The 71,580-nt window shown below is 43.1% G+C and overlaps 2 protein-coding genes across 9 annotated transcripts; both read right to left on the bottom strand.

The window, feature by feature from the left end:
• Positions 1-22,016: 22,016 nt before the first annotated feature.
• PRKAB2 (protein kinase AMP-activated non-catalytic subunit beta 2) lies at positions 22,017-41,610 on the bottom strand. Of its 8 annotated transcripts, none has more exons than XR_009449892.1 (10): positions 41,015-41,444; positions 35,734-35,900; positions 34,627-34,720; positions 34,267-34,387; positions 30,418-30,551; positions 29,595-29,663; positions 27,818-27,854; positions 26,713-26,756; positions 24,910-25,012; positions 22,017-22,201 (listed from the first exon to the last, which is right to left on the bottom strand). XR_009449892.1 is itself a non-coding variant. In XM_059674644.1 (10 exons), exons 2-10 carry the CDS (start codon positions 41,168-41,170, stop codon positions 22,036-22,038), a joined length of 1,047 nt encoding a protein of 348 aa, XP_059530627.1. In that variant the 5' UTR covers positions 41,171-41,195; positions 41,481-41,610; the 3' UTR covers positions 22,017-22,035. The 8 variants fall into 8 exon arrangements, 6 of the variants coding, with proteins under 6 accessions (XP_059530627.1, XP_059530630.1, XP_059530628.1 ...); XM_059674644.1 differs by lacking the exon at positions 26,713-26,756 and adding an exon at positions 41,481-41,610 and having other exon boundaries at positions 41,015-41,195; XR_009449891.1 differs by having other exon boundaries at positions 22,171-22,201; positions 24,910-26,756; positions 41,015-41,442.
• A 6,186-nt stretch (positions 41,611-47,796) lies between these two features.
• On the bottom strand, positions 47,797-70,652 carry LOC132220958 (flavin-containing monooxygenase 5). The gene is made up of 9 exons (XM_059674739.1): positions 70,317-70,652; positions 69,901-70,079; positions 64,204-64,392; positions 60,296-60,458; positions 59,411-59,553; positions 54,663-54,862; positions 52,888-53,240; positions 51,542-51,614; positions 47,797-49,252 (listed from the first exon to the last, which is right to left on the bottom strand). Exons 2-9 carry the CDS (start codon positions 70,033-70,035, stop codon positions 48,907-48,909), a joined length of 1,602 nt encoding a protein of 533 aa, XP_059530722.1. The 5' UTR covers positions 70,036-70,079; positions 70,317-70,652; the 3' UTR covers positions 47,797-48,906.
• Positions 70,653-71,580: the final 928 nt, after the last annotated feature.

Genomic DNA, 71,580 nt, shown 5'->3' with positions numbered 1-71,580 from the left:
ATCTAATCCCTGCCCTAACCGATGTGGCTGAGGGGATAGAGCGTCGGCCTGCGGACTGAAGGGTCCCAGGTTCGATTCCGGTCGAGGGCATGTACCTGGGTTGCGGGCACAGCCCCAGTGGGGGTTGTGCAGGAGGCAGCTGATCGATGTTTCTCCCTCATGATGTTTCTACCTCTCTATTCCTCTCCCTTCCTCTCTGTAAAAAAATCAATAATATATATATATATATTAAAAAAAAGAATCGAATCCCTGACCCGAAACTCAACAGGCGGATTTGGGTTTGATGAAGCAAACTGGAAATTCCATCCCAATTGGTGGGTCCAGATACATGGGTTTTGCACTAGGAGCTGCTGTGATGGTAGCATCTGGGGAGGTGTGGATAGATGGCTGGGGCCTGCTTGCCCGCTGTCTCCGAGGTCCCTATCCGCCATCTCCTGTACCGCAGCACTGTTTGCCTTCATCTGCTGCCGAGGGGCTTTCACAATGCGGAGAGTCTTCTGTTGCTGGAATAGGGAGAGCGTGAGCTTTCTGAAAGCCTGGGGGTGGAAACACTTAGGCACAGTCTAGGAGTCAAGACAGGTTGTAATCTCTCTTGAATTTCCACTTGCTCAAAGCCTTCTTTGTCCACTGACACTGCCCGCTGCCCCACTTCCAACCCATCTTTATAATTGTCCCATAGGCCTAGGATAAGTTTCTGTTCCAAATCTCCCTCTCCCAGCTCGGCTCTTGATGCAACACAGCTACTCCATTGCTTCTGAAATTTAAAAAAGAGAGAGAGAGAAAGAAAGAACATCTAAAGTTAATGTTACTTTAAAAACCCTTCCTGGCTTGGTGTGTGTGTATGTTTCTTCCCTGGCTTGCTTTTCTGTATCGCTCCTCTTTTCATTTAAGAACTTGTATTTTCCACATTCCAAACTTACCTGGCCATATACAGGGGTTGGCAGAAGTAGGCTTACAGTTGTTCACATGAACAATTACAAATGAGTAAATAATAATACAAGGACAAACTCTGTGTTTCACATACTTACAACTGTAAACCTACCCTCGCCCACCCCAGTACGTGATAGAAATGCCTTCTTCTCTACCCTCATGGTAGATCACTGAGGTTGATTTACTGCAGCAGGTACTGTTTGTGTGTTATGTACATCTTTGTTCTTCTAAGCGTGTTTGTCTTAGATTGCAGGCTCTCAGAGCTCAGAGCTGCAGTCTGTAGATCCCTGCAGTGCCCAGGGCAGTTCTGTGTCATCACTTGAAATGCCTAATGATGACGGTTTCCTTTTCTGTGCCACACGGGCTACTTCCCACCTCCCTCCGTCTCCTCTGAGTCTCCCAGCAAAAAGCTGGTCGCCTCTTTCCCCTAAACTGTGTTCTCTTTGACCTTGGATTCAGAAAACCTGAGTTTCATTCCTGCTTCTGCCCTTTGCTACCTCTATTTTCGACAAGTTGCTAACGTCTCTGAGCTGGGGCCTCCTCACCTTCGTCTGTAAAAGGGGGACCCTGTTGGTGTCCTGGGTGAGGACAGAGTGTAGCCGCGGTTGTGGAAGGCTTGTCAAGGAAGAAACCCTTTTACAGAGGTCAAGGATCATGATTACTCTGGCTGTCACTCCAGACCCTACACTGTGGTTGGTATCAAGAACGCAAACTTTACAGCAGCTACCACCTCATTTCATTAACTTTGAGTGGATTTAATGTTTCAAACTTGGGTAGGAATCTAATGGAAAAAGAATTTTGCCTTGGAAAATGGGGTTCTTGAGTTTTCCATCTAGGCACTATTTTATAAGGCCTACCAAGAGGCAATACATTTCAATCACGCGGTGCCTCAGTTTCCCTATTCATAAAATGCCTGTGATAAGAACTCCCAGAAAGAAATATACTGTAACATTAAAACATTATACTGATAAAGTAAAAACTGAAGAGTGTATTAAAATGGACTAATTTCTTTCCTTCCGGTGTGCTCAGTGGTTAGAGTGTCGGCCCTCACACTGAAGGGTCACACGTTCAATTCCTGATCAAGGGCAGGTACCTGGGTTGCAGGTGTAATCCCCCAGATTTGGTCGGGCCCCCGTGGGAGGCAACCAATCGATGTGTCTCTCTCACATCGATGTCTGTCTGTCCTTCCCTCCCTCCCTTCCTCTCTCTTTAAAGATGGACAGGAAAAAGCCCTAGCCAGTTTGGCTCAGTGGATAGATCGTTGGCCTGCGGACTGAAGGGTCCCGGGTTTGATTCTGGTCCAGGGCACATACCTCGGTTGCAGGCTTCGCCCTGGCCCCCGCCCTGGTTAGAGCCTGTGCAGGTCGGGGCATGTGTTTCTCTCGAATCGATATTGCTTTCTATCTCCCCCTCTCTCTTCCCCTCTCTCTAAAAATCAATGGAAAAATATCCTCGGGTGAGGATTTAAAAAAAAAAAAAAAAAAAGAATGGATCAGCACACACAAAAACTGGACTTATTTCTATGCTTTGTGACTCAATTTTCCCTAAAGTGAAGGTAAATTATAATAAGAGAATAAGCTTTTAGTAAGTATTAATTGCATTTTACCACATTGGACTTGAGAAGCTCATATGATCTTGTGTTTTGGTTTATTTTTCCCATCAGCTCAAGGTTGTTGTGAGGGTAAAGGACTTAATGTCAGTAACATGTGTGGGGATCCCCAGATTAAAGGTTAAGTGAGTCCAAAGCAGAAGTAACTTTGTCCAAAGTCACAGCTCCACCAGAAGGAGCAGAGAGGCTGCTGTTTATTCAGCGGTGACTTGGGGATTCAAGGACTCTCCCGGATTCCACGTCCATTACAGTCCACAAATACCCCTTCCTCTCATTTCCCTTTTTTAGGTCTTGGTTCCCCCATCTCACATGGGTGCAGTGGAGAGGGTAGTAGAGAGATCACGAAGGAACAGCATGGGACAGTATTTACTGAGGAAATGGCCACGTAAGATAGTTGGCCTTTTTTTTTTTTCTTCTTTTTTTTTCCTGGCAGCTTAGGAGCAAGGTTCCCCTAACCAAATGTGTGATTGCTAGAATTTATATCTTTCTGAAGGCTCACTTCTTCCAGGAAGCCTGCTAAAGTTAATTGGAACAGGGGGCTAGCTTCTTTTAACTTATGTAGGATGTGTTTTTCAAGGTCCTGTATTTGTTCCCTCCTCTTGTAAGACCCGAAACCTTGACCTGTTTGCCACGTAAACTTTTTGCTGTCTTTTGTATTTATTTACTGTTCATATCTGGCTTTCACTGTGTTCTCTTTATGACTGTCTACGTCATTTGTAAGCCTAAGAGGTCAGATACTGTGTCTATCTAGCTCTCATTATATAATAGCCAATAAAATGATAATCACTGTAATAGAGACTTGATAATCATAGTCTAACAAATGCTAGTAATGGTTGTAGTGAATAATGGAATAAGGTCTTGAATAAAAATAATTAAAAGTCAATCACCTTAAAATATTTTTAAAAATTTTACTTTAGTAATTACTCACGTATTTTGGGACTTGTAGAATTTTAGAGTTGGAATGAATGTCAGAGGTCATCTATCCTATCCTCTCACTAAGTGCCACCAGCCTCTTGAACCCTCACAATGACAAGGAGTTCACTGCTTTGCCCAACACCTAATCAACCTAGTTTTGCATTGTAAAACGTATCATGCCTACAAAAATATATGAAAATATATGTGTTGAAGAGCAATAACAAAACCAAGTACTTAAGTACCTACCACCCAGGCAAAGTTGAGAAATCACCATACCTTAGATGTCTTCTTTGCCCCTCCTGATTTCATCCAAGTTCAATGTTCAGATCACCCTAATTGTTCTTCCTTATATGGAGCTGAAATGTGTTCCATTGACACATCTACCCATGATTCCTAATTCTGGGCACTGGGGCTATGCAGATTCAGTGTAATGCTTCTTCCATGTGACAGCCCATCGGCTATTTGATGGGATGTTTCATAAGGAATTGCTAGAAGAAACATCTTTAAGTCTGTTCTTATTCAAATGTGTCTTCAATAATTGTACGTAGTCCTCTACAGACCTGGTCTGACTAGCAAAATTCTCTGTAAGATGGCCTTGGATAGGATTGACTGTTTCAGAGGCCATTGTACACTGCTGAGTAGATAGCAAAAATTCCCATAGTTTTCGTACAAAGACTGTTAACCCAGGTCTCTCCTGTTAAGTAGTTTTGAAATCTAAATGCCAGACTTTACATTAATTACATGAATTCTTGTCAGTTTTATTTGGTTGGTTTTGGTCTGTGATTCATGCCATCCTGTCTATATCATCTTAATTTATTAGAATGCTTTATTGTATAATTTATTGACAGAGAGACTCTCATTGGAGCAAGCATGAAAAACACTTCTGCAGAATACATTAAAATGCCAATGTTAAACTATTCTGAACATAATATTTTCTAAATTGTTCAGAAGTCACTGCAGGATCTTGCAGTGTCTCCTCAATTATTGTGCCTTTGATCTGTGGGATGCCAGTTAGTGGAGTTGCAGGTAATGAGATTCCAAATAGCAGTGTGCTTTAGTGCATGAGACTCTGGCAGAGAGTTAAAGCTACTGTGGAAAGCAGAGAGCATCAAAGTAAAGCTAGTCATTATGCTGGCAGCAGGGAGAGAGGAGTGGGAGTTCAGGTACAGTAGTTGGACATCATAAGGAACTGAGAATCTATCATATTTTGGCATCAATTCAGAGGGTGGAACGTCTAGATACATGTACCGCCAGGATATTTTTTCTCTTAACAATAAATTATTGTAATGAGCTTGGTTAATGTGCTTGCAATAATGTTTTAAGGCCAGGTTTATTGGCACAATTTTAAAAATAACTATCATTATAATAACAGGTCTTGATTTTGCAGCAAAAATCTGGGCTGCTAATATTTTAGGAGAAGAAAAACTCAACGCTTGGAAGAAAAACACCGTAACATATACCTCCTCTTGGCTGTCAGGAAAGCACCTGGGGCATAGAGAACATGCACTGCAGAGGCACACACACACACACACACACACACACACACACTCACACACTCACACTCACACTCACACTCGCGCGCGCGCGCGCACACACGCCATCTTATCCAGCTTCTACATTATGCAGATGCTGGTTACAGACCAAGTCCTTGTCTGCCCCTACATGCCAATCTGGTCCCGAGCAGTGCTAATTTCTCGTGGGAAATACTTTGCTCTGACACTGCCCCCGAAGCCCTGAAACACTAATTCAGTGATGGCGAACCTATATCACTCATTTTTTTGGTTGATTTTTCTTTGTTAAATGGCATTTAAATATATAAAATAAATATCAAAAATATAAGTCTTTGTTTTACTATGGTTGCAAATATCAAAAAATTTCTATATGTGACACGGCACCAGAGTTAAGTTAGGGTTTTTCAAAATGGTGACACGCCGAGCTCAAAAGGCTCGCCATCACTGCACTAATTGAACCTGAGCATTTGAATTGAGCCTCATTACTTGAACTGTGTTGAGGGAAGTGTGGGTCCCTTGGGTCTGAAATAGAATGAGAGGAGGCTCAGCTCTCAGTGACACTGTCTCCTGGTGCCAACATACACTGCCTCTGGGAACCCAGTTACTTGCGACAACTTTGATTATTTTTTTTGCCTTCCCTGCTCCTCATTTACTGTACATAATTCACACTATAACTTCCTGCGTCCTCTCACCTTGATGCAGAGAGGGAAGTAGGCATTAGATGAGAATCACGAGAGTCTCTCTAGTATGGGGGGTGGCCAGTAATTGGGGAACCATCACTAAATCAGTCACTTACCCCACAACTAACGCCATTCACCAGGTAGGGATTTTGCTTTTCCCTATTCTGTAGAACATGAAAGGTCAGATAAGTGGAGCAAAAGTGACATGCTGAAATCCAGCAGTGCGTTGTGTGGATTGGTGACATGTGCCTTGAAACTCCACAGATCCAAAATCAAACACCCTTTTAAACAGATCCACTTTACACTTATGAATACATCTTTACTTTTAGATGAAATTTCTTTATTATGGGCCCATTGGCCAAGTTCGTCAGGATTCTTCTTTTTCTTTTAAAATATATTTTTATTGATTTCAGAGGGAAAAGGAGAGGGAGAGATAGAAACATCAGTGATGAGAGAGAATCATTGATTGGCTGTCTCCTGCGCGCCCCCTACTGGGATCAAGCCTACAACTCGGGCTTGTGCCCTTGACCAGAATCAAACCCGGGACCCTTCAGTCCAGTCTGAAGGCTGAGGCTCTGTCCACTGAGCCAAACTGGCTAGGGCAGGAGCATTCTTTATTAAAATAGAATACAATAGAAATAGGTGATATAAATACCTGGTGACATGCCACCTTTACAAGTACCAACAGAGCAGAATGGATGCCCAGTTCTGGAAGGGTTTTCCAGAAAACATAATAACTTCTTAAGTTTATGTAATATTTTTTAAAAGCATTTAAATATTATAATTATTCATTCATCCATTATTTATTTCCTAACACTTCATGTAGCAGTTGCTAAATACCATGCACTATGCCAGACGTTGGGGAGACAAACCTCATGGAGCTAGGTCTCCTCTGATTGTAATAACAGTTCCATTAGCAGTATTCCCTACAATTATTTAAAGCTGTGAATCACAGACTAAGCCAAACATATGAACAGAGTTTCATGTTATAATCAAACATAACATAAACAGGTTCATCTAGTTCATTAAATACTATTCTTTCATTTCTTTAGTAGATATTGGCTGAGAACCTTCTATGAGCCAGGAACAGTGCTAGTCACTGAGGGTACACTGATGATTGAAATGCTGGTCTCTTCTTCAGAGAGCTGGGCATCTAATGGGAGAGGTAGACACATAAGCAGACAACCTTGACACAATGTGAAACGTAGTGCAGCAGACAGTTTGGTAACCCACCCAATTATTATTCTCAGTTCTTTCTTTGCAGCTGGCAGGGCCCTTCTCCAGTAAATAGGTGAAAATGTTTTCCTAGACTTCCTTGTAAACTAGAAAAAGGACATTTTACTAAGTCCTGCTCTGTGAGTCTACTGGAAGGGCGCTAGGAAAGATTTTTCACCTGAAAAGAGAGATTCCCAGAGTGGAACTCCTATTCCTGTGTCTTCTTTTGTTGTGAACTGAATTGTGTCACCCCTAATATTCATGTTGAAGTCCTAACTTCCAGTACCTCAGGATGTGACTGTGTTTGGGTCTTTAAAGAGGTAATTAAAATAGGCCATTAGCATGGACCCTAATTCAACATGACTGGTGTTCTTATAAAGAAAAAGAAATGTGGACACAGACACATACACAGGGGAAAGACCATGTAAGGACACAGGGAGAAGAGGGTCATCTAAGCTATGAAAAAAGGCCTCAGAAGAAACCAACTTGCCAACACCTTGATCTTGAACTTCTAACCTCCAGAATTATGAGAAAATAAAGTCCTATTGTTTAAGACAGACAGTCTAGAGTACTTTATTATGAAAGCCCTAGCAAACTAATACATCTTCCCTGATTTTGGATGTCATCATGAGTTTGGAGACGCTGTAACCATATTGTGGAAGAGCCAAGAGAATTGTAGAACCGCCAGCTTAGAACCCTGACATCACTGAGCCAACTTTGAAACCATCTACTTCAAGATTACTGGTAAAGAGATAATAAGCCCTTATTCTTTAAAGCAGCTTTAGGTGTGGAATTTTGTTACCCCAGACCACAAGCATCCTAATTGATACCTTCAAGGATAGGTGCCTTGTGGTATGGAGATAGGGTATTATTGCAGGGACACCAAGAAGAGGTGTCTAGGTGACAACTAAGCGTGACCCTTTAAAGATGTGCAGAAATTAATCAAGTAGATGACTGAACAAAGGGCATTTCAGAAAGCGAGGATCATAACAAGAGCAGAAGCCACCAGATATGTAGGAGAAACTTAGTAGCTACAGGCTTTGGTGTTGTGGGAGTCGGGAGGGGCAAGGAGGAGGATGTGGAGGTTGGCAGGGGTTGGATCATGGAGAGAGGCCTTGATTGCTGCTAAGGTCTGTGACCTTCCCCCCCCCCCCCCCCTCCAATCTGTGACTTTTTTCTATTGGCTAGGTCAGAATGCTGTGAGTAGAGGATAAAGTGGAGGGGTCAGAACTGAAGGCAGGAATCCTAATCGGGAGATTTATGAAAGTTCAGGAGAGAGAGGAGGGAACAGAATGAAGGTGGTAGAATAGAGATGGAGGTTGACCTGGCTTCCCAGCCCTTGGCCCTTGGAGGACAGGGACCAGAAAGTTCAGCAGACACACTGGGGTGAGGTACATCAATGTTGTCGTGCTGTATGGCAATTAGGCATAAAAAGGAAATGACTATCATTTATAATGTAACTGAGAATAGAAAACTGAACTTGACCCTAAATGCCAAACTTTGTCTATTTGTATCATTTTTATGAAAATTTTAAAAAAATGTATTGCCTACTTCCCTGTTTTCTTCAACAGACTTTACTAGATGTAAACTGACCTTTTCTCGATGACTCATGGTCATCATTATGGAAAAGGAGGCATCATGGTGCAGAGGGAAAGGGCGCTGTGTTAGATATAATAAGATGTGGGTTTATTCCCAGCTCTACTCACAAATCTGGGTGATCATAGAAAAGTCTCTAAGCCTCTGAATATTTGTCCTCTCCTTGGCTGCCTACTTCATAGGCTTGCTGTGGAGATGAAGTGAGATAATGTGTGTGAAAGGGCTTGATAAACCATCAGGCACCATACAATGAGGCATTATAATCCTTTTTCTAGAGTGAAGTGACATACAACACAATACTGTGTCTACTCGTGAGTCCTATTGTCCTTTGCTGTTAGGTTGTTTTCTGTCTCTGCTCAAAAATGCCTCCGTCTCAAGGCTTTCACCCACACCCACCTGTCCTCCAAGAGCCAAGGGCTGGGAAGCCGGGTCAACCTCAAAATACTTCGTTCAGTGTGTAACTAGTAAGAGTCTGCATGGAACCCTAAGGGTCTGGCTTTGATTCAGGAGATTCGTGTCAGCTATTTTGGGTGCTTACAGGCCTCTTTCACTTCTGGATTTGGTGCTGCATTCCACAGAATTGAGGTAGTCAGAGCGTGACCTCCAGCTAAGAGAGGTGTAACTACGGTGCTTTTATACTGCCAAATGAACTGTTCAGTTTTCCCTCTTCCTGCTTAGTTCTCTTTTATCTCTCTGTAACCAGTTTCCTATGATATCATGTATAGATTTAGTCTCACCACTGACCACATACCATGACATAAGTTAAGACCAAAAGAAAAAAAAAATCTTGAGTCTAACTTTTTAGTAGAGATATTCCTTGCATTCCCTCCTTTAAGGATTTAGGGACCCTTCTAGAAAGGCCCTTAATTAGCATGTTGAGAGGCTGTTAGCCCCTCAGACTGACTGTGGGAGCCTAGAATATAAGATCCAGGTTTAAGGATATGGGGTGGTTTGTTTGTTTGTTTGTTTACTTATTTATTATGATGATGAGAAACATATACAATTTTCCATCTTTTTTTCCATTATAGTTCACATTCACTATTATTCTGATTAGTTTCAGGTGCACAACATAGTGGTTAGACAATCATATACTTTGCAGAGTAGTCCCCCTAATATTTCAAGTACCCCCTGGCCCATACATAGCTATTACAATATTATTTTTTTTCCTCCATTGACCTCTCTCTGGCCACTCCCAGCAAATGCCCTCACATGGGGTGGTTTATTTAAACAGTAGGTAGTGATGAGGAGATGTTTAGCATTGTGCTTAAAGCCTGCTTTTAAGTTGGACCACTTGAACTTAGGTGTGTTGCATAATTTCTTTGGATCTCAATTTCATCATCTGTAAAATAAGAGTAAACCTGATGCAAGGAGTCAATGTAATAATAAAGTACTCAGCACAGACCCGGGCACAAAGTAAGTATCCATGAAATGGAAGATGGTGATGATGCTGGTTAGAGAAACCAGTCCTGTAAGATAGTAAGACTAAGGAGTGCAGGGTCCGAATTCCTTAAGACAAAGGAGAAGACAGGAGTTGTTAGGAGATGGGAAGTAGAGGATCCTAGAAGAGGATTGGGTGTTTGGGTAGAGTGAGTTCTAGATTACAGGCTGGATTTGAATTATCCAGTAATAACAACTCTTGGGATCTGATCAGTCTTGGCTGGGTTTAGGGTGGAGAGAGGGCAGATATCTCAGAGGCTGAGATCTTTACTACCTTCTTCAGGGAACTCAGCCATGTCTGAAACTTTAACTTTCATATAAAGCAATTGTCCTAGCCTTTTTCATCTCGGGTCTCCTTTCCCACACATCTTTGTGATGAATTAAACATGGCCACACATTCTCTGATACTCCTTCCCTGGACAGGTGGGGTCCTTTCCCCCTTCTCCTTTATTTTGGTTGGGCTTTGACTGACTTGACCAACAGAGTACAGCAGAAGTGACACTGTGTGAGTTTGGGGCCTAATCTTTAAGAAGACTGGCAGCTTCCACTTTTTTCTCTTGTAAACCCTGAACTACCATCAAAGGAGTCCAGTCCCCCTCCTAGAGAAAGCACATACGAAGACCTTGAGACCACAAGGAAAGGGAAAGGCACCCAGCTGAGTCCAGCCTTTCCACCATCTCAGACAAGATAGCACCCATCTGAGAAAAGTCATCTTGGACTGTCCAGCCCAGCTGAGCCACCATCTGAATACTACTGGGTAGCTCTGGTCTATGCCATGTGGCGCAGAATAATCGCCCGGCTAAGTCTTGTCCAAGTTCCTGACCCATTAAATTCTGACATATATCAAAATGGCTCCAGCTTTAGGCTGCTAAATTTTAGGGTGGTTTATTATATAGCAATAGATAACAGAACCAAATGAGAACAAAATAGGGTTTATTTGCAATATTTATTTTTATTTTTTATTTTTTAATATATTTTTTATTGATTAAGATATTACATATGTGTCCTTATCCCCAAGTTACCCCCTACCCCCCCCACCCCCCCGTTGTCCGTGTCTATTGGTTAGGCCTATATGCTTGCATATAAGTCCTTTGGTTGATCTTTCCCCCTTACCCCCACCCTCCCCTACCTTCCCTGCAATATTTTTTATTTGCAATATTTTGAATGGGCACAAGGAATTTCAGGGCTCCCCATTATTTCTCCATCAAAATATTCACAGAGATAATTATTGGAATATGGAATACAGTCAATCACATCACTGTTACTGATTAAAGGCCTAAAGTTCAATTGATCTAGGAAGGCACTTAACTGAAACTAATCTCACTCCTACAAGAGTAGACTCTACTAATTAAAATTATTTCATGTTTGCATAGAAACATTTAGGGAAATATTTGGGAGAGGAGGCCTTCTTTTCCCCTCCCACCAAATATTGGAAGAGGGTAAAAGGACTGAAAAGGAAGACAGCAAAACAGTTTCCAGAACTTGAGTTTAGGGCCAGCTCTATTTTCCTTCAATCATAAGTACACAAATAAAAGCTCTGCCCAACGTATCTTGGAGGAGCCAGCCATATACACAGTCTAGGATGTGTTGACATCATCCCCAACACTCAGGACCCAAAATCAGGAAAACTAAGTAATGGAGAAGTTTCTTGCTCAGGACCTAACATGTCAGTAGTAGAGCTGGAATTCAGCTCCTGGCTCTCCTGGGCTCTTTTCCTGAGGGATTTTTCTACTGCACCATGATGTTTCCTCTAGCCTTGTTGCTGAGGATAGAGCACATTTCAGTAATGTTTATCTTGCAGTTCTCTGGAACCCTGACTCCCAGAGGTTCAGCTTGTTTTTCTGATTACCTTCCATCACTCTGAGATGGTGAGAAAGGGGCAAGCATGTTTCACTGTCTTTGACAAAAATGAAAACTGAGCACAGAGAAGTGGGCTTGTACAGAGCTCATAGCTCAGAAAGAGGCATTCTGATGTTGAGAGAATTTCAAAGGGGCCAGTTGTCTGTCCTCAGGCAGTTATATTCTAATGGGGAAATGGTATCTGCTTCTACTCAGTGGTGGGAGAAGCTACAGCTAAGCAAGGTATGGGCAACTGCAATTTAATACTGGTCCTGGAATCAAGGAGAGGCATAGAGAGGCACTAGTCAGCGAAGGCCTCTTGGAAGAGGTGGTAGGTACACATTGGAAAGGGGAGAGAGAGAGATCTAGGGACAAATATTTTGTGCAAAGTTTCCATATTCATGTTCCAGACATGATAAGAAAATTCCCAGAGATAGCACACAGCCCTGGCTGAGGAAGCAGGACAGGTGCGGTTAGAAAAGTGGAGGAAGAGAAAGTTGAGTTAATAATGGAGGGAGATCCTGGACTCTTAGGACTCTTATCTCTGAATCAGAGTATGAGGTACCTGGTCCCAAGGCCCAAACCTCCAGCTCTTTCTAGTGTCATCTGTGTTTCTAACTCCCCTCTGTGTCTCCTGCCTCAGCAGTAATCTCAGTAGCATCCATAACACTGTCATTTATCAAGTGTTTCCTATGTGCTGGGCGCTACAGGGAGCTCTTTACATGCATATTCTTATATGACCCTCCTGGAAACACTATGGGAATCTGCACTTTATAGATGAGGAAACTGCGGAACTGTGACACAGCTGGGAGCTGGTCGAGAGAGGTCTGGCAACTGGTCCCATGAGTCCCTTGTCACTCATAAGTAGCAGAGCCAGGAAGGAGTCCAGGCTGTTGGCCCCCAGTCTGTGTTTCCACCCTCATCTGCTTGGGCTCCGGGTTGTGGAAGGGATTATATGCAGGACTGGCTGCATAATTTGCTGGGCCCAGTGCAAAATGAAAATGTTCAAATATGATGAAGAATTTCAAGATGACGACAGCAAGTATCTTGAAGAATTTCAAGATCCCTCTGAATGCCACTGTGTGGATTGTCTCCCTACAAAACCTGGCCTGATTATGTGGTTACTGCAGGGACACAGGAGGGTGAGATACCCTGGGCTTGAGTGCTGTGGCAGCTCCCATATGCCCTCCCTGCCCTATCATTATGCTTCTCCTCCCCTTAGGTAAATCTCTCAGCACTGTCATTCAGAGAGAACAAGGAGGAGGGAAGGACAATGACTTGACACATTGTCAGTGGGTGAAGCTGTCCTTTGGCCGATCTGTCCTCGAAGGACCCCTAGCTCCCAGAAACCCTGGGAAAGCTGCCTTCAGGTGAGGTTTTTGCTGCATCCAGCCAGGGTAACATCCTGTGTGGATATACAACCAGATAATAAGACATGAAGGTGATGAATAACTTGGGAATTCTTGCCTCTTAGTGCTCTTTTAAGTGTCTGTTTACTGGAGGAACTCTTTCTGTGTGTCTAGCACTCTGCAAGCTGATGAGGGGAGAAGACAGAATAAGTGAAGGGAAAGTCAAGGTTCTTGCCTTCAAGGAATTTTTGCACTCTGATTGGGGATCTAAGATTTGTAAACATTAAATAATTAGAAGACAATCCCAAATTACATATAAACACACTGTCAATTAAATATGAGCAGGTGCCAAAATATATATCACGAACGTGCTATGTGCTTGTCTGGAGGAGGAGAGGCCAGGGTGGCTTGAATGAATTCGCATGCAGAGCTTCCCAAGAGAGTTGTGTTTGAGTTGGGCCTTGAACAGTGAGTAGGAATCTGAAGAAGGGAAGAGGCAAGTCAGAGGTGATGTGGAGGGTGGATGGGAGTGTTAACAAGGTCAGAAAGGAGAACAAGCAATAATGACTGTGTGAGTCTAGGAGGTGACACGACAGGCTGAGCCACAGGTGAGTGCTGGCAGACTCAGATTTCATCCTGGCTCTTCAGGGAACTAGCTGTGTTATTTTAAACATTGCTTAACCTTTCCAATCCTCAACCGTCTCATAATATGATAATATCTGTCATTCAGGATTAGGCTAAGGACTAAATGCAAGTAAAGTAATTGACATAGAGCCTGGCACAGAGTAGAGCTCAAAAAAAAATTAGCTATTATTACAATTATTTTGAAGATAAACTTGCATGGGTGAGTAGGATTAGATTATGAAACACTGTCTTGCATCAACTCCCATTTTTTTTTCTTTTTTAGTTGGGCTGAATTGAACAATTTACCTAACCTCCCCAAGTTTCTTCATCTAAAAATAGGGATGATAATGTCACCAACCTCACAGGGGGGTTGCCAGGTTAAAATGACAAACTACATAAATGTAAAATACTTAGGGCAGAGCTTGGTACCTAAGAAGAACTAATAAATGCTTGCTATTGTTATAGCTGATCCTACCCAAATCCTGCGAAGATTTTTATCATTCACTTATTGTTGTTAAGGAAACAGACACAGAGCTTGAGAAAATTGCTCAAGGCCACCCAGCCAGTCACTCGTGAGCCAGAACTTCATCCTTTCAACGAAAGAAAAACAGAAACAGTCCAAACTACCTTCCTCACCCCCCAGGTGGGAATTAGTCTCCCTGATTCCAAAGCTCTCTGTACTGCCAGCTAGTATAACACTTTTTATAGTCTGATTTAGACTGCGCTGACTGCCTCTGAGGCTGGTGCCTAACCCACCTTTTGTGTACCTGTACCTGACATCAGCCAGCCCCTGGAAGGTGCTCAGGAATGCTTGTTGACTCGAAATGAGGTGATTGGGACTAGAGCCCTGGAAAAGGCAGGGCTTGATATGAGCCTGTATCTGGGGTATCAGAGGAAAGAGTGAAAGAAGACTCCGGGTTTCTAGTCTGGGTGAGTGCGAGAAGGGCTGGACTCTTGGCAAAGAACAGGAAGTGGGGAACGTTGATGGCTTGGGCTTAAGAAGAAAGTGAGGAAAGGGGAGATGCAAAGGTTAGGTTTAGATAGGTAGTATGGAGAGATGGGGGCCATTTAATTAGGATTGTGTACTGTAAACATGTACTGGCAGCTTTCCAACCCCCTCCCTGAGGACTGGCTTGTGACCAGTCCAGGTTCCTGCTCTGGAGTTGCTTCTAATGGGAGAGACCTGAGACACACCCAGAAAACCACAGTGCTCAGGCCACTTATCAACGTCCAGAACTGAAAAAGGTGTTTGTTCATTGTGGTGAGGACGAGGAGCCTTGGAGTGAGTGGGGTGTGGAGGGGTCAGTCTGGGAGAGCTTTTTGGAGGAGGAGGAGGAGGAGGAGGCCTACTTTTGGCCAAGAGGGGCCAGTAGGCTGCAAAGGAGGGAGAGAGAATGGGGATCAGGGGTGGTGCTCACTGCAAGGAAGACTTGGCTTCCTGCCCCTGACTGGGATTCTGGGCATGGTCCCCTAATCCATCTGCGAGAGTGCTGAGGAAGAGCACAGCACAGCTGTTGTGAGGGGGCCCAGAAAGAGATCGCTAGGGAAACAGGACAAGAATAATCCTTCTAATGCCCAGCACCACTCCACACTCTGCTACCTTCTCTCCCTGTGGGGATTTTGCTTTCGGTGTCGTGGCCACCCCTCTGCCCCATTCCCTCTTTTCTCCATTCCCCATCTTTCTACCCCAGCAGACTGGGCGCGGGGTGGGGGCAAAAGTGGGCTTGCCAGTTGTCTTCACCCTCACCTCCGCCCATCATGATCCCTTTCTTCTGGGCTGGCAGCACCCACTCTGGTCCTGACAGACAAATCTGGCATACTGCCTTATTTCTCAGCCTCCACCCCTCCCTCCACTTTTCCTCCAGCCCCCTCCCCTCCTTCCACTCTCCCCCACAGCCCTCACCCTCTCCTTTTACATTCCCCCAGCCCCCACCTCTCCTTCCACTCTTCCCCACAGCCCCCATCCCCTCCCTTGAGCTGGCAGACAATGATAAAACCCCTATACACAAGAATGCTCCATCTTGGGTTTTATCCCCTGGTTTCTCCCCAGTCCCCTCTCTCATCCCCTAGTCCCTCCTCCTTGGTGTGCCTTAGCCCAGCCCTCAGCCTTTTCTCCTAGGGCTGAGAGCCCTAGTACCTGGTACCCCCTCTGCCTGCAGGAGGGCACAGAGCTCCCTGCCCTGGCCTGGCTGTGAGTTCAGCTTCTGGGATTTCCCGTTTACAGCCAGCAGGAAGTCTGCCTTGGGGAGGGGAAACCTTATTCTTGGCCTGAGGCCAGATACTAAGCAAGACCAAAGTTCAGGGGAGGAGCCTGTTTCCCTGGTCAGCTGGGGACTCCCACTGACCTCTACTATTCAGGTTCATGGGTTCGGGCCTCAGAGGCCCAGAGAGCAAGGTCAGATGGAGGCAGAGGGAGAAGGAGGGCTGGAGAGCAGTGGGGTGAGAGAGACTTTATGCTGACCTGCCTGCTGGTTACCTGTCCCTTGGCTTGTCCAGCAGTAGGCTGGGAGGGGGAATGTCTAAGGACGGTCTTCCTTATCCCAGTAGGGAGTGTATGCTAGGGGGGCATGGCCTGGGCACACACATGGTTGGTAAGGGGCCTGTAGCAGCAGTTCCACCCTCTCCAGCCCCTGGGGGAACCCAGGTATAGCCCTAGAGTAGAGCTGCTGTGTGGGTGGTGTCCACACAGGTCTCATCCTGAGACATCCAGGGATTAGGTGCAGGAAGGGAGGGTTCCTGGAAGCCAGCCTTGTTCTCTGGTGCCTCAGTTTCCCCTGCTCTTGAGCTGTTGCTATTGGAAGCTCATAAACTCTGTGGATGGGGCTGTGAGGAGTGGCCTCCTTTTCCAGTGGCTCTGGCCCAGAAAAGGCCTCGCAGGCACGGCGGACTCCTCACCCTTCTCTGAGTCTCACCTCTGCCCTTACCCAGTTTGCCCCATTGCCTGGCTCCAAATGAGCCCCTGGGGATCCCTCAGCAGCAAACACATCAGGAAAAGAGCAAGAGTCAGCCCCCAGGGAGCAGAGCAGACCGCACTGGTGACTGTCACATTGCACACTGCCCATGCCAGCCCCTCAGGCCTTCCCTTCCTCATCTCCCACTCTGCTCCTCAAATTCAGGCTGGGGTCCCCTTTTCGGGGCTCTTGGGGCTGGCATGGGGCGGTGGGAAGAGAGAGAAACTGAGACAAAGGGGCAAGTACGTGGGAAGGAACCACCGGGTGGGCTGAGGTCAGGGCCAGACGTGGTGGGGGCAGCATTGTGGAGCCTGGGGTATAGGGAGTAGCTGTGCGTTGGGCCAGCGCCCCCTGGTGGAAAGTGTTGCAGCTGCTACCCAGAGCCAGGTCTCCCAGCCCTGCTGCTGTGGCTACCTGGGCGTTCTTCCCTGGACATTTGGAGAGAGTGGAGCGTACAGCCCTGCACAGGGCCCAGACAAGGTCTGCTTTAGTAAGAGTTGGGTTTGGGGAAAAGGAAAGAAAAAACTGTCCAGGAATCAAGTTCCATTCCAGTGCCTCTGGGAGAAGTGCTTCCAGAGGAAACACTGTTTGGGCAGCCAGGGTAAAGACCTGGATCGCTGGAGGCTCCTGCCCCGAGGCAAAATTCCTGCCAGAATGGAAAAGTATGCCTCCCCTTTCCTTTGCAGTTGTCCTCCCCGCACCGTCCTGCGTGCTCTCATGACTTCAGAACAGGACGTGGGACTTCCTGGGATTCCCCTCCTCACTCCCCGCTGCACCCCTTCCTTTTCCTTCCCGCTTCCTTCATCTCCTTTCCTACCCCCCCCCCCCCTCAGGTCCCTGCTTCCCCGACACAGCCCAGGCTCTCCGGACACGGGAAGGGACTGCGCGACCCCTCCAGTGATCTTAGGGGATCTTTATGGGAGAGACAGAAGGCAGAGCATCCACAGCCAGCGCTCGAGGCCTGGGCAGTGTGGGCCTCTTGCCGGCCCAGGACCTCCCCGAATCCCAGGTGACCCCAGAGTAAAGAACATCGGCTTCCGCGCCGCTCCCCGCGGATGGGTGTCATCCCGGGAAACCGAACCGCCTGCCGGGCGCTCCTTTACGGCATCCACTGAGAAAAGGCAGCGCCCCTCTGGCCAAGTCAGTGCGGCACCCAGTGATCCGCGCAGCACGCAGGTGATCCTCGGGGTCCTTGAAATGAAATGTCCAACGAGCTACTGACTGAAGCCCGAAGAAAAAAGGTTGTTCCTCTCTCCTGGCTACAAGCGGGGTTTGCAAGAGCAATTGTCTAGTGTTTTAGGGTTCAGAACGCGGATAGTCCCACACATTCGAGCCCGAGGATCATTGCCGGGCAGGAGAAAGGCTAATGAGCCATAGGAGCCCCTACCTGCGCACCCAGCCCTCTGGTTTTACACTTCCCCAAGTGCAGGGACTCAGCGGAAGCTCTCTTGCCCCCATCTGTGCACCACCCAACAGCGACCCTAGAGAGAGGGGTCTTAGACTCATTGGGTGGGAAAGGAGCGAGGAGAACGGGTTTTGTCCCTTAGACTTAAGTATACTAGTACTGGTCAGATTCAGTGGCGGATGTTAAATAAGCCTCCGCTCTGGTTTATATCCTGTTAACAGTGGCTGCTCTTAGGGAATTGAATGTGGGGGAGAGGAATTGAATTTCCCCATATGCACTGGGGCCAACTGGAGCGGAGGAAGGAGGTTCAGGCGTTGGGCTGAGTAGCATTCTCCCACAGGTGGGTTCTTTAGGGATTTAGCCCCACCCTCTGACTCTCTCACTGGTTCTTAAAATCACCTTCCCCTTCCTAAGGCTTGTCTGTGCTTGTGAAATGAGGGTTTGATCACAAGGGTTAATGGTTTCCTAATGATTGGATCCCACTTCCCATACTTAAGAATGGCCAGTTAATACATACACACAGTGCAGTGCTTTGCAACCATAAATATGAGAAATACCTCTATGAACAGATATGGTTCACAATGTTTTTTTATGTGAAAACTGCAAGTACAAAAGAGTGTGTACACAGTATGCTATCTTCTGTACAAGGAAAAGGAGCAATAGATATGCTTGTTTTACAGGAAGAATAGGTCAGAAAATAATGAAAATTTTTTTTATCTACGGATGCATGGGAATGGAGTCTAAGATATAGAGATGGGAGGGGCTTTTTTCTAGTTTTATTTTTTACTACAGCTTTTTTACTACAGTTTTTATTTTTAAACAATGTTAATGTTTTACATATTCCAAGAGATTGAAAAAGCTCTTAAAACTGAAAAACAAAAGCTGAACAAATGAATTTAATTATATATGAAATGATAATAAAATCACATAGAATATAATTAAGTAAATTTTGAAGGTAGTTTTTGTCTGTATACCCATAGTGGAGTCCATCTTAAAGACATCTTGAGCTTTACTTAGTAGGTTGATTGGGGTTTTTTTTTGTTTGTTTTTTGTTTTTTGATTTCAGAGAGGAAGGGAGAGGGAGAGAGAGAAACATCAATGATGAGAGAGAATCACTGATCAGCTGCCTCCTACATGACCTCCACCAGGGATTGAGCCTGCAATCCACGCATGTGCCCTTGACTAGAATTGAACCCAGGACCCTTCAGTCTGCAGGCCGATGCTCTATCCACTGAGCCAAACCGGCTAGGACAGTAGGTTTATTGTTGGTAGTGGAATTAGCACAATTGTGAAGCCATTTTGTGTGTTTTGTAGGATAGAGCAAATTAGTAAAAAGAGTTGATATTGTCAGGAATCAAGGTTATCATCTTGGAAAAAGGGAAAAGTTGAGGAAGAACCCTATGGTGTTGGGCTGGAATTGGAGATATACGTATCACCTCATGACACCCTCTGATAGGGTCTAAAAACAGTAAGCCCGGTGTGGCACAGTGGTTGAGCGTCGACCTCTGAAACAGGAGGTTAGGGTCTGATTCCCAGTCAGGGCATATGCCTGGGATGTGGGCTTGATCCCCAGTGTGGGGCGTGCAGGAGGTAGCCAATCAATGATTCTCTCTCATCATTGATGTTTCTAGCTCTCTCTCCCTCTCCCTTCCCTGAAATCAATAAAAATATATTTTAAAAAATTTAAAAACAGCATATTTAGTGCTTGGTTTCTGAATGCCATTTCCCATGAAAAAATTATGATTCATTGTAGAAATGCCTGCTTTGGGATTGGGGGACTAAAAATACAAGGTGAGCCGAGAATATCTTATTGTGCCTAAAGATTAGTTAGGACATGTCAAAAGGTCACAGAAGCCAGTTTGAAGAGGTTGCCTGGTCAAATTAGAGACCACTGGAACACCAAAAAGAATTCTGGTGCCATTTGTGGTTTCCGTGACCAGGGTACATGAAGTGTCGACCATTCTGCCACAGGCTGGGTCACGTGACATCTACCACTCTCTACCTAAAGCCTGCAGGCATAACTTGATCTGCTGTTAAAGGTTTGAGGCTAACTGTTTCAGTCTGTTTCCTTCACAGGTCTTCATAAACTGTCCTACTATATGTCTCCACTTCTTTCAACTCACCCTATTCTCACCCTCTAGTTACTCCCACAGTGTCCTTCTCCTCTCCCCCTTAACAAAATTTAATTCAGTTAAATCTTTAGAGCAGCAAATATAAAGGAGACTGGCTGTGTTGCTTTTGGAAAAGTCCAGAGGCCAGATATGAAAAACATAGTGAAACAAAGAGATAGAAAATAAAAATTAGCCCTAGCTGGTTTGGCTCAGTGGATAGAGCATCAGACTATGGACTAAAGCAGCCGTTGGCAAACTACGTTGGCCCGTTTGAAATGAATAAAACTAAAAAAAAAAAAAGACCGTACCCTTTTATGTAATGATGTTTACTTTGAATTTATATTAGTTCACACAAACACTCCATCCATGCTTTTGTTCCGGTCCTCCGGTCCAGTTTAAGAACCCATTGTGGCCCTCGAGTCAAAAAGTTTGCCCACCCCTGGACTAAAGGGTCCCAGGCTCGATCCCCAGTAGGGGGCGTGTAGGAGGCAGTTGGTCAATGATTCATTACTGATGTTTCTGTCTCTCCCTCACCCTTCCTCTCTGAATCAATAAAAATATATTTTAAAAAAATAAGACAAAAGAAAAACAAAAAGCCGAAACCGGTTTGGCTCAGTGGATGGAGCGTCGGCCTGCGGACTGAAGGGTCCTAGGTTCGATTCCGGTCAAGGGCATGTATCTGGGTTGCGGGCACATCCCCAGTAGGAGATGTGCAGGAGGCAGCTGATCGATGTTTCTCTCTCATTGATGTTTCTAACTCTCTATCTCTCTCCCTTCCTCTCTGTAAAAAATCAATAAAATATATTAAAAAAAAAAAAAAAAAGAAAAACAAAAATTACCCTGGTATAATTATGGCCCTGAACAAAGCCATCTGAGGAGTGATTTGCTGTCAGAATGAAGTATATAATCTGTTTTCAGGTATAATGAAGTATATGTCTGGCAGAGAAAGGACAGTGGTTCTTATCCCCAGATGTATATTAGAGTAATCTGGGGATTTTAAATATAGATGCCTGAACCCCATACCAGAGATTTTCATTTAATTGAGGTAAAGGTAGTAGACTGGGCATCAGTATTTTTATGGAATCTGCATAGTTTATATGCATGTGTACCAAGGGTGAAAAAATTAGTCTAGGACTTGAGCTAATCCACCCCAGGATGGCTAAGTGTACAGTTTACAGAAAGTGCTGAAAATTAAATCATAGGGTTTGCACTTCTCTAGCTAATGTCGGCATACCCCGGAACAAAAAGAAAAGTGGCAGATGTAAAGATGGCATCACTTGTGTTCTACCCTGTAAATTCTCTCATTTAAATGTGCCTGTGTGGCAATTTACATTCTTTAGGTCCTGAGACTCCCAAGGCAGATAGATCTCTTTTTTTAAATGTATTTTTAAAATACACTTTTTATTGATTTTAGAGAGGAAGGGAGATGGAGATAGGAACATCAATGATGAGAGAAAATCATTAATTGGCTGCCTCTTGTGCATCCACTACTGGGGATCGAGTCCAAAACCCCCAGCGTGTGCCCTGACCAGGCATCAAAACCTGACCTCCTAGTTCATGGGTCGACACTCAACTACTGAGCCACATGGGCCAGGCTTAAGATTTTTAAAAATTGAATTTTAGAGAGAGGGAGAGGGAGAAACACTGATATGAAAAACAGCAATCAACTATTTTCTGCACACCCCTATCAGGGATCGAGCCCACGACTCAGGCATGTGCCCTGACTGGGAATAGAACCAGCAATCTTTCAGTACTGGTTCGGGTGATGCCCAAGCAACTGAACCACATCGTCCAAGGCAGCAGACAGATCTTGATACTATAATCAGTAATCAATGAAGAATTCATTATTGCTGCATAATACTTTTATTCAACAGTTTTATGGAGAAAAACAATTTCTGTATGTGCAACATCACAACTTTCAGACACATCAGAGTTCAGTGACAAAAATCCATTTGGAGAAAAGTTTTCAAACCCATTCTTGTGTGTTACTCCTCTATGAAATATTGAAAAGCAGCTCTGCACCTCAACACTAAAGGTTACAAAAAGCACCATTTAAGGGACTCACATATTTAATTCTTTTCAAATTATAGTATTATTTCCCCTTTATGACAGAACTTCACTAATCCAAAATGCTTCAGTATAACAATAACCAACATCTTCCAATTTACCAATATTCAAACAGGTCTTACATAGGGGGCTCAGTGTGGAATTAGAATTAATAACATCCGTGAGCTTGGCTGTTCTAAACCTGAACCTGGTTAAGGTTAGTGCTCTGTAGATGAAAACAGAAAAGTAAGATGATCAATACATAATACTATGGTAGGTATCCCTTGACCCTTTAACCTGACTACAAAATCCAGTGTTTAGTATATTTCACACCAATCTTACTGCAAAAGTACTGTACTACACACAATCCATTTCCAATTAATGTTAAAACCAATAAAAATTTCAATTTTTAACAAAACTTACTCACTTCAAAGCTCAATTGAGAAAAGCAAATCAAGACAAAGCCCAAATATGAATCCTAGAGAGATTCCATTACTAAGAATTGGAGTTCATAAGTAGCAGATTTGATTTTTTTCTTTTCTTCTTTCTTTTTGCTTATAATTTAAATTTAAAAATAGATAAATTCTTTTACTCCAAAAGTTTGGGTTCATTGCAGAAATCACAGCCCTTCAAGCTCCAATTGAGAATGGCGCTTAAGAACAGACAAGTGCCTAGGTCCAGACTTTTAAAAGACAGACCTTAACCCCGTCCCCGCCCAGGTCCACCATCCCATTGGTAACTGGAATCAGCAGTCCCTGGTAGAAGACAGCAAGAACTTGGCTTTAAGGATGAGTCAGAATAATGTAGGAACAAACTGTATCTGCGAGTAAGCCCATGCCCCAAATCACTAGAACATGAGGGTTTAGAAACCTTTGAGAACAGAATGTATTTCAAACACACACAAACAGAGACTATTGCATATCATTTTTAGTTGAGGTCAAAATTTTAAAAGCCCTGTTTCCCCAGTTAAAAGCAGGAAATTCTACCATTAGTATGTCACCTTCATTTATAGCCCACATTAATATAAGCCCAGTCTGGAGGTAACACTTCTTTCAAAATTTAACTTCATTTTAGCAGCAAACATGGAGTACCAATACTTTTCAAAGTTTTTATCTCAGATTCAGTAGGTCATCAAGAGACTAGAAATAATTGGGAGGGGAGTAAGTAGGCCAGGGTTTATAGGATTCTCTCAGGAACTTCTCTTAGATTCTTCTTTTATAGGATTTCTTTACCATGTAAGCATTGTTTAAAAAAGCCAAACTATTAAGGCCAAGTGTGCCCTTCACGGGTGTTGCTGATAGTGGTTGAATCCCATTCAACTCTAAGCATGACTTGAACCTTCTCCATACCAGCAAGATGCCTAACATTTATTTTAGGTAATGTTTGACTTGAGACCCTGATAAAGTCTACCTGACAAATGAAGTTGCATCAGAATATAGAAAAAAGGATAGAGAACAGGAACAAGAGGTGAAGGAATGATGTTTTTTTTATAGTAAATTCTCTACAGTGAAATCCAAAGACACCAATATGTTGTGTCTGATTTAATTTTTTTAAAAAAGGATAGTTCTCAGTTATTCAAGTCTTTATCTTTCTAGTATTACTCCTCAACTCAGTCATTCTTTCCCCCCCATAATCCCAAAACCATGATGTAGTTCTTTAAGGATTAATCCTCCCGAGAGCTATTTCCTTATTCTTTTGACTCTTGTGAAACTGCTATAGTCCCTCCCCAAAGAGCTAAAAATATTTTTTCTTGCTTTTATTCATTTCTCAAATCTGCTAAACTCTATTCTGCAGAAAGTAAACTATTCCTTTAACCAATACAAAAGAATGAGTGGCTATACTTGGGGCTACCTTCCTCCCTCCCTATCTACCTTCTAAAACAGTTTCTTGGGGACAGAGCGTGACACGGCTTCTCAGGGCCACGGGACGTATTAGCCGTATAAAAAGGAACAATACTGAAGGAGCCATCATCCAGTTCCTCTCACCCACGCCTTCCATACCAGCTGTTAGGCGCCCCTGTCACATCTGGCGGAGAGATTACCTCAGGATTTGGGAAACTGACGCCCTCGGCATCTTTCCTGATTAGAAAGATGTGAAGGTCACCAGCACCAAAACCTACTGTCACTGAAGCCAGACCCAATTCATCAAAGCCTTTGGCCGGAAAGAAATTGAAGGGATCTCTTTTCCTGCCCCCTCGACTGACATACCTGTGTGGAACAAAAATCTTCATACATGAACGCATAGGCAATTACATTTCAATACTGTTGACCAGAAATATGAGTGCAACACAATCCTTTATTAACCACCAAGATTTTGAATCCCCCTAATTGGCCCACTTATTTAATGGGTATTAGATAAAAACAAAATTCTAGATTAACTGAAGATGACATAGATCCTAAGAGTTGGTTAAAATAGGATTTGGCCTGGATTTTTTTAAATGGCACACTATTCAAAAAGTGGTTGGGAGTATAAAAGTTCTCCACAAAAGCCTTTTGCTGCAGAAGGTGGCCTTAAGTGGCTAAAGCAGTATTTATTCTCAGCCATTAACCACCAAAGTACTTAGCAATTTGCATTCCCAGCAAAACACCACCACCAGACCCTACTGCCTCATAGGGGGATCTAAGAGGTCTACATACCCAAAGATAACTGCCTTCAGCTTTGTATGGGAAAGCAGGAGGTAACTAAACTGACCTGTGGATGCCCTCAGTGTGGCTGGGCTCATCTGAGCAGTCAAGGAGTCTCTCAAGCATCAAGTTTGGACTCCTTCGGTGTTGAATGTTTGACGTGCATTTACCTGTAATGGAAGAGCCACAGATACCTGGAAAATATGCTTTATCTTTGAACCCCAAGAATAGATTGAATGCTACTTTTCATTCCACAAATGGAAATCACTGACCCCACCTCATTATCAAATATGTTTTTTGAAAAGAGGCAGAACAAAATGATGGTTGAGAACACCAAGGGTGCTTTCTTGCTTTTTGGCCTAATAAATCTTAAGTTGAGGTTACCTTTTAGGTGCATCAAATGAGCCTGAATAAATCTGTATCTAGAGCAGTATTTAATGTAATGATGTGCACAGGGTTAGCTACATTACTTACTGTAAGATTAAGAACTAGAGTAGGGAAGAAAATCTTGGGAACCATTTATCAAGAATTTTATGAAGTCTCATAAGACCAATGAAAAGGCATTTTTAATTAAAGAAAAATGTAGGCACATAAAAATCTTTCAAGGAGGAAAGACATGAAAGTTTTCCCTGGCTCCCTCCCACCTTCAAGGTTGTCTGCTCGGAGAAAGAGAGCCTGGAGCAGGGCCAGGCCAGGTAGGAAAACCCATAGGGATGTGCCAATACGGCCCAAGCTGTGGCATCAAACTAAAACAAGAAAGTAGACCTTCTGCATTCCTGCCTTTATTTTTCTTGTTAATCCTCACCAAATGATATTTTTTTCCATTGATTTTTTATAGAGTGGAAGGGAAGGGGAGAGAAAAATCGATGTGAGAGAGACACATCGACGAGTTGCCTTCCACATGCACCTCAACCAGGGCCAGGGATTGAACGTGCAACCCAGGTATGTGCCCTTGACCGGAAATAAAACCCATGACCCTTCGTGAGAACACTGGCCAGGGCTTCCTGCCTTTCTTATAATGCTGAGCCATTTTCCTTAGTAGAAGTTAGAGCAAGTGATAACAAAGTGGCCTCGGCCTGTGCTGGGCTAAAAGGGACTTTCTGGCAGCCCTAGTCTCTGAGGAGGGTCAGATATCACACAGACTTTGAAAGGAGTCATTTATCCAGTGAGTTTTTGTGTTCGGGGAGGGTCATGTATAGGATCTGAAAGAGGTTATCAAAGCAAGAATGTAAAATGAGAGGAGAAACGGATTTTTGTGGGGCATCTGGTATTATATAAAAAAACCCAGAGTGTATCCACCAAACAAACCAACCAACTAGCAACTGTGTTGTGCCATAGACTCTGGGAATACAGAAAACCCATGCAAGAAAAGCTGCCCCTGAAAGGAGGCAGCTGTAAGTAGGGCCCGAGTAGGGCACAAGTCCATCCCTTGGAGAGCCAAGGTAGCAGTGATAGACTCTCCACCCATCAAGGATACTGAGTTTGCTCTTCATTTTAGTAAAAAAAAGCTTCCTATAATGAAGGCTCTTCCTGCAGCATCCCCAATCAGCTCTTGGTGCATCCCTAGAGGCAGAGAGAATACATCTAGCTAGGAGACGTCCACTAACCTTCCTCTCATATGTATACATATATGTATTTTTTTCTTAAAATGAACGCCATGAATTCATAAACCCCTCATCTTCAATCAAATGCAAAAGCAGAGCATCCTACTCAGAGGCTCTGAAACACACATATCAGCCTCAAAGCAAATCAGCCTTCCAGTCTCAGGTCAGACTAGTCTAGTCCAGAAAGGCAAGGAAACTGCTTCGGAAGCCTGGGAGGCCGAAAGGGATCCCTTCAGATGGGCTTGTACAGCAGAGTAGTGACATACTTCTTCTTGTAGCGATGGGTTGCACTGAGGACCATCACACTGTCCTGCAAGGAAAAGAAACATACGCAGCTATTTCATCGGTTCAAGTGGTGCACAGTTGCTCACTTTTAAGAGACATAGTTTGATATTATAAAAGGAGTTTGGTTTTAGAGTCAAATCAACTTAAATCTGATCCTGAATCCTACTGTTACTCTGTGACCTTGAATAATCTACTTCATGTCTGTAAGTCTTTTTTTCTCATCATTAAAAGGATAATACCTACCATTAAGGTGGCTCTGAGGTTTACATCAGAATATCTGGCATAGTACCTGACGCATAATAGGTGCTGGTGTTGAAGAAAGATTAGTCTCCTATTTCACTCCTTCCCCATTTTAAATTTGAATATTGGGTTTAAATCTAGCAAAGAAAAAAAGAAAGAAACACCCTGGCAATCCATTTATGGAAGGAATCTTAAATGCAATGAGAAGAAAGGGCAGTGATCTTTTTAGAAAACCATTTTCAAGCCCTGCAGCAGGTCTAATTTCCATTTAAAAAGTCTTCTTTGATCAAGAGGGGACTCAGGAATCCCCTTCTATCCTCGAATAAAGTAGACCCCAAAATCCTCCTAGGAAAGACACTCAATCCAATTGATTAATTCCAAACAGCCTAAACAATCTGGGTCAAGGCCAAGGTGAATCACCATACTCAAGACCAGTGTGAAAAGTAAAAGGTACAATTTCCCAGGCTGTGTACAAGAGAAGAGCACAGGCCTGTGGACATCCATTGATAGTTAAGGAGCAGTAACAGGAGGCAAAAGTTCAGTCAGATCACAAAGAACCCAAGCAGATCCAATTGAGAAACCAGTGCATCTTCCTATTTTCCCCTATACTGTTTGTCCACAATCAATGCTTCCCAGATTAACATTTTGTGACGAGAGAATGCTGATCCCAGCCTAAATATGACATAAGCAAGGCAGGTAAAAAGTTCAACTCCAAGAAGGGTTTGGTAGAAATGAGGGGCAGGTGAGAGAAAGACCTACTGGGAAAGACCTGGCACAGTAATATCTAGGAAAGAATATGGAATGAAGATAGGAGGACTGGACTTCAGTCCTTTCTCTGGTACTTACTGGCAATATGACCTTCTCTGAGCCTTAGTTTCTTTATCTATAAAACAGGGGTTAAAAATAATACTTACCACACAAGGTTATTATAAAAAATAAATTCTGTTATATTTTTAAAGTACCTGTTAGAGATTAGTCATCTGTTAAAGAAGCTGTATCAGTGATTTCCCTTATCTGATGCACATCTAAGAAATATAAGCAGCGTAAAAAGATGATTAAGGACCATCCTAGATGCACTTATTCAAAATCCCTGGGATGTAGCCTGGGAATCTGTATTTTTACAAACTCCCCAGGTGATGACCATCTAGTAACTGTAGAGCAAAACTTTATTCCAATAGCCAAACCACAAAGACCTGACTAGACTGAATGACTATCTCCAACCTAGACTCTAAAACAGCAGAGAAATTAAGAAGGACTGTAAGAATTGGAGGGGACATTGCAAATCTGGTCACATTTCTCCCAATATAGGAGATGCAACCACTTGGGTATCTATGAATGAGGCACCTGGAAGCAGCTGTGTCCACCTTTAAAAAGTGAGGGCTTTGATATCACATTTAGGCATTCTTTGAATTGAAGCTAAACTTGATTTTTGTGCAAGTGGAATTTTAGTGCTGTGTACTCAAACTTAAGTAGGTAATACAGTGGTTATAGCTACCCACAGGGTAAGCTAAGAACACATATGTCTGTATCTATGAGTTTCAGTTTTATATCCCATCTATATATAGATCTTTGCAAATGAATGTTTTCAAATTTTGCAGGTAGAGACTCAGAAGAAGGATTGCTGGGTCATATGGTAACTCTATTCTTAATTTTTTGAGGAGCCACCGTACTGTTGTCTATAGTGGCTGTACCAGTTTACATTCCCACCAGCAGTGAATGAGGGTTCCTTTTTTCCCCACAACCTCTCCAATATTTGTCTTGTTGATAATAGCCATTCTAACAGGTATGAGGTGGTATCTCATTGTAGTTTTGATTTGCATTTCCCTAATAGCTAGTGAAGTTGAACATCTTTTCATATATCTGTTGGCCATTTCAATGTTTCCTTTCAAGTGTCTGTCCAGGTCCTCTGCCCATTGTTAATTGGATTATTTGTTTGTTTGGTGTTGAGTTGCATGAGTTCTTTAAGTATTTTGGATATTAACCCCTTATTGGAGCTGTTGTTTGCAAAAATCATCTACTCCATTGATTGCCTTTTAGTTTTGGTGGTTTCTCTTGCTGTGCAGAGTTTTTTGAAACTAAGATTTAAAAAAAACACAAAAAAACAAAACACAAAAAACCCCACCCACTAGTTTTAAAAAGTTCTTTCTCTCTCTCTCTCTTTCCCAATTTTTTTTTGGGGGGGAGGCAACAAAAATTTTTGGTGGCCTAAAAAAATAAGTAAATAAGTTATTTCTTTATATGCCTGGCCAGCGTTGCTCAGTGGTTGAGTGTTGACCCTAGAACCAAGAGGTCACCCGTTCCATTCCTGATCAGGACACATGTCTGGGTTGCAGGCTCAATCCCCAGTATGGGGCATGCAGGAGGCAGCCAATGGATGATGTTTCTCTCTCACTGATATTTCTCTCTGTCCCTCTCCCTTCCTCTCTCTCTAAAAAATCAATAAAAACTTATTTTGGGGGGGGAAAAAATAAGTTTCTGATAATTTGACCGTTACTGCCAGCCTCAGCTTTAGTGAAGTAGCAGAGCAAGTAATCACTGGAAAACATATGTTACCCTTATGTGTGGGATATAAAAGTGAAACCCATCTTGGGGAGCTCTGTGAAGAGCCAGCCCCACCACTTACCTTTATGGACAACGCATAGAGATGGTTCAGCATAACATGATTTGGTTCAGGGAGCAAGGCTGGATCACACTAAGAGGAAAAAAAAATCACTGAGTGGGGTTAAATGCACAGTCTTCAGCCAGGCAGTTTATTCTTCCTCCAAGCCCTTTGGGATTGTTGAGAAACTCTAAACTAGTATATATGGTTCCTTTTACATACTGCATTCATCCTTGTATAATCAATAACACAGTCTCCTTACAGGAAATCAGGAAAATTCTGAGTCCAGGACAGAAACACTAAGCCTCAGCATCAATTCATCTTCCTTAATGGAGCTAAGACAAAAACGTTGCCCACAACACACATAGAAGATACAGGCTTAAGAGGCAACAGTAATCTTAATGGGAATCATGTGATTTGACTAGAGATGTAAATTATATGAAAACCACACACAAAAAAGACCACTTTACACTTCTTTTCTATATCCTCAAATGATAAATGTGCCCCAAACAAATGATATAAGTTCCCGAAACTGGTTCTAGTAATCCATAGCTCTGAATTCCTTGAAGCAGAAGACAACTATGAATTCTGATATCAGTACCTGGAAAAGTCACAACTCAGCCCTAGAAAAAAGAAACTAATGATATATGTATCTATATATGATATCTATATATAACTGTATGTATGATAACAATATGAAAAGATTAGATTTCTTCTTTTTTCCATATATGTGATGTTTTCTCTTCACACATCTTTGTAATAATCCCAACCTCTAGGATTAGTAAACTTTACCTCAAATGGTCCCAGTGACCTCAAGATGCCCCAGCAATACTCTCAGGATACTCACAGAAATATTAGTGTCCTTGTTAAGAATAACTTGGAGAAGGTGAGGAGGCAAGATGGGCGGGGATTTGAATCTCTCCTCAGATCGAAACACATACATTTCTTGACTATAAGGGCCTGGGGGTGAGCTGGAAAGGTCTGGAAGACATTTATCCAAATATAAGGGAAAGTTAAGAGAACTAGTAAAAATGCATGAAAAAAATATCATCATGGCATCTAATAATAAATACATAGAAGTCACGAATCATAAACTTGTGACATGTTGGGTCTACCACTGTAAGGCAGACAAGAAAAAGTCTGAGTTATCCTGAACATAAACTAGGAAGTTCCTCAACCTGGCAACATGATATGAAGGACACAGGAGGAGATGAGGGGGAAAAGAGGCAGGTTTTGGGAAGAAGTACTCCATTTATCAGTTTCCTCATTCATAAAATAAAAAGAATCTCTACCCTATTTCACAATGTTTTTAAAGGACTCAAATAAGAAAACAAATGTGACAATGCTTTGTAACTGTAAAACAGTATAAAAAGATTAGATTTCTTCTTTTTTTTTTCCACCCAAAAAACAGACAAGGTTATACACTCTAAGATTACTTATATTACCATGATTGCAACAATGAGGACAAAATTACTAATAATATAGTAGTCGTTAGGGAAATGCAAATAAAAACCACAATAAAATACCACTTAACACGCATTTAGATGACTATGATAAAAAAGACTGACAAGAACAATAATTGTTGGCAAGTATGTGGAGAAATTGGAACCTTTGTACTGTTCCCATTGCTGGAGGGTATGTAAAGTGCTGCAGCTGCTTTGAACAGTTTGGTAGTTTCTTCAAAGGTTAAACATGAAGTTACCATATGACCCAGAAATTATATTCCTGGGTATATATACCCAAGAGGAATGAAAACATATGTCTACACAAAAACTTGAACACAAATGTTCAAAACAGCATTATTTATAATGGACTAAAAGCAGTAACAAATCCAAATGTCCATCAGCTAATGAATGGATAAACAAAATAGTATATTCATACAGTAGAATTTTATTCGGCTATAAAAGGAATAAAATACTGATACATATTACAACATGGATGATCATATTAAGTGAAAGAAGCCAAACACAAATGACCACATACTGTATAATCCCATTTACATGAAATGTCTCAAACAGGCAAATCCACAGACACAAAGTGGATTTGTGGTTGCTAGGGACTGCTGATAGTTATGGGATTTCTTTCTGGGGTGATAAAATACTCTACAATTAGACAGTGGTGATGGTTACACAACTCTGTGAATATACAAAAATTACTGAATTGTACACTTTAAGGGTAAGTTTTATGAATGTGAAAAACAATGAATAATGGTCCTGGCCGGTTTGGCACAGTGGATAGAGCATCCGCCTAGGGACTGAAGGGTCCCAGGTGGATTTTGGCCAAGAGCGCATACTTCGGTTGTGGGCTTCGGTGCCGGTCGGGGTGTGTGTGGTAGGCAACCACTCAATGTGTCTCTCTCACATCAATGTTTCTCTCTCTGACTCTCCGTCTCCCTTCCACTCTCTCTAAAAATCAATGGAAAAATATTCCCGGGTGAGGATTAACAACAACAAAAAAAGTATAAACCAGAATAGAAGAAAATATATAAAAATAAAGAGAACTATAACTGTTTGCTTAACAAATTTTAATGTTTATAGTTTCTAGTGAAAAAATAACCAGTATAAGAACTCATATTTCAGTTGAATATATGAGAGGCAAAAGAGTAGCAATAATATTGTTATATTAAGAAACATCTTGCCGAAACCGGTTTGGCTCAGTGGATAGAGCGTCAGCCTGCGGACTGAAGGGTCCCGGGTTCCATTCCGGTCAGGGGCATGTACCTTGGTTGCAGGCACATCCCCAGTAGGGGGCGTGCAGGAGGCAGCTTATCGATGTTTCTCTCTCATCGATGTTTCTGGCTCTCTATCCCTCTCCCTTCCTCTCTGTAAAAAATCAATAAAATATATTAAAAAAAAAAAAAAGAAAAAAGAAACATCTTAATGCCCTAACCAGTTTGGCTCAGTGGATAGAGCGTCGGCCTGCGGACTGAAGGGTCCCAGGTTCGATTCCGGTCAAGGGCATGTACCTTGGTTGTGGGCACATCCCCAGTGAAGGGTGTGCAGGAGGCAGCTAATCGATGTTTCTCTCTCATCGATGTTTCTAACTCTCTATCCCTCTCCCTTCCTCTCTGTAAAAAAATCAAGAAAATATATTTTAAAAAAAGAAAGATCTTAAAACTATGTAGAACTTGAAATTTTTCAAAATACTATTATTTTGTCATGTGATCCACAAAACACCCCATAGAAGTACTTAGAAAGTTTTTATTTCCCTTTCATTCAAAATTTAAAAAAACAAACTGGTTAAGTGATTTGCCCAAAGGTACATACTTAGAAAGATGTTCACCGAGTGCAGATTCCTAATAAAATGTATTTTAAACTTTACCTCAGTGGATCAGGAAATTGGGTGAAAGAGGGAAGAAAGAAATATCAAAAGTATGCTAGTCCTCTCTCTATATAATTATGACTATATGTCTAGTATTTATTGGCTGCTTTGTCAGAATAATGAAATACAAAAATTTAGTTACAAGTGGTCTCATGATTTAATTCAGTATTTTTAAACCCTTTTTATTCACAGCCACACTTTGTGCCCTGAGATTCTAATATGCCCCATTTCAGGTACTGTGTCTCCTCAATTGAGAATCATTGAGAATCTAAGCCTCCAATTTTATTCATAAGGAACCGAGAAGCAAAAAGGTTGAAGGACTTGTCCAAGATGGCAAAGCTAGTCAGTAGCAGAGGCAGGCTTTGAGCCCACAGGGAGAAGTACGCTCACTGGAAACACAGGGCACACAGTTCTGTAGACAGCCATAGCCTTTATTGTAAAGTAACAAAATGGTAACTCTGAGTGTGGTTAGCAAATCACCCCTCTGGTGCTGCAGCAAATGCACATAGAGATGAGGGCCTTCCTTGGAAAAAATGATATTGGGAGAAACAAAAGGACACAGGCCTTTTACTCTTCCAAGGCATTAAAAAAATAAAAGAAAGAAAGAAAGAAAGAAACACTTACAAAACTTCAGTTAACATACACACACAAGAATTGTGGGGTTTTCTAACCCTTCTTTCCCCAAAGACTGCCATTCCTGTAGGGTCCTATAACACTGGAGGCAAACCAGACAACATCTAGCCCCGGGCAGTGGGGGAGGGTGATACCACCAAAGGTCAATGAAAAACTTGAAATATTGTTAGAAATAGATTTTTCAACTATAGGTCATAGCCCATTATTTGCCAAAAAGGAAAGGATAAAATAGAAAAATAAAGTGCATCATATGTAATAAAGGCAAACACTGTTCTGCAAGACTTGTGTTATACTAGTAGAGGTGTGTGTGTGTGTGTGTGTGTGTGTGTGTGTGTGTGTGTGTTGGGTTATAATGTAAATCCAAAGTTTTACTGCAGATCCTGATTAAAGTTTGAAATCAACTACTCTAAACGGAGATTTTTTTTTTAAATCTCAGAGCATGGGATCAAAATGCTTACAGAATTACACAGGGTGGGGCAAAAAGTAGGTTTACACTGTATAGAAAATAATAAAAATGATAAATAATAATACAAGCATAAACTCTGTGTTTCACATCCCCACAACTATAAACCTACCTTTGCCTCACCCTGTATATAATTTAGAAGATTCCTGAAGAGAAAATGAAAATAAAACACACAAATAAACGCAACAAAAAATTCTTTACAAAAAATAAAAACCACTCTTGGGAAGGAACATGCATTATAAGAAAAACATCAAGAAAGAACAAATACTACAAAATTACCTCGACAAGATGTCTCCGAGCTTTCCATTGAATCTAGTTTTAAAGCATCAAACACCTCAAAATCAGACTTTTTGACATGGATCAAATTGTTAATCGTGCCAAGCTGACTGGTAACCACAGGCTGAAACAGTGAATGGGAAAAATGTATGAGTCCCTGTTTCAAATCCATCTCTTCCATTCAGCTCTCCTCTTTTTTGAAAATGATCATACTCGCCACCTCCGTCTTTTATCAGGAGACAAATCCTCCAGTGCAGGAGAGCTGCTGCCCAGCAACCTGACAGCAGTGAAGTTGGACACCCAGGGGAATAACAGCTAGGAGGAGACTAAGTCAGTGCTCACCCTTGGAGGTCAAGGCCTTACCTCCGATGGATCATGAACCCACTGTCCATCCACAAAGAACTTGTACTGATGCTCTCCCTCAGGGAGGTCCAGGATGGCCACAAAGTCATTATGGCTACAGAAGAAAACAGAAAGTTAAGCAGGCCAAGTTCTTACCAGAAGACAGAAAGTAAAGGTAAAAACCATGAGGCCATCAAAATATCATAGCAATTACCCTCTACACTGCTAGGTGATTGTAGCCTCTGAGGTAATTTATAAACCCAGTTTCCTCTCCTATATCATGTTCAGCATGTATGTGCCAACCCCTCCCAATAACTTTAGTTCTTAACTAATGTCTGGAAAAGAATAATAAAAAAATGTTCATCTCCCCAAATGGTTCACCTTAGAACAAGTATTTTGCTTCAGCAGAACAGACCCCTCACCAGTGTACATAAGATAGCGGGTAGGTTCAGGATACGGAAGTGGCTCAAGGGACCCTTTCCATATTTTGGTGAGCATCTTCTGGAAAATTACGTACTGATAGGTAGGCCGTTCTGATAACCAGTTAAATAATTCATTATTGCCCTGGAGGCAACAAATAACGTTAGAACTTCACAGTGTGTTTCGTTTTAGTGCAGAAGTCAGAGCAACTAGACTCAGCTAGTTATAAAACACTTCCTACAGGCATAGAAAGGACTTGAATTAATACGGTCCTCAAGAATGTGCCCACAAAACGATAAATACCTCTGAGTAGTAAAACACCTCTGACTCACTATGAAATTAAAAAAGTCGCAGATAGCCGAAGCCGGTTTGGCTCAGTGGATAGAGCGTCGGCCTGCGGACTGAAGGGTCCCGGGTTCGATTCCGGTCAAGGGCATGTACCTGGGTTGCGGGCACATCCCCAGTGGGGGATGTGCAGGAGGCGGCTGATCGATGTTTCTCTCTCATCGATGTTTCTAACTCTCTGTCTCTCTCCCTTCCTCTCTGTAAAAAATCAATAAAATATATTAAAAAAAAAAAAAAAAAAAAAAGTCGCAGATATAGTCACTGGTCACAGAAAATGTTCAAGAGTCCCTGGCAGGTGGGGAGTAGTCCCGCCAGGTCTCTACTCCTGGACTCGGTAGACTCAATCAAGACCCTTGTCTTCACCTCTTAATCAGCGGAATCTTGGCGCTCCAATTGTTGAAGGACCCGGAGATGAAGACCTCCTTGCCTCCTTCAGACCAGCGGATAACAGTGGGCCGGGCCTGCTGGGTGGGCTTCACGGAGTCCTCCAGATCCTGCTGCCACGATACAAACTCTTTGTCCCCAGGGAGCTGTAAGAAGGATTAGGTCATCCCTAAATTGTGACCCGGGAATTCTTCAAAGGTCACACTCTCCTCCCTAGAGCAGAGAGCGGTGCTAGGTTTCTGCTAAGGATCAATCAATAAGCCCTGAAATGAGCAAGTTTGGTTTTGAACATACTATAGACCAGTGGTTGGCAAACTGCGGCTCGGCAAACCGCGGCTCGCGAACCACATGTGGCTCTTTGGCCCCTTGAGTGTGGCTCGTCCACAAAATACCACGTGTGGATGCGCAGGTACAGTGCGATTGAAACTTCGTGGCCCATGCGCAGAAGTAGGTATTTTGTGGAAGAGCCACACTCAAGGGGCCAAAGAGCCGCATGTGGCTCACGAGCCGCGGTTTGCCAAGCACCGCTATAGACTAATAACTCATCTAGGACCAATATGGTCAAATAAATGGCTTATGCTCAAGGGCTGCCCAAATCACATCCTAACTTCCAAGTCTGTTTCCTGTTACCACATTAACTCACAGGCAGGCAACTATGATATGCTTCTGAGTGCTTCTTAAGAGAAAAAATGTGAAAATGAAGTATCTATATATATAAAAGCCTAAGTGACCTAACGACTGGTCGACCGGTCGCTATGACGGCACTGACCACTAGGGGTCAGATGCTCAATGCAGGAGCTGCCCCGTGGTGGTCAGTGCACTCCCACAGCCAACCTCCCGTGGTCCTTCCCCTGGGCCGGCAGGCCTACCTCTCGAGGTCCCTCCCCCCGGCCAGCCACCCCGATAGCCGGCCAGGGCAAGAAACCCCACCCCTGCATGGATTCGTGCACTGGGCCTCTAGTCCCATATAATAAAAGCCTAATATGCAAATCGACCAAACAGCGGAACGACCAGAGGAATGACTGGTCGCTATGTCGTGCACTGACCACCAGGGACAGACACTCAATGCAGGAGCTGCCCCCAGCCCGCAGGCCCCAGGCAAGCCAAGGAGGGTGCCCGCGGGAGCCCCCTAATCACCACGCCTGTTTCCCCCTAGAGGGAGGTAACTGGTGGCAGGGGGCGTGGCCGGCGAGCGGGCGATACCAGTCTGGCCAAGGCAGGTGCCAGTGGGGGCCCCCCCAATCGCCCCACAGAGGGAGGCAACCAGTGGCAGTGGGGAGCGGGGCCAGCGAGTGGGCAGTGCCAGGCCAGCCAAGGCGAGTACCTGCGGGTCCCCCATCCCCAGTCACCCCACATATCGGCCCTGATCGCCGGCCAGGCCTAGGTACCCTACCTGTGCATGAATTTCGTGCACCAGGCCTCTAGTGGTTCTTTAAAAAATAATTACATTCACCATGTATTTTTCACGTGCAAGTATGAACAGCTCTCAATGATCAGTTGCAATGGAAGATAGAGATACTGAATTTCATAAATTCATAAACTCCATTTTAGCTAAGAGGTTACAAAGGGCATTAAAAACATAAAAACCAGATCATTTGTTTTCTTAAATTTTGAGAATTGGTTATGAACTCTGATTTACCCACCATACTAATTATTTCAGGAGTAGGAATGAAAATTCCGGAGCCTCAAGAAACATCAGGTCAAAAACACAGCTTCCTTCAACAAAAGCAGTTCCAGTATCAAATGAGGTCTGCAGGGTTCTGAAAAATATGGACTCCTGACTTAGTTTCTTTTTTTTTTTTTTAAATATATTTTTATTGATTTTTTACAGAGAGGAAGGGAGAGAGATAGAGAGTCAGAAACATCGATGAGAGAGAAACATCGACCAGCTGCCTCCTGCACACTTCCCACTGGGGATGTGCCCGCAACCAAGGTACATGCCCTTGACCAGAATCGAACCTGGGACCCTTCAGTCTGCAGGCCGATGCTCTATCCACTGAGCCAAGCCGGTCTTGGCGACTTAGTTTCTTTTCATTACCACGTTGGGAAATTTCCTGGGACTGAGAGACTGAAGAAAGAGGTTGACAGTGCCATCATTACATCAGAGTTTATTAAGGGAACTTCCATGAGGTTCATCTTGGGCTTCAGCAAGATAATGTGGATAAACTCCAAGCCCTGCAGCAGGCACTGAAGAAATATATAGGACAGAGCAAAATGGATAGGAGTACTGGGGCAGGAGCCGCCCTAGATAAGGGGAAATAGCCTTAGTGCCTGCCCAGGGCAGTGCAAGGGCTTGGTCTAGGAACCAGTACACCTGGGACTTATGGGAGGGGTCAATCAAACAATCTCTGAGGGGATTTACAGGAAGCAATCTCTGTTCTGGCGGGGATCTAGCTGGATGTAGGTAGAGGACATGTCTTAGAACAGTCTCCCCACACACCATCCTTTAGAAGGAGAGTTGGCAAACTATGGCCAGTAAGCCAGATGTTTTATAAATAAAGTTTTATTGGAAAATAGCACACTCATTCATTTACTTAGTATTCATGTACTTACTTAGTATCTCAGCTGTTTTCATGCTACAGTGGCAGAAATGGGTAGTTGTGAGAGCCTATATGGTTTGCAAAGTCTAAAATATTTACTACCTGGCTCTTTACAGAAAAAAGTTTGCTGAGCCCCACTTTACATAGGCTTAAATGACGTCGGTAAGTAGAGAAATAAGACTGTACAGTATCAAGTGAAAAGATTACCAAATAGCCTTGGCCAGGTGACTCGGTCGGTTGGGCACCATCCCCTGCACTGAAAGGCTGCCTGTTGGATTCCTGGTCAGGGCCCAGGTTGCAGGCTCCATCCCTAGTTGCGGGGTGTGCAGGAGGCAGCCAACCAATGTTTCTCTCTCACATTGGTGTTTCTCTGTCTCTCCCTCTCCCTTCCTTCCTTTCTCTTTAGAATCAATAAAACATATTTTAAAAGGAGATTATCAAATAAAGTAATGTTGTCTTTTTTTTTTTTAAAGGGCTAGCTTATTCATTTGGGCTTTATTTTCAAAATGGCTGCGGCAATCTATCTTCCACACTGCCTCTCGATCGTCCTCAAAACTGCACTGAGTCACCAGTAGCTGTATAATCTGAAGTAAACAGAGAAAGAGAAATGAAGGCACTTGCACATTATATAAATGGCTTAAGAGAAAACCTGGTCTCCATATTCTTAAAGCAATGCACTCTTGTCTGACAAGCTGCATTAGAATTACAAAATGTCTACGTATGTCTAAGAATAATTCTCAGATTCTGATTCAAATATAGGGCCTGGGAATCTCTTTTAAGTTTCCCATATAATAATGTTAAACAAAGAAAAAAAAAACAAACCCTCATTTTTAGAGATCTGTCCTAAAATAGATAAAATAACATATGACATGTCTGGAATTTGCTTCAAAATAATTGGTGGGGAGAGTGAATGGATATAGGTTATATAAATTCATTCATGATGTGATCATTGTTTAAACTGGGTGACAGGTATTTAGGAGTTCATTACATTGTTCTTCCTAAACTTCGAAACATGGAAAATATTTCAAATTTTCCATAAAGTGTTTAAACAAATATCAGCTGATTTTCATGTGCAAACAGAATTGAGAACTGGAGAAGGTTGGCATTCAAACCAATGTAGGCCCCACTGCCACTGTTTCTATCAGTTACTTTTATGATTTAGGATTTTCGATTTAGAATGTGAAAGCTACAAACTATTAATATGCCTAGCTTTGGAAGAAAGCCCTTCCATGTATGACATGACATTTCTGTGGTAGATATGAGTACAGCTGACTAGCAGAAAGACTGCTTACTCCAAGTTAAATTGTCAGCAAAGTCATCAGGGAAAGAGACAATTAGAATTACAGTATGAAATGTTCAAGTAAAACATTGAGGGAAGAAGACAGTAACTTGAGAACTATAAAATTTTAGATTTGGAAGAGATCTTAGGAATGACCTGAACCAATTTTCTTATTTCACAAATGGCAAGACTGAGGGAAGGGAAAGAATGATCTGAAATAGGCTCCATTTCAGATAGAGCCACCTGGCTTCAATCCAGGAACACCGATGACCACACTCACAGTTTGACAAAAACGCTATTCTTAATTCCTGAGTCATCAATGTAGGAAAATGGGAAAAATACAGGGAGGCAGATCACCTCGAGAAACCTGGAATGAGTAAATTCGGATGGCTGGATGGACAGCCCAAATGATGAGGAAGGAGTCCAGAAGTGGGAGAAGAAAGGAACAGAAAAGAAACCCCAAGAAATGGTCCCTTTAATCACCCTCAGTCCTCCTTTCTCTGATGACGTTCTCAGTTGGGATCCAAGAAAATAACCAAATTCTATGCGCCACCAACTAGGCAGATCATTCTCTATGACTTTGTTGGGGAAATAAGAAACATCAAACACACTCCAATCTCAATCCCTCCATTTTTTCTTAACTTCATCCCAGTTGGCCTTAATGCATTTAATGCTGACAGCTCTAAAAGTGATTAGAAGCATTTGGATGGTAATCATACTGCTGTCAGCTCCATCGGTCCTTGCTGTAGCGTGAACACAGGTTACTGCTTTCCTGAAAGACCTAGGAACGGAGAGCAAGTTCTCCGGAGCAGCTGTGGGTGGTCCTTTCCAGCCATGGTAGCATTATGAAGTACTGCTACGGGGAAACGGGGAAATCCTGGAATTATTTGCTCTGCCGCTTGAGGAGCAGCTGGGCAGGAGAGAAGCACAACCTCAGTCACTGCAGACGGCCAGAGTATGGGGCAGAAACCGAGTAGCGATGTCCCTGATGGAGCCCCACTGCCAGGAGAAAGTGCTCAAGTAAGCAGGCGGTTGCCACTCACCGCCAAGCCAAAGGGAAAAGGATCCGAAGTGCTGAGCTCCTGGAAGGGTAAACATGACATTCGTTTCCCCACCTCGGGGCAAATGTGAGACACTGGAGTTTTCCACCGGCGCTTACAACCTATATAATCATCAATACTTTGGAAGAGGACACCTTTCTGTTAGGAGAACCAAAGATAAGGGGGCGGGCGTCCTCCTCGTCATCCTAAAAAAGTGGCCAACAGATTGGCCGGAAAACGAGAAAATCTCACTTCTGTTTGGAGGCAGCACTGCAAGAGGAATCGCCATCCAACATCTCCACCCCCGGAAAATCCCCTGAATTCACAAACACCGTCACCTGGACCAGCGGCGCCCAGGCCGCTGCAGGATCGCCGCCCGCGGGGGGCGTGGGCTCGCTCACCTTGGCGTCGGGCAGGCTGAAGACGCTGGGGTCGTCGGTGCTGCCCACCATGATCTTGTGCTCCTTGCCCGGGCCCGGGCCGCCGGCGCCCTCCGCGCGCGCAGCCTTGGCGCCGTGGCGCTCCCCGGCCACCCGGTCGCTGGCGGTGTTGCCCATGGCTGCGGCTCGCGTCGGGGGCCACCTGTCGTGGGGAACAACCCGGGGCGGGGAACACCCCGGCGGCGCGTCAGGGGCACCTCCGGCCCCGCCCCTTCGCCCGGGGTTCCGGTTCAGGGAATCCCCGCCGCAGGGAAGCCGGCTCGGGGTCGCTTCCCTCCGGGGCCTCCGGGAACACCGTGCGCACCCGTCTCCACCCGCCTCGCTCCCTCGCTGCGCGCAGCCCAGGAATCCCGCTGTCGGGAACCCCCAGGCATCCCCGCGCTCACGCCCGCACCCCGATCCCCGCCCGCGATGCGCTCCCGCCTACCCGGCCGCCGGCGCGATGGGTGTTCCGAGGAAAAGGCCACCAATAAAGTTATTGAAATTGAAGCCGCGCCCGGGTAGCAATCCGGGATTCCTCCTAAAATGGCTACAGCCCGCCCCACCCGCGCGCGTTCCCTGCGGCCGCGCTGTGCCCGGGCCCGCCGGCCTCTCTAGCGCTGCCGCCTCGATGGTGGGCAGCCGCGCGCAGCCTCCGGCGCCGGGCGGGGCGCCCGTCCGCAGTCAACCAGGGGCCGCACCCGCGTCTCCGCGCGCGGGTTGCCCTGGGGAGCGGTTCGCTGAGCCCGGGCCTTGCGTGCGGAGGACGCGGTCCCCGAACGTCACTCGGGCTGCCAAGCAGTCTCCCGTGTTCAGTACCCGGAGGACCGGTGCTTTCTTCCCGGCCGCTCACCTGGCCTCAGTTTCGCCAAAACCGGTTTCTTGGTCGTAGGCGACCCGGAGAGGTGGGTTCCTAGAGGGAATAAGAACCCGGGCTTCCCACTGACGGCAGGATTGCTCGAGGTTAAAACTAAGGGCTGGCCCTGACCTGTTTAGCTCAGTGGATAGAGCGTCAGTGGACTGAAGGGTCCCAGGTTCGATTCCGGTCAAGGGCATGTACCTTGGTTGCGGGCACATCCCCAGTAGGGAGTGTGCAGGAGGCAGCTGATGGATGTTTCTCTCTCATGATGTTTCTAACTCTCTATCCCTCTCCCTTCCTCTCTGTAAAAAATAAACCCTATCTAATAAAACCGTAATATGCAAATCAACCGAGCAGCAGAATGATGGGTTGCTATGACTCCACTGACCACCAGGGGGCAGACGCTCAAAGCAGGAGCTGCCCCTTGGTGGTCAGTGTGCTCCCACAGGGAGAGTGCTGCTCAGCCAAAAGCTGGGCTCACCTGGAGAGTGCGACAGCGGTGGTGGGAGCCTCTCCCACCTCCACTGCAGGCGGGTGGTAAGGAGCAAGGGGTCCCCAACTGCAAGAGCCCTGGGCTGCAAGAGGGATGTCTGACTGCCAGCTTAAGCCAGACATCCCCCGAGGGGTTGAGGACTGCGAGAGGATTCAGGCCAGGCTGAGGGACCCACCCCTCCAGTGCATGAATTTTGTACATTGAGCCTCTAATAAGTAAAAAAACAAAAACAAAAACCTCTAAGTGCTGTAGGGAGCAGTCAGTTTGGGGGCCCAGGGAAGGGGTGATTAGGAAATAACCTTAAATTAGTAAAATGCCAGCCTAAAAAGAAGGGGAAAGCTATTCCAAGCTAAGAAACAGTATATGCAGTGAGCAACCCCAGAAGAAATGAAATTCAAGAAAGAGAGCAACAACAAAAACAACCGAGGAATAAATACTAGGCAGAAGAGGGCAAAGAGAGTCCTGGATTTGGGACAAATCCAGGCTTTTACTGATAATGAATGGTATTTAACAATTCTTACTTTGTGTTATTATTATACTAGAGGCCTGATGCACGTGCAAGGACCTTGGCCCCCGGGCCCGCCCCCCGCCCCCAGCCTACCGCTGCTGCTACAGTCCCACCTGCTGGAGCTTTGTGGGTAATTAGCATATTACGCTTTTATTATTATAGATGGATGTCTCATTCCGTACTACCAACCCTTGTCACTCACACATGTTACACAGACCACCTAAGAGATTGTTCCAAATGTCTTTTTCTGTCACAGGGCCAATTTGTGGGGCAACCAGTGGGGTGACTGGGCGTCCCCCGCTGGCACCCGCCTTGGCTGGCCTGGGGTCTGTGGGCTGGGGCAGCTTCTGCGTTGAACATCTGGTGGTCGGTGCGAGTCATAGCAACCGGTTGTTCCACCGGTTGTCCCGCCGTTTGCTCGATTTGCATATTAGGCTTTTATTATATAAGATTAAGGGGAATTAATACACCTTAGTGGACATAGCGGGTGAGCTCTAAAGCATTGCCACAGGCTCCTATTAATCCTCCATATATCTTCTAGGTTTAGGTAAAGAACAAAGAACCAAACTATCCAGCCCAAATTCCTAACTTTTCCCAGGCCTGGATTGGGCCCTCTTCCCAGTAAGTTTTATTGGGGTTTCATGTCCTCTATCCACTCTATCCAATCTGATCACCTTTTTGATTGTTCCCAGGCTAGCTTTTCGTATCCTGTTCCGAGGATTAAGTCTCCTGCTGAGCAGTGGGGGGAGTTTTGGGGGGGCGGATCTCTGGAGTGTGTGAATGAGTGTTTACCAGTAAACTAGATGGAATTCTGCTCTGTTACCTGCTTCTCCTTCCCAGTTTATTAAGATTTTTTTAGTTCCCCTTTGCATTTCTCCTTATATAAATAACTAGCTATTTCCTCATAGCAAGAACTAGCTACCTACACTGACAATACAAGCCAGAAACACAACCCAGTAGCCAGGAGCTCATCCAGGGAGGGAGGAATCTGGTTGTCACCGACGCACCATTCATATGGGAGGAGCAGAGACGACATGAACACTCCTGCAGGAATGAGCAGCAATCGCTGCAGCTGAGCACAGAGACCTGGGCAAAAACACAGCAAGGGAGAGCGGGCTGTTGGCAATTCAGACAGCGAAGCAAAGCTACAAAGCCTGGCCGCCTACCCTTAACCTCCCAGAGGTTGCCTCCCTTTGCCCTTGATGTCAGGTTGTAGACCACATTAACTGCGTGCCCAAGGGCACGCACCTAATACTGCAGAATCACATTTCTCCCTAAGCAAAGGGTATATTCTTTAACCAGAACACAGGGAGGACCCTGGCAGAGGACCGAGGTCTCCATTACTGAGTGTAAAACAACAACAACAACAAACGAGTATAAAACAACAAAGGAGTGTAGGGATCCCCAGCCCACCCCAAGGCATCCTGGCTACACTGACCAGAGGTCAAGGCAGACAATGCTGAGAGCTCACAGAGCTAAAAACCTTGTGATCCAGCTCCACCTACTGGAAAATAATAGAAATATGTTTTTGTGTTAATCAGCTAGTATTTACAATACGATCCATAACAGTAGCAAAATTACAGTTATGAAGTAGCAACGAAAATAATTTTATGGTTGGGGGTCACCACAACATGAGGAACTGTATTAAAGGGTCACGGCATGAGGAAGGTTGAGAACCACTGAGCTAGAGATAGCGGGTGCTTCAAGAAGGTGGGAATTTGAGAAAGCAGGGAGAAGCAGCTGTGAGGATCAAGGCAGCAGTGACGACCAAGGAAGACATCTACCACTCCTCCTTTCTTGTGTTAAGATACTGACTTTCACAGGCAAGAAGGAGCAGTAGATGTGTGTTTGAGAATTTACAGAATACCTCATTTTACTGTGCTTTGCTTGATTGAGTCTCAGAGGTGTTGCAGTTTTTAAAAAATTGAAGGCAAGACCCTCCACCAGCAAAATGACTAAGACTCAATTTATTGCAGTACTTGTTTTATTATGGTGGTCTGGAACTGAAATCACAATATCTCTAAGGTATGCCTATAAGTTATAGACAGGACATATCATTTGTATTTCAAACCAAACAGGACATTAGAGATGACGTGCTGACTCAGATCAGTGATCTATTCCAGAACATTTTCTAGAACAGTCTTGCCCCACAGACATTGCAAAATGTTAAGCACTCCTTACTCTCTTTAATAATACTTTTTAGGTATGTGTGTATTTATTTATGTTGAGATATATTCACTATATTATTTCATCCTTTAAAAATACATTCATATTTTACTTCTTATATCAAATTCATTTATTCAATTAAGTAATCATTAATGAACTCAGGTCATGTGTTTTAGGCAGCACTAGCAACATACAGATTACTTACAGAGTATCTTCCTCTATGGAATTTACTAGCTCAAGAAGGAAACAGGTGAGAGAACCAAGTGATATATAGTCTGACAAAGGCAGAGTGTCTACATAAATTATTTGGAATTCTGGGTTGGAGATTTGTGTATTCTTCCCCTCTTAATAATTTATTAAAACACTAGAGGCCCGGTGCATGAAATTCGTGCATGGGTAGGATCCCTAGACCTGGCTGGTGATCAGGGCTGATTGGGACCTTCCGGCTGTCAGCCTGAGCCTCCCTTCCCCAGCTGCCAGCTGCCGGCCAGGGCCTTCCTTTATTCTGTGCTTCCCCCTGGTGGTCAGCGCACATCATAGCGACCAATAGAACTTTTGGTCTCCCGGTCGAACTCCCATGGGGACACGTTGCATTTTAGCCTTTTATATATATAGATTTGTATTAATACAGACTCATGGGTATTTTTTATAATCTAATATCAGGTAATTTATTTTATTGCTTAAATTGTTACATATTTGACCATTGGGGACACCTTCAGTGGGCTTCTGTGTGGCTTTGACATACCCCATCAGTTTGCTTTTTGAGCATGTCCATACTTTTTGGCTCTATATGGATGCATTCTATTGTATAATCTAATAGGAGAAATAATACGACCATTTTGTATAATTGCAAGATATGATAAATTGATGAATATTAGTGCATATTTATTAGTTATTATGGGTTTGTAGTAATTGAATTATTTTGAGTTCGGTTTCCTATTCATATTTTACTTTTAGCTTGGTTTAGAAGTTAACCAGTGATTTTTTTTGTAAGCTTTCAAATTATAAGGAGAATGAGACAGTTAATGAATTTAGAATAAAAAAGTTTTTAAAGAAAACGAGGGTGTTGTTGCTGATAATTAGGAATTATATTATGAAAGGACTATTAATTCACAAACTTACTCGCTGAAAGAGGCAAACTGACACGTTAAAAGAAAGAAATAAAAAAATAACAAGCAACCTTCAATTTACTTTTGAAGTAATCTGCAGATTAAAAGATACTAGGTCCATTTTAATAGATTATAAATCCCCAGCATCATAAGGATTAGGGAAGGAAAAAGACCTACGAAGTAATATTGGTTGTTAATTCTCTAATTACCAAAAGGCATTTTCTTTTTTTTTTTTTTTTTTTGGCTTTACAGAGACTTTTTTTTTTTTTATTGCTTAAAGTATTACAAAGGGTATTACATATGTATCCATTTTATCCCCCCGCCCTAGACAGTCCCCTAGCCTCCCCTATCCCCCAGTGTCTTATGTCCATTGGTTATGCTTATATGCATGCATACAAGTCCTTTAGTTGATCTCTTACCCCCCTACCTCCTGCCCCCCAACCCTCCCCGGCCTTCCCGCTGCAGTTTGACAATCTGTTTGAGGCAGCTCTGCCTCTGTATCTATTATTGTTCAAAAGTTTATAATGGTCTCTATTGTCCATGAATGAGTGAGATCATGTGGTATTTTTCCTTTATTGACTGGCTTATTTCACTTAGCATAATGCTCTCTAGTTCCATCCATGCCGTTGCAAATGGTAAGAGTTCCTTCCTTTTTACAGCAGCATAGTATTCCATCGTGTAGATGTACCACAGTTTTCTAATCCATTCATCTACTGATGGGCACTTAGGCTGTTTCCAGATCTTAGCTATGGTGAATTGTGCTGCTATAAACATAGGGGTGCATATATCCTTTCTGATTGGTGTTTCTGGTTTCTTGGGATATATTCCTAGAAGTGGGATCACAGGGTCAAATGGGAGTTCCATTTTCAGTTTTTTAAGGAAACTCCATACTGTCTTCCATAGTGGCTGCACCAGTCTGCATTCCCACCAGCAGTGCACAAGTGTTCCCCAAAAGGCATTTTCATAGGTAAATTAGGCCAAAGGGCAGGAAATTGTCCAAATAATTATATGCTTAGCAAGAAGTTGTGATTCTCACTTTTTGGTTCTCTTATGTGTATTTATATTGGGAAAGATAATAATTTCTAATGTTGTTCCTTCAGTTTTTCAAATTTATCATGTGCTGAGTAATAGGCATTGATCCCAAAATGTATTGCACAACAGCTACTTATGAACATACATCTGGCTAGTATACACAGTACCTTAATTCATGAAACTAAGTGTGCCTAACAGCTAACACTTAATTAACTTCTCTGTGAGACAAACACACAGCATAACTTCTACAGATTAGAAAACAGAATCAACAATGGCACTGGTCAGAGCTGGAGTCCTTGCTTTTCATTTCATTTGCTGTTTTTCAGAACTACACTATATGATACAAGGAGAACTGTTATAAGCAGAATGACTTTATATTTAGTTCTTCTTTTTAATTAAATTTTTTTTCAGAGAGAGAAAGGAGGAGGAAGAGAGAGAAACATCAATGATGAGAGAGAATAGTTGATCGGCTGCCTCCTGCACGCCCCCTACTGGAGATTGAGCCCAAAACCCAGGCATGCGCCTTGACTGGGAATTGAATGGTGACCTCCTGGTTCATGGGTCAACGCTCAACCATTGATCCACACTTGCCAGGCATCTTTTTAATTAAATTTATTGGGGTCACATTGGTTAATAAAATTATATAGGTTTCAAGTGTACAATTCTATGCTATATCATCGGTGCCCACCAGCCAAAGTCAAATTTCTCCCATCATCATATATTTGATCACCTTTACTCTTTACTACCTCCACACCACCCTTTCCTCTGAATGCCCCTATATTTAATTAATATCAATTCTAATTTAATGTAGAAATGACATTTTCAAATACTTATTATTTATGTGTGAGAAGGGTTGGAAGAGAAAACACAGGAGTGATGGGAGACAAACCAAATAACATTTGTTAGGCCACACTACAACAGTAGGCAGTTACTTATCATGTTTCCCAAGGTAAAGTCTTGTTGGATTCTAATATGAGAACTAAGATCAGAAAAGATAGGACAGCTAATTTAAAATCTCAAGTTTTCCAACAAAGTTGAACTTTCTGACAAATGCTAGATGATTGGAATGACCCATGAGCCTAGAAAGTTTAAGGTAGTTTCTTCATTGAGATAATAAAGACCTTTTGCTGAGGGAAAAAGAGTCAAAAAGACCAGATATCAGATACACTAGTGAATAGCTAATGAGACAGAATGTTTAAGTGTGTATATATCTTAGGTATATACAACTGTTACAAGACCGTTATTTCTTTTTATCCCCAGGAAACACATTTAATTACAATATTAAAAACAAACAAAAGATTGAGCTTCTGATAGAAAACGAAGTCCTATCAGAAGCTGAGTTACATGGAGTCACCCATTTCTTATACAGATATTGACTTCTGCTCCCCACCATAATATTTGATAACAACAAACATTTATTAAGCACCCATCATGTAATAATTCTGCTAAGGACATAAAAAGATGACTAACAGAGTATCAGAGCTCACAGACTAGGGATGGCTGGCAGGAAAATATGATGGGTCATAAAAAGAAGGGAGATAAGGCAATATGAATGAAAAGCTGGAATTTCCTTGTAGGGGAAAGAGGAAGGAGGATTAATGCTTTGGAAAGAGAAAGAAAAGATTTCTGGGCAAGGTGAAACTCAAGAGTTGTTCAATCTTGTCAGATTCTGAAGGCATCTCTAGATCCAGCTCCCCAATGGGACAGCTAAAAATAGGTTATCATGATAGCAAAGATAACAATGGCTAGCATAAACCTGGCCATTGTCATTGTTGAAGTCATGGAATCGCTGCTTTCAACTACTCTTGTCATCATAGGCTTCCTGATGCGATCTTCTGTGGTGAGGATGGCTTTTCGAGCTCCACTCCACTTTCCGGGACCCTGTAGACGATACTGGATTGGAGTACAGGGTCCCCATAATAACTGCCATGCCAGGATGGGGTCGGTGAAAGTGAGAGACAGCAGATTGGGCCTAACACCCACCAGATCAGCAAGCTCCTCCATGGTGTCCACATAGTCTACCTGAATGGTATGGCGCTGACTCTCCACATACCTGAAGCAGAGAAGACAAAAGCCATGGCCTATCAACAATTTCGTCAATCAACCAATCAGTCAGTCAATTCATCAGTGCTTTCTAAGTATCTGTTATTAGTATCCTGTATACTAGGAGTTATATGGAAAATAGAGAAGAAAGATAAGATATTGTCTCTATTCTGAAGGACAAGAATATAAGATAGACACACATGAAACATAGAATATAAGACTTTTGGAAAATCATGTGATCTTACACTGCTAAATAAAAATGTAGAAGAGGGTAGTTAAAATAGGACCATAATAAGTCCTCGAAGGATGTGGAAGATACAAACAAGCTGACAACAAAGAGGAAAGTATTACAAGTCAGGGGGACAGCAGAGTGAAGGAAGTAAGCAGGAATGAGAGTAGGATGTAAGTACCAAATATCTGTAGGCACTACCCTACAGCAGGGGAGGAATGTTGTGGAAAGCAGGGATGGATAGAGAGAGGCAAGTATAGCAGTTCCAGATACAGAGGACTCTGATTTTATCAGAAAGAGAGAACCCATCATAAAAGTTCTGAAGTTGTGGACTCTCAACTGTTTCACGAGGGCAGTGGTAATGGGGTCCACAGAGCACAACTTCGGATGGCCAACGTTAATTCAGAATCTTGAAAGGAGGCGGGCGGATGACTTATTCCACAAGAGGAAGTAACGCTCCAAAGAGAGCCAGGTGGGATGATTACACCACGTGCAGATTGGAAAAGCTAAAGGGGATTTTTAGAGGGAAAATGTGGTAATGATGATACCTGTGTGGAAGGATTGAGATTTAGAGAGCTAACTGGTCCCTTTCTTTTTATTTTATTTTATTTTATTTTATTTTCTAGAATAAAAATAAAACAAAGAGCAGTGGGACAGAAAGGAAGTAAGAGAAAAAGCCAAGTCAAATGAATTGAAATTAGATGGGCTTATTAAGAGAATCCAAAACAAGGACAGGGGGGAAAAAATAGAAAATAAATTTGAAGTAGGACTGGTGAATGCAATTCCACAGGAACTGACAGATTCTACAGTTTAGAAGAGAAGAGAAGACAGGACAGAATTTGGGGGCTGTCCCTTATGGATATTATGTTGGCTCAAGTAATTATAGACATACATTTATCTTCTACTGGGTTGCAAGCTGTAGTATTCATGCATCTTTCACAAAGAGATTCACTAGTACCTGCCTTGTAGGGTTGTTATGAGGGATAGATACACTCATAAACCATTTAGTGCATGTACATAACGGGCCCTCACTAAAGGGAAAATTATATCCTTAGGGACTGCTCAGTCAGGTGGCCAGACAAAAATAAGTCAAAGTAAGGGGAACAGAAAAGTTGAAATAAGATATTTTAGTACCAGAAGAACAAGCAAAGCAGGCACTCCAAGAAGGATGAGATGTTTAAAAGTGTCAAACTCAGGAAGGAAAATGAAGTTGGGCATGGATGACTTTGAAGGGAGCAGTAGCAAGGAGTTACAATGCAGGGACCTTCGGAGGAGGAAAGGGTGAGAATTTAGAGCATATAATGCAGAATATTTATTGCAGACATTTGGCAGTGAGAGGAAAGAGGAAACTAGAAGACCTGGAAAGGGTATCAGGGTTAAATAAAAACTCTTTCTCCTCCGAGGTAGGGAAGAGGTACGCTAGTATAACCAATTCAAGAAAAACTACGTCTTTAGGCTTGGATGATTGTTCCTCTGACTTGAGCACAAAATTTTAGGAACTTAACCATCAACTTCCACTGTGTCCAAATAAAATTGACCAGTGAATAAGCTCAGTTCTGAAAGTCAGAATGCTGTTATTAGGCCACCCAAGCACTAAGCAGCTGGCTGATGCTACCGCCTTTCCAAATCACACAGACTATTCACACCAGGAGCCAGTGAGAATAGCGGCCTCTGCAGTTTTGTAAGCCTACCAGTGGATTTGGAATTCAACCATATCTATCACTCAATTCATTCTCACTCTTCCTTTCTCTGGCGGCTCTACTTAGCATTTCAAATAATAGTTATAAAAACCATTTTCTCTTCAAGGGTTTTTTCCTACTTGACAATTTCTTTTAGGCCCTACATATAGGATTTAAAACACTTTTCTTAAGCTTGTCTCTTCTTTCCCATCCATATCTAAACCACTTGGTACTATTTCTTCATTCTGTTGTCACAAACTATTATTTCCTTTTCCTTCGCAATACAATCGAAATCCTTCAACTAACAAACACAATGAAGATAAATATAGTACAATATTGTTCTTATTAAATGGAAAAATTAAGCTCATATTTCCCTGGGAGAATTTCTCACCTTTTTGCCATTTCCTCTTGTTCCTTAGTTATTTCTGCTATCATTTCACTTTGTGAGGGCAATGTCTTTAGCCCTAAAGAGAAAACACAAAGATGTAAGTGTAAAGTTACCTCAGTAGGAACAATAATCCTATTAACAATTACTGTGTTATGGAGAATTCAAAGAAATACAGGATAGTTTTCTGTATTCAAGGAGGTTAAACCTTCACTTGATCACTTTATCCTAGCACCACCATAATATAATAATATAAATTAACAGCAGTAGCGTTCTCTATTCTACTTTGTCTTTGGAAGATACTTGCTTAAGATACTTTGCTGACAGGGATCTCATTACCTTCTGAGGAGATGATTTAATTGCGTGGCTGCTCTAGTTGCTGGAACATACTCTTTTTATTGATCCCCAAATCTACTTCCATGCAACTTGCACCGTTGGACTTAGCTCTGCCTTTTGAAGCCACGGAGTCTAATCTTATATGACAGGCCTTCAAATATTTGAAAACAACTGTCATAACTAATTCAAATCTTATCATCATCAGCAGGGCACCAGTTCCCCACATCACAGGTTTCACATGCTCTGCCATGTCGGTTGCCCTCCTCTGGGCACACGCCAGTTATTCTCCTGGTGTCCCTCTTAAAATGTGAGACTCAGAAATTCAACACTCAAGAAATAGACTCCTGTATTTTGCCATGTGCTTTCTCATTTGGGAATTATTACTTATACCCGTAAGTCGATGAGGGAACACTGAAATGCTTCATTTGAGATTAAGCAGAGGTCCCTTATGATGCTTGTGAAACATATTTTGAGAGTTGATTTCCAAATTGCTTCTTATAGTACAACCATAACTTTTACTTCTATTAACTAGAAACATGGGGAAGGAGGTATATTTCTTGCCTTGGAGAGGCAGCCAGTTTGTCAAAAGCAAAAAATCAAAAATAAAGAAAAACTTCTATTAACATATACACTGTCCTGTGGTACAATCCTTTCTTAGTTCATTGATACTGCTCTTGCAGTGTTTACTCGTTCGGATACGTATTATATTTTTACCACATTTTTTATCTTCCTCTTCTTATTTTAAGTTATCAGTTTACTATTATTTTTTTTCTTTAATCCTCACCTGAGGATATTTTTTTCCATTGCTTTTCAGAGAGAGTGGGAAGGAGGGAGGGAGAGAGGGAAGGCGGGGTGGGGAGGGGGGCGGTGGAGGTGAGGGAGGGGTGGTGAAAAGGGGGATCCCTGCAATTATGACAACATTGAAAATTTTAACTAAAAAAATAAAAGCAAGAACATAAATAGAATTAAACATACTACAAGTAATTACTAAGTAGTCAAGTTGCATGGTTACTTACCTTTAAAGACTTGAGTGGCCCAGCGTCCTTGGAGCTCTGCAATGGGCATAATGGCACCCAAGGGCTGGATCAAGCCTATGATGGCAAGAGTTGGCTTTTCCAGGCTAGGAGGGAAGACTTTTTTATACAGGGATATCTTGTTTCTTACTACCCTGACAGAATCTTCAAGGAAAGGAAAAGCGAAGCTATAGCCTGTGGCAAAGATCACAGCATCAATGTCATCCTCCCTGGAGCCGTCTTCAAATATGGCAGCCGTCTCCGTGAATTCCTTGACATTTCCTTTCACCTTCACCAAGCCAGAAATGATACGATTTGGCAGGTCATCATTAACTGTTGGATGCTGACTCAGAGCTCTGTGAGTAGTGATGAAGACCAAAAATAAAGAAAGAAGAGTGATCATGGGGGCAGGGAGGGAGAGAGAAATCAGTAACATGGAAGTAAAATTCCGTTTTGATGGAGGCGGTTAAACAAGATGCCAAGGGCCTCCATCTTGGTCTATCCATGGAATTTGGGAAAGGTCTAATGGATTCTGGCACAGATCAGGATCTCAGAGCAGAAGTTGTACCCTGGATGGCACTGAAAGGAAAGATGTTAGAGAAGTGAAGGAAGAATGGTTTTATTTGGAGAGTGCATGTATGGTTTCTTGACTTTCTGCAAAACAATTGGCTTGGATCTTTTTAAAAAAGGAGAATTATTTCAAATTAAGAGAAATTAAAGAGATAGGACAGCTAAATGCAATACCTGATAGGATTTTAGATTTTAGAAAAGCTATAAATATATATTATTGGGGCAACTTGTTAAATTTGAATATATTAGATAGTGATATTTTATCAATATTAAATTTTCCAAGTGTGATAATTGTCTCATGTTTATATAGGAGAATGCCCTTTTTCTCAGGCAACGTATGCTGAATAATTTAGGGTAAAGTGTCTTAATGATTGCAACTTACTATTTAAATGGTTCAGAAAAAAATATGTATGTATGTAGTATGTATGATATACATGCATGGATCTATCTTTAGAGAGAGGGTGGGAGAGAGAAAGCAAATATAGTGAATCTAAGTAAAAGGCAGTGGTGCTCATTATCCTTACTATTTTGTATGAAGTAAATCTGAACATTTGAAAAATAAAAAGTTGGAGGGGAAAAAAAGTTGGATTTAAAATCAGCATCTAAAAATGCTTTCAGTCTTCTTCCTTGGCTGTGTGAGGATTCCTATCCTTGATGCCCTCATAGCATGCCATGCATTTCTCCACCTTATCCTATTGTCTGTCTAACCATTAGAGTATTTAAGGTAAAATCCACTTCTTGAATCTGCCACTTATTTCTTGTGTGCTCTTGGGGTAGTTTCTCTCAGTATCAATGTTTGTAAAATGGAGGGAAAACGCCAATCTATAGGACTGTTGTGAGATAATGCATATAACTCATTTAGTACTGTGCTTGTCATATTAAGTCCTCAAAAAGGTAAGGTGTTACTATTGGTATTAGTATTACTATTAGATCTCTAATATCTGTAAGCTCAGGCCCAGTATAATGTTTGGCTTGTAAGAGGTGCTCAATGTTTGTTGGATGAATGAATGAATGAATGAATGATTCATGCACTGCCCTCTACCACCATTTTGTTGTTGTTGGACATCACGTAAAAAGAACTAGTACCTCTCTGGCTGGTGTGGCTCAGTTGGTTGGAGTGTCATCCCATATACCACAAGGTGGCAGGTTTGATTCCTGGTCAGGGCACAGACACAGGTTGTGAGTTTGATCCCATCCTGAGAACATACCTGTGTTTAGGCTTTAGGCCATACATTTTGTGGTTAAACCTTTGGTTCATCCTTTTTTCCAAATATGTGTTTGCTAATGATTGACCACAAATCTTCGACAAAAAATGTTTAAGTCGAGAGTTGAACAACACATCAAAAGGATATCCTTGGTCTGCTACACGATTCAGGATCCAAGCCCCTCTCCTGGTGCTGAGGAAAACCTGGGGCATAGGAAAAAAATTATTTGCTTTTACCATTCTTTGGTTCATAATCCTTTAAAAGTACCCTGTTTTCCTCAAGAGTAACTTTAAACTCATTAGTCTGGGTTTTTAGCGCCTGCACAATCTTTTTTTTATGTCCTGCTATTTTCCTTCTCAGGTACTAAGCTTACAATTAAATTGATGTATTCACTGACCAAGAATATGTCTTGCTCTTAATCCCCACTGCATTTCCGTTTAATGTCATCACGCCTCCTTGAAAAGCCCCTATCCTCTTAATGCTCCAAAACCTATTCATTTTTAAGATCCAGATCAAGCCCTAACCAGTAGGGGGCATGCAGGAGGCAGCTGATGGATGATTCTGTTATCATTGAAGTTCCTATCTTTCTCTCCCTCTCCCTTTCTCTCTCTAAAATCAATAGAAACATATTTTATAAAAAGTAGATTAGGAAAAAAAGAAAGGAATGTTTTCTCTTCACAAAAGCATTATAGCACAAGAATTCTTATAATAAAATGTCCTTGATACTCTGACATTTATAGTTTTATTTAAAAGTAGAGGCCCAGTGCACAAAATTCATGCATGGGTAGGATCCCTAGGCCTGGCTGGCAATCAGGGCCGATTTGTGGGGCGACTTGCAGGGCAATCGGGGAGGGGGTGGGGCCCCCGCTGGCACCTGCCTTGGCCAGCCTGGGACCTGCGGGCTGGGGGCAGCCCCTGCGTTGAGCATCTGCCCCCTGGTGGTCAGTGTGCGTCATAGTGACTGGTCATTCCACCGGTCGTTCCCGCTGTACGGTCAATTTGCATATTAGACTTTTACTATATAGGATTATATAGGATGTTTGATTTACAAACCACCTCTCATAAGTACAATTTTTTTTTTTTTTAAATTAAATCTTTATTGTTCAGATTATTACATTTGTTCCCTTTTTTTCCCCCCCATAACTCCCCTCCTCCCAGTTCCCGCCCCACCCTCCGCCCTCACTCCCCACCCACTGTCCTCATCCATAGGTGCACGATTTTTGTCCAGTCTCTTCCCACATCTCCCACACCCCTTTCCCCCCCAAGAATAGTCAGTCCATTCCCTTTCTATGTCCCTGATTCTATTATAATCAACAGTTCATTCTTTTCATCAGATTATTTATTCACTTGATTCTTAGATTCACTTGTTGATAGATGCATATTTGTTGTTCATAATTTGTATCTTTACCTTTTTCTTCCTCTTCCTCTTCTTAAAGGATACTTTTCAGCATTTCATATAATCCTGGTTTGGTGGTGATGAACTCCTTTAGCTTTTCCTTATCTGTGAAGCTCTTTATCTGACCTTCAATTCTGAATGATAGCTTTGCTGGATAAAGTAATCTTGGTTGTAGGTTCTTGGTATTCATCACTTTGAATATTTCTTGCCACTCCCTTCTGGCCTGTAAAGTTTCTGTTGAGAAATCAGCTGACAGTCGTATGGGTATTCCCTTGTAGGTAACTGAGTTTCTTTCTCTTGCTGTTTTTAAGATTCTCTCTTTATCTTTTGCTCTTGGCATTTTAATGATGATGTGTCTTGGTGTGGTCCTCTTTGGATTCCTTTTGTTTGGGGTTCTCTGCGCTTCCTGGACCTGTAAGTCTATTTCTTTCACCAGGTGGGGGAAGTTTTCTGTCATTATTTCTTCAAATAGGTTTTCAATATCTTGCTCTCTCTCATCTTCTGGCACCCCTATAATTCTGATGTTGGTACGCTTGAAGCTGTCCCAGAGGCTCCTTACACTATCCTCGCATTTTTGGATTCTTTTTTCATTTTGCTTTTCCGGTTGGATGTTTTTTGCTTCCTCGCATTTCAAATCATTGACTTGATTCTTGCGCTCCTCTGGTCTGCTGTCGGGTGTCTGTATAATATTCGTTATTTCAGTCCGTGTGTGCTTAATTTCTAGTTGTTTCCCCAATATAAGATCGAGGGTCTTATTAGTTTTCGTGTAGATCTCATTAAGTTTATCGGCAGCTTCTAAACAGTTCTTGAGAGACCTTAAAAGTGTGGTTCTGAACTCTATTTCTTCCATTGACAATTTTGTCCTATTTCTTTGTCTCCGCATTTTGTTATGCTTCCTTGGTGCACCCCGTAGTGGTCTTTGTTCGAAGTCTTATAGATAAATCTTGATTGTTGTAGCAAATTCCAGGGAGGGTTTGACCTCCAGGCCAAGTGGCTATGAGAATCAGCTGTGTCAGCAGTGAGAGAACTTCTGTCCTCTAGGGAGGTGCTAATCTAGCCTTTGCCTGAGGGTATCCGGCAAATGCCTCTGTGCAGGGCGTGGGCAGGGCGGGTCGCACAGGATCAACAGGGTGGGCCAGAGAGAGCAGTTATGGCGGCTCTCAGTCCTGTCCCCAGGGGCTCTGCCTCTCTGAGTCCCAGCACCCGCTGCAAAGCTCGGAGAGAAAGCTGCACTCGCTCTGACCGAAGCCAGACAGTCCCGCTTCTCCCGTTTGAGTCTGGGTCCCTAAAGACTCGCCCGGATCTGGAGCTCAGAGTCTGCGACTCCCTCCCGATTGAAAACGCCAACCGCGCCCTCCGCCGCCAGCCCGCTCCGCACACTCCGCACCTCAGAATTTGACTTCAGCACTGCGCCTCCTCTGAGTGTCCGTATGCGTTTCTCTTTCCTCCTAGTTGTAGGACTTCACTCAGCCAGCGTTCCTGTGGTTCTGGGTGATGTCCGTTCCGTGTTTTAGTTTCACTTTTGAAGTAGTTGTTCAAAGCAGCAAACTCCGGCGTTAACCTATGCCGCCATCTTGGTTCTCCCAGATGTGTTTTCTCAAGTACAATTTAATATGCAAAGCAAAGAGTCATATCCAGCAATTGAGTTCCTTCAACTTGCTTTCGTGGTGTGACAGTGCTGTCCCTGCTAGGCAGACATCGTTTTGCTGTGTGTTTTCCCAGGCTCTCTCAGACACAACTACCTCATTTCCATCCAGGTGGGATGCTTTGTTCCTTGGCAATCTACAATTCCTTGTTGCGTGTAAGGCCTAGCTCCCTTATAACTGACCATTTGACAAGTCAATGATGTTAAAGAAGGCTCATGTGCCTTGGGTCCCCACCACATACCTTGTACATTCTTTTTATCATAACACCCACACACATGTTCACCCTTCCTTGTTTATATAGCTATTTCCTGATAGACGCTGTTGAATTAATTCATGGAGCATCTGAAATCATTTTTGTGGTGATAAATGGAGACAGGACTGAGAATGGCGTTTCTGAGCATAGGTCATGTAACAGAGTTGTGGCATTAAACTTCTATTTAAAAAATAATTTATGCCGGAACCGGTTTGGCTCAGTGGATAGAGCGTCGGCCTGCGGACTGAAGGGTCCCAGGTTCGATTCCGGTCGGGGGCATGTACCTGGGTTGCGGGCACATCCCCAGTAGGAGATGTGCAGGAGGCAGCTGATCGATGTTTCTCTCTCATTGATGTTTCTAACTATCTCTCTCCCTTCCTCTCTGTAAAAAATCAATAAAATATATTTTAAAAAAATAATAATAATTTAAGCCCAGCTGGGCTTGAGCATTGATCCATGAACCAAGAGACCACCGGTTCAATTCCAATTAGGGCATATGTCCAGGTTGCAGGCTCGGGGCATGCGGGAGACAGCTGTTCGATGTTTCTCTCTCTCTCTCTCCCTCTCCCTTCCTCTCTGAAATCAATAAAAAATCTATATTAAAAAAATTTTTAAACATATTTGTGGGGAAGCACACCTTAATTAAAAGTACTGAAGAACAACCAGATATTTCACTATTATTGACAGTTATGATTCAGTAAAGACATGAATAACAAAATATAAAAGTGACATGTCTTTTTCTAGGAATTTATAATGATGACACTTTCTTTCCAGTTCAAAATCTGATGAAAACAAACAAGAAAACCTCAAGGAAATCTATGATGAAAACAAACAAACATACAAATTAAAAAAAGCCTCAAGGACACAGAAATTGCTTTAGAGAAAATATCATTCCGTGTTGCCTAATGGTATGCAAAGGCTGGGGCAAGGTGCCACGGTGTGGACGCTTTCATACTGAAAAGCATGTTGTCTTTTGAAAGATTAGAGTGCTTCTTTCTTCCAGTTGGGGAGTAAAGTGGAAAATTCCCCCACCATCCTATGAGTGAAGAGCTTTCAATGACCCAGTGTGCTTTCCTTCACATAAGAGCACGGCACTTCTGCTGGCCAACGGAAGATCCACACTTCTGGGTGCTGCATTCTGGCAAGCTCTCCCATCAATTGGCTGGTCTTCTTCAACGCCAGAGGCACACTCTGAAGAGACAGCTGACTGGGATTATGACCACAGTCGTGGTCATGAACTAATTCCTTAGTGTGAGGCCAATCGAATGATGGGAATCTAACTGGCAACCTTGGCTCCCATCATATCATCAATCATAATGTTGCCAACCGAGGCAATGAAACCAAGCCCTCCACTTGCCATCGGCACTGATGAGCTATGTACAGGTATCCATACTCTCTGTTGAGTCCCCCTGCAGCTTTCTTGGAGAAGCAAAGTAAATAATTTGCTGATTCAAACCTGCTTGGCTGTGTGGCTAATCTCCACGGCCAGATCGCCTCCAGAATTCCCAATGCCAATTACAATGACTCTCTTTCCAGTGAAACTCTCTGGATTCTTATAATCTCGACTATGGAAGTACTGTCCTTTGAACTTCTCAATTCCTGCAAGATAAGGGAAAATAATTATCAGGTGATAGTTTATCTGATATCATTTGACAAATCTTTTTTTTTTTTCCAGTGTGTAGAGTTTAAAACATATACTCTCCACATGTTCTCCCCTCACTCAGATGCACACTTGCCTTTCTGAATATTTTTGCCTATTTCCCCCCATCGCCTCGGGGCAGAACCTTGTGACTTCTGTATCATAAATAGTCTGCTTCAATCAGGATGTTTGTACTTTGGACTGGTGGACTCAGATATACAAATGGCTGCAGAAAACCTCCATTCTCTTTTGTCTTCTCATCCTCTTTAAATACCTACTCCCATTTCAATTGGACTATATATTTTTATGAACTCTAGAATATACATAGACTGCTCTTGGGCCTAAAAATCCAGGCCCCAAGCAGTAATAAATTCTTTCCTTAAGCTTTAATTTCTTCTTTATTAACTCAGTATTTCTGTTTGTTTCCTTGATTGCTGAGAATCCTAATACACATCAACTCCACCTTCTTTTCTTTTGATTCTTAGAAAAACTAAAGTCATTGTGAAACTAAATATAACTTTCCCCTAGTCTCCAAGTCACCATTATCTCTACCTCCCAACATCTTTTAGGAGGACATACAGAATTAGGATGAACCTTATTTCATCCCAAGGTCAGAATCACTCAGAATGAAATCCCCCCCATTGCTCAGGGACTAGGTCACAGGTATGGGTCAAGGGTCTTTCTTCCTGGTAGGCTACTCACCAGGGAAGCTTCCCAAGGGTAAGTGAGCATTGGTATGATGGCCGGTGCAAACCATGACTCCATCGAAGACATTCATCTCCTTTTTCCCTTCAGATTCCGTGACCACCTCCCATTGGCCTGACGTGGAGAAATCGGGCCGCTTTTTCACACTGCACACACTGGTCTGAAAAGGAAAGTGACAGCAACAGGGGACGGTAACCACAGCCTCTGCAGTGGACATCTTTCCTGAGCTGACTCTCCTTGCAGAGTGACACAAAGGACTGATATCACACAAGAAGGCTCATGCAGGGGTATTTGATTTCCATACTCCACAAGTAAGAACATTTTTGTGAGATGTGGTCAGAGTGAGCAAACTTCCATGAGAGAGGCTAAATAAAATAGAGTTGGCAGGCTAATGACGCACTCTTCTCCGCTTCTAGAAAAGTGCAGATTACTAGGTCTCTTGGATTATGCCCTAAGGCAGCGATTTTCAAGTGGTGTGCTGTGAGAATTTTTAAAACATGCAATACCTGACTATTTAGTCAGAGGCACTGACCTCTTTTCCCTGAGACTGTCAAGTAAAAAAATGAATGACAACAGCCAACACAACTATAGCCATCTGGTGTGAATGAATTGAAATTATACCTACTTTTTGTCAGATTGGCAAAAAATATATTTTTTTGGTGTGCTGCAGAATTTTAGTAATTAGTACATGTGCCAGGAGATGAAAAAAGGCTGAAAATCACTACCCTAAGGCAATGCAACACTTGAATAAAGCTTAGACTTCTCTTGTGCTTCTAAGATACTCTATGTCAGCGGTTCTCAACCTGTGGGTCGCGACCCCTTTGGGGATCGAACGACCCTTTCACAGGGGTCGCCTAAATACATCCTGCATATCAGATATTTACATGACGATTCATAACAGTAGCAACATTACAGCTATGAAGTAGCAACGGAAATAATTTTATGGTTGGGTGTCACCACAACATGAGGAACTGTATTAAAGGGTTGCGGCATGAGGAAGGTTGAGAACCACTGGTCTATGTAATAAATGCCTATTCCTCCCCTGACCCCCAAACATCCTGAGACTCTGATGTCTTCTTACCCCAAGTCTTGTTCTCATTGTCTAACTTTAAACTTGTGACTGAGCTATAGGGCTCCCATTCTTAGCAGAGTAGAAAAACATCTCAGTGGCTCCCATAAATGCCTATTTCACAAATAACTATAAAAGAAGAAGTTGTGCAATGGGGTAGTAAGTGGTATTAATTTGTTGTTTTTAAACAAACAAACAAACAAACAAACAAATAACCGTTATTCTACCCAGCCTAAGGAAACATTAAGAATGTATTCCTATGTGCTTCTAGGGACTATGACCATGTCTAATAGGGACATGACACCTTATACTCTAGCCACCTTGCACTGTTTATCGTTCTTGCTTTTGCACACGCTGGTGCCTCTGTCTGGATCATCTTTTTTCTACCTTTTTCATTTGACTGATTCCTGCTCACCCTTCAGCCTTTCATTATCTCCTCTAGGAAAACTTCCCTGGTGCCTGATGACTGATGCCCAGAAGAGTTAAACATCCCTCCTCTGAGCTGCGATATACAGACCTCTATAGCATTTATCGCTTTGTAACACTTGTAAAAAAAAAAAAAAAAAAAAAAGTAAATAGAAATCTCATTCAAAATGAAGTGGGAAGTGGGGGGAGGGGATCTGTCATGCCCTATGTCAATCATGAAGCATAAAAGGGAGAGCTCTTTGTAACTGCCCTCCCAATTTCTTCTTCCCCTCTATAAAAGAGTTCCTTCTGTCTCTCTCTCTCTCTTTTTTAGCAGACTTGCATGTGGCCCACCATGGTTGCCTGTTCCAGATTGCAACTCTTTGTTGTACCTGAATGAACCCATTTTGCTGGGAAAATATCTGGCTAACTTTTTGTTTAAGGTCAACATTTTTTGTTTCTATTACTTACATTTCTAATAAAAAATTTTCTTCATTTTTCTATCTCTTTAACTAGACTATGCAATCACTGGGTTTTGCTTTATTTTTGTTTTTGTATCTTCTCTACTGAGAATGGTAACACACATGTTCAATAAGTGTTTAAACAAGCGAAGAGAAGTACTACTGGGCTGAAAATGACTTACTTTGGAAGTTATCACTGGATGTTGCTGTTTTATTATTGTTGTCAAACAGAAAAAGGCATGATTTAGCAGAATGATCAGAAAGTAGAAGGGAGTTGAGGATAGGGGAATTGAATTAAGATGGTCAAAAGGTACAAACCTCCAGTTATAAGATAAATAAGTACAAGGGATGTAATATACTACATGTAACTATAGCTAACATTGCTGTATGGTATACCAGTATTTGAAAGTTGTTATGAGAGTAGATTCTAAGAGTTTTTGATACCGTTGTAATAACTTGGTTATTATTTAACAGGAAAGAGGTGAAAGGGGAGGCCAAAAGATATAGGCATGCCATTTATATGGCCATGCCAAAAAGCTACATTCAACACTGTCCAAACCTGTTCCCCACTCATTGATGGGGGAAGGGACTAGACAGAGGCAGTTTAGATACGTGCCCAGTAGGGTCTGAGTGATGTGGGAAATGCTTGCCTATCAATCACACCTGGAAACAGGTAACTGGCCAGGATGAGCATGGCCACCGAAGTGTGCACAAAACCTAAAATATTTAAACTTCTAAACAAAGAAGTGAGCACTTGGCTCACTCTAGCATTCTCTCTCTCTCTCTCTCTCTCTCTCTCTCTCTCTCTCTCTCTCTGTCTCTCTCTCTCTCTCACACACACACACACACACACACACACACACACACACACACACACGCTAGCCCTAGCCCTCTTGGGACTCCTGCTGGTGTTGGACTGAGCTACCTTTCACCCACATGGCCCACAGCCATGTTGGACTCCACACACAGACTAATGGACTATAATCTAGTCTGAATGCTGAACCAGACACGGCTGCAACACTGAAGGGAAACTCTGGACGCTCACTCTCTTTCCAGCTGCCCCTCTTCCAGGACTGGTTTTGGGGAAAAGGGACGCTGGAGCCAGAGGAATGTAACTCTGTGCCAATACAATCTACTACCACCACTCATCCTCCCGTGGAGGCTTCTGAAAATGTTTATTTCAGCCGTGCCCCAAGAACCCGACAACGATGGTTCCCACTCATGTACTCCTCTGGCAGCATTTTCATCCAAGGAAAAAAAGGCAGAAGATTCAGGCTTGTTGCATATTTATGTGTAAATGTGGCTAAAAACTATAGCAAGGCATGGAAGACTTTACAGCAGGAAGAAACCATTTAAGTGACCTAGTACAAGCATCTTGTTTTACGGAAAAGAAAATTAAGACACGTGGAAGTTTAGGAACTTTTCTGAGGTCACACGATGATTAGTAATAGAACAAAGACTAGAATTCAAGCTTTTGTTGCCCAATTCAGTGTTCTTCCCTCTTCACCAGAGTTAACTTTTTTGCTTTGCTAGTAACTTCCCAATAACCACTTCACTGCGTTGCTGCGATTACATAAAATAATGCATTGGAAAATACTTCAGCAAAGTATAAAAGGGCTAAGAACTAGTGGACAAGTTGTAGAACTAGAGGATTTTAAAGTTCCCACACCTGTCAGTTTCCCTCTACAACTGGAAAAACATTCCCCCTCACTTGTTTTATTGCAATCAAATAGTATAAAATGCAGGCAATGAAAACATTCTGGCAGGTGGCTTGCTGGAGCTGCAGCCAAAGACCTTTCTGTGAATATTTTTCCGGCACGGAGAAGACAAAGAGTGCAGTCTTTGTCCAGATAGGATACATACATTGATATCAAACCAATATTTATGGGTAAGCACTGGTAAATGAAACCACACTGTTCATGTAATTGACAGACAACCTCAAACACAAAGGTACCCACAAAATTCCCTACCTTCAATCGGATATACTTTAGAAGGTCAAATTCTTTGGCATACATCCTGAAATACTCCAGGACCTGGGAGTTGTGCATGAAGTTAGGAAAATGATCTGGAATAGGATAGTCACTGAAGCACATCATCTCCTTAGAAGTATTGATGATCACTGATTTATAAATACTGGCTCTTCCTTCTTCAGGATTTTCCTGTTGTAAATAAGAAGCATTCGTAGCCACTTGAGAATTAACTTCATGGTTTATAAACAGTCAATAAACACTTCAAAAGCTTTTTTTTTTTTTTTAAGTTACACACTCCTCTACATCTCCAAGTATTTGTGCCTTTGTGTAGTCTCTTCCCCTTGAATCTGAGCTGTCTTTATGACTTGCTTTTGACCAACAGCATGCAGTTGGACGATACTGAATGGCTTCCAAAACTGTCATAAGTAGTCTTGCAGTCACTGCCTATGTCTCTTAGAAAGCTTGTTCTCGCCGAAACCGGTTTGGCTCAGTGGATAGAGCGTCGGCCTGCGGACTGGAAGGTCCCAGGTTTGATTCCGGTCAAGGGCATGTACCTGGGTTGCGGGCATATCCCCAGTGGGAGATGTGCAGGAGGCAGCTGATCGATGTTTCTCTCTCATCGATGTTTCTAACTCTCTATCTCTCTCCCTTCCTCTCTGTAAAAAATCAATAAAATATATTTTTTTAAAAAAGAAAAAGAAAAAAAAAGAAAGCTTGTTCTCATAGAAGTCCGCAGTCATGTAAAAAGTCCAACTACCCTGAGACTACCATACTGTGAGGAAGCTGGTCACATGAAGAGAATGTATGAGATAGAGAGCTATAGAGCCAGTTCCCAGAAGTTCTAGTTATCCCAGTGGGGTTCTAAACACTTGAGCAAAGAGACCATAGCAGATGTCCAGTATCAGTTGTCACCTAATTGCAATGACCTGAAATTCCAAGTGAGAACTGCCCATCTGAGTAATAGTCTTAACTATTTTTTTAAATATATTTTATTGATTTTTTACAAAGAGGAAGGGAGAGGGATAGAGAGTTAGAAACATCGATGAGAGAGAAACATTGATCAGCTGCCTCCTGCACACCCTCTACTGGGGATGTACCACCAACCAAGGTACATGCCCTTGACTGGAATCGAACCTGGGACCCTTCAGTCCACAGGCTGACGCTCTATCCACTGAGCCAAACCAGTTAGGGCTAGTCTTAACTATTTTATATATTTCAAAGCCTAGGTAAGTTTTGAGGGTTTTCATATACTTATGAGGCTGCTCTCCAGGAATCATTGTACTAACTTAAGTTCTGTCCAGTATATGTCCCCATTTTACCTCATTTTTTATTAATTTAAAAGACAATTACTCAGTGTTAGCAAAAATGAGGTGAAATTGGAACTTAGGCTGGAGAAAGTGTGAGTTAGAAGAATGTACTTTTCCACCATCAGTCTTACTTAACATTAGTGATGAGATCAAGAATTGATTGAAATTAGTATTTTGAGAATTTATATATACAATACCCCCTCCCCTTATCTGCTTTTTATGATTTTAGTTACTCGCTGTCTGAAAATATTAAATGGTAACTTTCAGAAATAAACAATTCCTAAGTTTTAAATTTTGGGCTGTTCTGAGCAGCATGATGAAATCTCATTCTGTCCTTCTCCAACCTGCCCATGGCATGAATCATCCCTTTGTCTAGCACAGCGGTTCTCAACCTGTGGGTCGCGACCCCTTTGGCAGTTGAATGACCCTTTCACACGGGTTGCCTAAATACATCCTGCATATCTGATATTTACATTACGATTCATAACAGTAGCAACATTACAGTGATGAAGTAGCAACGAAAATAATTTTATGGTTGGGGGTCACCACAACATGAGGAACTGTATTAAAGGGTCGCGGCATTAGGAAGGTTGAGAACCACTGGTCTAGCATATCCATGTTGTATATGCACCCCACAAGTTAATCACTGGTAAATCATCCTGGTTATCCGATTGACTGTCAGCAGTATCACAGTTCTTGTGTTCAAGGACACAAGGAACCCTATTTTAGTTAATAATGGCCCCAAAGTACAAGAGTAGTGATGCTGGCGATTCTGACATGCCAAAGAGAGGCCATAAAGTGATTCCTTTAAGTGTAAAGTTGAGTACAATACGGTAAGATATTTTAAAAGAGAGTCCACATTGATGTAACTTTTTTAATTTCTCTACTTTATTCTTATTATTGTTAATCTCTTCTGTGCCTAATTTATAAATTAAACTTTATCATAGGTATGTATGTATGTATAGGAAAAAACAGACTATATATAGGATTTGGTACTATCTGTGGTTTCAGGCATTCAATGGCGATCCTGAAATGTATTCCCCATGGGTAAGAGGGATAATCCTATATAATAAAAGCCTAATATGCTGTGTCCAGTTGTCTGGTCAGCCAGTCAACCAATCAAAGCCTAATATGCTAATGATATGCTAAGGCTGCTCAACCACTTGCCATGACATGCACTGACCACCAGGGGGCATATAGTCAACTGGTGGACCAGTCGCTATGATGTGCATTGACCACCAGGGAGCAGATGCTCCGACCCGTAGCTTAGCTTGCTGCTGGGGTCCAGCCGATTGGGACTGAGTGAGACAGGCCAGACACGCCCTGGAGCCCTCCCACGGTCCCTCTCCAGCTGGCCAACTTCCTACGTCCCTCCCCAGCTCCGATCCTGCACCAGTGAGATCCCTTGGCCTGGCCTGCGCCCTCTCACAATACGGGCTGAGGGACCCCCCACCCCGAGTGCCCAAATTTTGTGCACTGGGCCTCTAGTTATTACTATAGAGCTTCAACAATAACAAGAAGGAGGCAAGTAGTGAATCCTCCTTCTGTTTGGCAGATGGAATAGAGAAAAGAAAATGCAAGTGATGGTATTTGAGAAGAAAAATAATCATACTAAATCCCTGGGACCTGTCACAAAAGAACAGATATTTCTGCCATATATATAAATAGACACAGATGTGGTCTGTCTTAATGTAACTCAGATAGTTATGATGAAATATAGCTTATTTATTTTCAAGGAAGTAGTTTATAAGGCATTGAAATTTTGCCAAGAAGATAATCAGAAAGAAATCCCAAGTCTTTAACAAAGAATAAGGTTAAACGACTATGAAGATAAAAGTCAGTTACCTGGACCCCACTCCAGGCCTACTGAATAATAACTGGCATGCAGCACTTACTATACAACTGGCATTGTTATTAAAGAATGACACAATTATTCATGTATTTAATCCCCACAAAAACTCTATGAAGTGTATATTATTATCATCTCCTTTTTAAAAAAAAACTATCTCCTTCTTAAAGATGAAGAAACAGAGGTACAGAGAGATTTACTGATCTTCCCCAACATCACACTGCTGGTAGGTGCCGATATAGGAGTTGAACCAAGACTATGCTGTTAACCTCTACACTAAGTTGTGGCTGGATTCCACCAAAAATAGCATGTCCTGTGATTACTACATACTAATGAACAACCTTTTCAGCCCATGCCCAAAACCAATTATGACAGAGGCGTGGGGGACATGGTTTTCTAAGGGGTATCCGCTCATGAACTAAATAAGGACTATTGTTAAATAGAGTTAGTCCCCAAAGACAGAGCCCAGATGCAAAGAACTGTACCGCTCTTCAAGTAAGGAATGTATGAAGCCACTTAAAAAACACACAAACGAGCAGCATTTATTTAATATTGCTGGCAATATGGAGTGAGTAGTGGGCTTCATGTCCTGGGGAAAAAACTCCTCCTCCCCTTCTCCTGCCAGCTGGATGATTGTACAGGGGTAAGGGAAAATAGCTATGTGCAATGAGGCAGGGTAAGGGGGGTTTTAGGGTCTGCAGTCTGTGTCTGCCTCCAGGAACTTGAAGTGGAATACCAAGGTGGCTAATCTTGTATGGTGTTAAAAACATCTCAACCTGTTCCAGGGACCAGAGAATGGTCAAAACTGAGGGGGTCAGGGTCCAGGCACAGCAACCAAATCAAAGCATGTCCTGTCCTTAGTCTGCTCTCAAACTGTATTTTCTGAATAATGGGCCTCTTTGGGCTTCGAGACCATATTATCTTTACAGCCCTGTTTTCTCCTTGCAACACATCCTCCAGTTTCCCATGATCTTCAGAATATGGTTTCAAGATGTGATTAAACCCTGACCTCAAAGCTTCCATCATTCTAGAAAGGTTTAAACGAGAGTCAAAATTTTCAAGAGCTCCCACTCATTCCTGGGATATGCATTCAACACTGAATACCAAGTTCCTGTGTAAACTTCCCCTGAAGTGTAATCTCCAATAGTTCTGAAGATCAGACGTCTGACATGGATCTCACTGGGCTAAAGTCCAGGAGCAGGCTGGGTTCCAATCCTACGGAAGCCGATAGGCTCTTCCCCTTGACTTTTGCACCTTCCAGAGGCTGTCTGCATTCCTTGGCTCGTGGCCCCCTTCCAGCAATGGCATCACTCTGACCTCTGCTTCCAGTATCACTTCACCTTCTCTCTGAAGCCACCTCTTTTTACATAGCTGGTCAACACTGTTAGTTTTTATGAGATAGGAAACATATTTGGATACCCCAAAACCATTCGCTGGTTTAGAAAGTGAGTTTAAAAACAAACCCAAAGCATGCTACTTTGGAGATCAGGAAAGGAGGTCAATATTCTTTGGCATATAATAAGCTTAACTATCGTGTAAGTAGGTGATCTCTTAACTTTTAGTAACAAGTTACAGGGCTGGGTGTGCATATTAAAGCAACTCAACTCTAAAACTGAATATTTGCAAAGACAAGAAAGTCCAGTTGCAGGTGTCCTCTGCCTTCTTCTGAAGACAAGGACTTTGATCTACTGATTTGATTTCTCCAGTGAAGTAAAGTTCAAAGGAGAGAGGTGGCCAGATTTTATATTCTACGGAAGGACTAGGATTTTGAAAGAATTATCTAAAGTGAACCAGAATTCAAAAAAAAAAAAGAGAGATAGGGAGGAGGAGGAGGAGAAAGAAGAGGGAGAGGAGGAGGAGGAGGAGGAGGAGGAGGAGGAGGAGGAGGAGGAGGAGTTGTAAGCAGGTAATCTACATCACTTACCTGTTAATATGGACTAGGAGCAACCACTCTAAAATTTCTCATCACTTTACATTTTCTGTTTTTTTGTGTGTGTTTTTTAAAAATATATTTTATTGATTTTTACAGAGAGGAAAGGAGAGGGATAGAGAGTTACAAACATCGATGAGAAAGAAACATTCATCAGCTGCCTCCTGTACACCCCCTACTGGGGATGTGCCCTAACCAACGTACATGCCCTTGACTGGAATCGAACCCGGGACCCTTCAGTCCCCAGGCCAACGCTCTGTCCACTGAGCCAAACCGGTCAGGGCTACATTTTTCTGTTTGTTATTTTGTTCTCCCCTCACAACACCCTCTTCTGGACAGCAGCAAAACTCAGTAACCGAAAATGATCTCTGTGCCATTTTTCCGGACATCAGTAAAGGAAAGACAAATGATGCTTATATTCTACTTTGCTGCCAGCCTGGGGAAAGAGGAACCTGGATAGAGGCGATGGCTGCTAAGAAGAGGTCAGCAGGCTGAACTGTCGCAGATTTAAGTCACCGTCAAGGCCATCATATTCCCTGACACAAGATAAAATATCTCATGTACCAACTTACAGTGAGGGTCCCACATATGCTTAACCCCCAGAGACTTACCTGGAACCTCCAGAGCCCCCCGATGTCATCTGTCCTTTCAAAGCACACGGGCTCCAAACCTTCATCTAGGCAGCACTTGATAGACGTGAGCCCGCTCACACCTGCCCCAATCACGGCAATTCTTTTGTTGGTCATGGTCTCGGGAGCACTTCGCAGGGCTGGGTCCCCCCCAATCTGTCCTGAAGAATGGATGACAAAAGACAGAAAGCACACGGCAGTCAACACCTGTCAAGAAAAGACCCTGGCCCAAGGCATCCACGCAAAACTGGCAGCAACAGGTGTCTCCGGGGGAAGCCAGAGTCTGCGGTCTAGTCTCCTTTGCGGCTGGGAAAGGCTACTCCCAGGGCCCGGGAGCCCCGCGCCTCCGAGCGGAGGCCGGGCGCCGAGAGCTCAGCTGTCACACGCGGTCTCACTACCTTTCCTCCTGCACCGGGCAGATGCGTCAGCTGCAATCCCGAGGCTCCACCGCACTTTCCACCGTTTTCACCGAAATATAAAGCAACTAAGTGCAAACAACAGCAACAGCCAACTGGGAGGGGCTGCGCCGCACCGCCCCTTTCAGCCCGCACCCCGCGCCGTCAGCCGCCCCCACTCCCTCCCTCGGGTGGGGGTGGGGGTGGGGGTAGGGCGGAGGGATGCGGGGAATGAAAGTCGGGAGGAGTCTGCTTTGGGCAGACGAAATAATTAGTCCTGCAACTTCCCGGTTTGTCGGTGCAGTTGCCCGCCCTCCCGACCACTCTCTCCGGAGAGAGGCCTGGTGTCTCCATCGCTCCCCGCCCCTCCGCACCCGCTGCGAACTTCCTGGTTTTCCCCTTAAAGTGACAAACTCCTGCTGCTGCAGGGAACCGTCACCCACCCCACAGCAAGTCTTGCTTCAACAGCTTGTAAGTGGAGAACCCCAATCTTTCAGATCTGTTACAAACAGGTCCCGCGCCCTAACCGGTTTGGCTCAGTGGATACAGCATTGGCCTTCGGACTGAAGGGTCCCAGGTTCGATTCCGGTCAAGGGCATGCACCTTGGTTGCAGGCACATCCCCAGTAGGGAGTGTGCAGGAGGCAGCTGATCCATGTTTCTCTCTCATTGATGTTTCTAACTCTCTATCCCTCTCCCTTCCTCTCTGTAAAAAATCAAATATATATATATATATATATATATATATATATATATATATATATATCACACATACACACACACAAACAAACTAACAAAAAAACAGGCCCGGGTCCCTCGGCAGCCCCGCACCCTGACCCCCACCCACTTCACAGACTGGATCTTCGGTTCTTTGTACTGACGGACATTTACTCTAAAATACCCACGCACTGAGCTGGGTGCTGGACTAGGGTGCCGAGTGGATTACAGTTCCCACTTAGAGGAGCTTGTAGTTTGGTGGAGAAGACCAAAGGACAGGCTGGAAATTTCAATAAAACAAAAGTACTTCTAAAAAGTGTTTTATGCCATTACATGTGGACTTAGAACCACCTCATATCTGCTTTTAAAATGTAACTTAAATTTTTCAAATATAATTTCACTCGCTAGGTTGCAATCAGGGCCCATCCCAGGAATCTGTTCTGATGGGTTTTGGGGAGGTAGGCTGTGGCTGATGCAATCCGTCTTTGCTCACCTTCTGCTACTCTGAGTCAACTTTGCTCGCGATGGTTGGATGCCAATGACAGCCCTGG

This window comes from Myotis daubentonii, chromosome 18 (genome assembly GCF_963259705.1).
Source record: "Myotis daubentonii chromosome 18, mMyoDau2.1, whole genome shotgun sequence".
NCBI lineage: Eukaryota > Metazoa > Chordata > Mammalia > Chiroptera > Vespertilionidae > Myotis > Myotis daubentonii.
This window is presented reverse-complemented; position numbering and strand designations above follow the sequence as displayed.

Bases quoted from the DNA above. Each gene is read 5' to 3' on its own strand.
- PRKAB2 (XM_059674644.1), bottom strand. From the start codon at position 41,170: ATGGGCAACACCGCCAGCGACCGGGTGGCCGGGGAGCGCCACGGCGCC. The intron at 29,664-30,417 runs GTGAGTATCCTG...TTTTCCTCTTAG, and splicing joins ACAAGGACACTAATATTTCT to TGTGATCCAGCCTTGCTCCC. The intron at 22,202-24,909 runs GTCAGTTTAGTT...TGTAACCTTTAG, and splicing joins CACACTGAGGGCATCCACAG to TGTTGAGGTGCAGAGCTGCT.
- LOC132220958 (XM_059674739.1), bottom strand. From the start codon at position 70,035: ATGACCAACAAAAGAATTGCCGTGATTGGGGCAGGTGTGAGCGGGCTC. The intron at 64,393-69,900 runs GTAAGTCTCTGG...TATTTACAACAG, and splicing joins GGGGGCTCTGGAGGTTCCAG to GAAAATCCTGAAGAAGGAAG. The intron at 51,615-52,887 runs GTAAGTAACCAT...TTTTCTCTTTAG, and splicing joins GGCCACTCAAGTCTTTAAAG to GGCTAAAGACATTGCCCTCA.